The sequence below is a fragment of the Cervus elaphus genome, chromosome 22 (assembly GCF_910594005.1).
Source record: "Cervus elaphus chromosome 22, mCerEla1.1, whole genome shotgun sequence".
In the NCBI taxonomy this organism is placed as follows: domain Eukaryota; kingdom Metazoa; phylum Chordata; class Mammalia; order Artiodactyla; family Cervidae; genus Cervus; species Cervus elaphus.
The window spans coordinates 14,580,862-14,652,950 of record NC_057836.1 but is presented as its reverse complement, the minus strand read 5'-3'; the positions used below and the strand labels follow the sequence as shown (position 1 = coordinate 14,652,950).

At 45.9% G+C, this 72,089-nt stretch overlaps 2 protein-coding genes across 3 annotated transcripts; one reads left to right on the top strand and one right to left on the bottom strand.

The window, feature by feature from the left end:
• Positions 1–14,991: 14,991 nt before the first annotated feature.
• KCNA1 (potassium voltage-gated channel subfamily A member 1) lies at positions 14,992–19,445 on the bottom strand. Of its 2 annotated transcripts, none has more exons than XM_043881520.1 (2): positions 18,634–19,445; positions 14,992–18,244 (listed from the first exon to the last, which is right to left on the bottom strand). In XM_043881520.1, the coding sequence occupies exon 2, from the start codon at positions 17,731–17,733 to the stop codon at positions 16,246–16,248; it is 1,488 nt and encodes a 495-aa protein (XP_043737455.1). In that variant the 5' UTR covers positions 17,734–18,244; positions 18,634–19,445; the 3' UTR covers positions 14,992–16,245. The 2 variants fall into 2 exon arrangements, with proteins under 2 accessions (XP_043737455.1, XP_043737456.1); XM_043881521.1 differs by having other exon boundaries at positions 18,862–19,445.
• A 29,127-nt stretch (positions 19,446–48,572) lies between these two features.
• On the top strand, positions 48,573–49,806 carry LOC122679931 (methylosome subunit pICln-like). The gene has a single exon (XM_043880793.1). The coding sequence runs from the start codon at positions 48,573–48,575 to the stop codon at positions 49,371–49,373; it is 801 nt and encodes a 266-aa protein (XP_043736728.1). The 3' UTR covers positions 49,374–49,806.
• The last annotated feature ends 22,283 nt before the right edge of the window (positions 49,807–72,089 follow it).

The window sequence follows — 72,089 nt, the reverse complement described above, 5'->3', positions numbered from 1 at the left end:
TCTGAGATCCATATTCAGATGAAAAATCTAAGGAATCCTGTTGTTTCTGGACTCAAAGCCAAGCTCCCTCTCTTAACAAGCATGCAGGTGTACGAATTCCATGTCGAGGAGCTCTAAACCGGCCACAAAAACACTTAGGGGCAGGGTGATAGTGCCACAAGGTCTGAGAGTTTCCTTTTAAAAACCCCCTTCCCACCAGCTCCCTTCCAGGCACATCTTTATCATCTGTGTGACACATCCAGAGGAAGTGCTAATGTCATTCAGATGCATTAAGCTGCACAAGCGGTTTGGTGCATTTCACTGGGACCTCAAAGCATCAACACCCCCGAGGTGTGCAGCCAAAGCAAGGAGCAGTCCACGTCGATACCATCCGACCCTGCGCTCTGAACACACATTACAAAGGCGCGCAATTACCCAGCCCATGCCATTAGGCAGCATCCCCCAGCCCTCCTGATTAATAATTGAACTCGATCCATACAGGAGAGCTCAGGCCAGTCTGGAAGATGCCTGCTAGCATGCATTAGGAAGGAGCATCTCCAGGGGCCTCCGAGCACTCTGTCCATTTAACAAGTCAATCTATCAGCTGCTGTCAACTTGTGATCATTAGAAACTGACGATCCCCCTTAAAATGTTCCTCTGCTCTACTGTTCGTCTTTCTCCCTCTGAGAGCCTCCCCTCTGGCCACAGGCGAGCTGATTACCCCCCACCTCTTGTAGTGATGTAACAACTAAGCCCACTTTGTGCCTGTTGCTGCCGTGCTTCTTCGCTCATCCATGTCCCACTCTTTGCAACCCACGGACTGCAGCCCACCAGGCTCCTGTGTCCATGGGATTCTCCAGGCAAGAATACTGGAGTGTGTTGCCAGGTCCTTCTCCAGGGGATCTTCCCGACTCAGGAATAGAACCCATGTCTCCTGTGTCTCCTGCATTGGCAGGTGGATTCTTTACCTGCTGAGCCATTGGGGAAGTCCCCCCAGCTCTTCATGCCTAGAGCACTCTTTTCCCCAGCTCCCAGGAGAGCACTCAGCCATCAGCCCTCTGGGAATTGCCTCTCTGATGAAGAGAGTCACCTCAGCCAAGGTCACATTCCTTCCCAGGGCAGCCTCATCCACAGATGGGCCCACAAGAACGTGTCAAGCCCTGGTTCCCAGGCTTCAACCCAGGACAGCTCTGAAGGGCCAGCCCAGCCTCAGAGCATCCTGCAGGCATGGCTGGGCTTCTGTCATGCCTTAGATACAGCATGACTTCTCCCCATTCATCCCTGTCTCCCTTTAGGTATAACAGAGATCACACTCCCCAACACCTTCTTGCACATCTTCTCCATCTCAGACATCTCAATGGACTCAACCTACAACTGGAAAGAAATATCTATACCTCACCTGCCACCCCAAGAAGCTGTCGTAAGAGTCAAATAGAATAACATATGACAAAGTTCCTTATAGATTGCAAAGGACATAAAAGAACACTTACTACACTTCCCCTTTAACTAAGACACCATAGAATTGTGTGGTATTTGTACATGGAATAAATAAAAGTGCACATTTAGAGTTTACATAAAGCTAGAAGGTTCAAGCTCACTAAGGCTGGAGTTGAAATAATACTGACACTGTATACACCTTTCATGTGTTACTATATCACTTACAATTTCATTCATTTATGACTAGTCTTCTATCTTCCAAATTTGATAAGTGTTGCCAGGCCTGGTGGGGGGTAAAACACCCCTCTCCAAAAAGTATCAAAATACTTTGGCATTTTCGAGCCAGCTAAATAGCATCACTGAGATAGACCGTCTTGTTGTCACCTGTATTTATAAATCCGCACACAAAGACTTAAGTGTAGTGAAGACTCATGCCCTGGGCCCACAAACCCAAATTCTTCAAATCCAAGGCCATAACCTAAAACTTTCAGCCTAGTGTTCCACCGAGGAATGTCACTTCCTCAGCTCACCACTCGACAGAAAATACAGACTTTTTGAATTTAACATAGCAGGAAATGGCCCAGGCAGGAAGAGACCAGTGTCTGGCGATGACCACATCTCTAGCCCTACAGGGGATTTCCTGGTAGCTCAGGTGGTGAGGAATCTGCCTGCAATGTGGGAGACCTGGGTTCGATCCCTAGGTTGGGAAGATTCCCTGGAGAAGGTAACAGCTACCCACTGCAGTATTCTGGCCTGGAGAATTCCATGAACTATACAGTCTAGGGGGTTGCAAAGAGTCGGACACAACTGAGTGCCTTTCACTTTCACTAGCCCTACAGGGAACCACATGTATACTATCCACCCCAGGCCACTGCCCATCCCTGAGCTCCTGAGCTGTGCCTGGAGTGATAAGAGTGTAAACCCAGGCAGCAAAGCATCAGGGCCACCCTCCCTGCTCTCACTGGGGTAAACACCCAGAGCCCAAAGGAAAATATCATGGGAACTTCAACTCCCGCTGTTTGTTTTTTGCATTACTTTTTTTCCTTTTATTTAAATGGAAGTTCTTTAACTGCAAAATGGAAAACCTTATTATGATATCTTTATGATTTTTTTTTTTTGCTTAATTACAAGAGAATGATGACAAATGTTTAGAATCAATTGAAAGGGGCTTCCCTATTTGAACTGAAACATACCTGCCCTATAGCACAGGTGACACCTGCAGATTCATGGACAGGTAGATGAGCAGAGGTCAGAGCATAGAGGTGGCTGTGTACATGTGTGTTTTTGTGTGTGTACACACATATGTGTGAGCTGGGGTCAGGGAAAGGCATCTTATTGGTGATACAGATAGCAGGGCCCCCAAATAATGTACAGACTTTCAATAGCATAAGCAAGAGACAAAATATACCCGACATATGATTTCCAATTCCATAGGTCTTTCCAGCAGCACTTGTTTTTATAGAGTCCTATTTCTCCATCTTCAAGTTAAGTGCCTGGTCCCCTTTCCCCCTTTTAATCTTGAAAGGTGCACACACTGAAGAGCCAATAAAACACCTTTTAATGCTCTCAAAGAAATACCCGAATGTGTCCAATCATCAATCCAAGAGATGACGCTCCATCATATCAAACCCCAGATGGTCCAAGAATATGAACAACAATTTTCCACCTAAATTAACTGCTGACATCTGACCATTCCAGGAAACAGGGATATATGTGGGAAATGTACTAATCTGGTCTCGAGCAGAACAGATGAAAAAAAAAAATGCATTTTCTGGAAGTGTCCAGGCTTCAGGTCTTGGGAGGGAACTCAATTATCAATGAGTTACTCTAACAAAAATCACAATCCCTGTCAGAGGAAACCACAATAAAGATTCTTCCCCAGAGAATGGATCCATGTCTGTGTATGGCTGAGTCCATTCTCTGTTCACCTGAAACCATCACAACATCGTTCATCAGCTATACTCCAATGCAAAATAAAAAGTTAAAAAAATTAAAAACAGAATGTCTACAATTTAAAAAAAAAATTCTTCCCCAAAGGAGAAAGCAACCAGAACAACAATTTTTGTTAAGAATCTCAACTACTATGTCTACCGAACTGGGGGGTTGATGTCTGTACAATGAGAATTAAATGTCAGCCTAGCCAGAGAGTTTGGGAATTGCTATAACAGCCTGAGAAATTAAGAATTTCCATTCACAGAGTGATTGTATTACACATGAATGGTGGAAATGACACCTAAAATAAAATCATCAGGTGTAAAGGAAACACATTTAAATGAAACATGGCTGCCTTTGCTCATTTTACAAGACTTTGTCTTTTAAAAATCATTTTGAATCATTTTCCCTTTAATTTAATATGTAGGTTTGGGACCTACAGACATGCTATTCTTTAGTTTTGAACCCTAGAGTTCTGAGAATTCTCAAGACCCTATCCTAAAGGTATGTAGTGAATTTCTACTCTTCTCTGTAAGACTCTGAATAAACTGTGATAACAAAAACTCTCTCTTACTGAACACCAGCAAACTTCCTGGATAATTTAGTGCAGAGTCCAATGCCATTTCCAACACAGCTTGGCTGAATGTTGAGCTCATTAAATTGACCTATGAGACGATTTATATGGCTTTTTAAAAAGAGCATAATAGTCCATCACATTAACTTATGAGCCATTATTTCAGTTACCATAATAACCATGGTTAATTAATGTGTGACTAAGACACTGTGTATTGTACAGTAGATGAGCCGAGGTCTCTGATCTTTTCACTATCAGCCTGTTTGCTGATCATCCATCTTAAAACTACAGACCTGAAAGTTATCCTAAGCCAGACTTCTCCTTCAGACAGCTAAAACACCTTTGTTCTCTGTTTACCCATTATGCTTTCGCTGCAAACCCTTGAGAATGATAAATTCAAGTAGTTGACTTCTTCATGCTAACCAATCTCCTTTCTCTCATCCCATGGCATCACTGCCTTGAAACACAGCCCTGAGGTACTGCTTGGAATTTCTTGCAGTGGACAAACATTTTTCTTGCCACATGTTATTCATTAGGGCTTCCCTTGTGGCTCAGACAGTAAAGAATCCTCCCACAGTGCAGGAGACCTGGGTTCAATCCCTGGGTCGGGAAGATCTCCTGGAGAAGGGAATGGCAACTCACTCCAGTATTCTTGCCTGGGAAATCTCATGGACAGAGGAGCCTGGTGGGCTACAGTCCAGGGGGTTACAAAGAGTAGGATGCTACTGAGTGATTAAACACACAGCACAAAGTTACATTACTCTGTTTTTTTTAATTACTAGCATTGTGATTAAGTGATGTTTAGAGTACTGATCTTTATCCATTGAAGATAAACTGCCAACAAATGTGAACTTCATCCTACAGCAACTATAAGGAAAGCTCTTCCATCTTAACTAGAAACATCTTTCAATGAATAAACCAATCTCCTGTGATCTTTCAAAAACTGAACTGGCTGTCCCTTCTTCCAGGACTAACATATATGCAAAGTTCTCTAAGATTAAAAAGTTTTGCCTGTTAATGAAGAGAAAACACTTAGTAGGGAGAATCTTAGTCTCAGAGAGATTCTCTTGGAAATTCACTTAAAATTACTCCCTTTCTGAAACAGTGAATTAATGATACTGTACACAATGAAAAAAAAATCACTGTAGGGATAATTAAAGTATCTTGGATTTCTGAACACCCTGAACTCAAGAGTTGAAGAATAACCATTTTTAATAGAAGTTGGATTTGGCCCTGAGCTCAAAACTTAAATTATCCTAAGCTTAAGCACCTACTCAACCATCATTCTCTGATTTCAATTCTGAAAAAAATACATTTGAACTGGAATTAGTTTCTCTAGAAATGTTCCTAAAATGCATTTAATGCTCAGCACTTCAAACAAGGGAGAACACACTGTTACAGCAAATGAGCAAACGTGAACAGGCCATGTCAAATCTATTTTTAAAAAACCATAAGTGGTTAGAGAACTCAACCCAGGTCCTGAATGTTACTCTTTAGAAAAATGTTTCATTAACCAAAGGTTCTCACAGATACTCAACTCCGTTACTTAATTACAATGAAACAGATAAAGTCCTACTGTTATTTAAATCACAGCTCCTTTATGAAATCAGTGTTATGAAGAAAAACTGGATTACTGTAGAGATACTATAACTTATAAACTTTCATAAGCTTCTTCATAGAAGGTGCTAGTCCAGAAAAGTCTGTATTGACTCATTTATGCTCATGAGGGTTATTTCTAGCAAGTGAAGTTAAGAATAAGTTTTAATATTTATATAACGTCTCTGCAACAAGCATATGAGAAAACTCTGCAAACAACATCTTGCTTTATTTCTCAATATTCACAGGTGGAAAGGAAAAAATCAAAAGGTGCAATATTTTGCACAAGGGGGAAATGAGGCAAATAGGAGAGATGTAAATTATTAAAGATGCCTTCTGGTCCCTCAAGTTATCCATGGTGGTTTACTCCTGATACTTGGAGTCTGAAGAGGTAAAATAGTATTAGGTCACAGGCAGGGAGAAACGAAACTAGAAATAGGGGCTCAGTATTCCATCAGGCTGCTGCCTACCTGGTGTTACATGTAGGATGTACTGAAGTGTGTTAGTCACTCAGTCATGTCTGACTCTTCTCAACCCCATGGACTGTAGTCTGCCAGGCTCCTCTATACATGGGAATCTCCAGGCAAGAATACTGGAGTGGGTAGCCATTCCCTTCTCCAGGTGATCTTCCTGACCCCGGGACTGATCCTGGGTTTCCTGCATTGCAGGCAGATTCTTTACCATCTGAGCGACCAGGGAAGCCGGATGTACTGAAAATGCATACCAAAAACATCTCTGCCTCAAGTCTCCAAATTCCACTATCCTACTGTTTCTTTTAATCGAGCATCTGAGCCCCTGGATTCTTCCTTTAAAGTACACTTCCTCTCCCTGCACCTCCTCTCATCATGTTAATTAATAACATGCCTACTCATTTCTCACATTTATAGAATACATTGAAATTTACCAAATGTGTTAACCTGTATTATCTCATTTAATCCAGCAGTCCTATGTGGTGTTACATTTCCATTTTAGACATGAGCAATTTAAAGACTCAAAGAACTCATGTCCCTATGCATAGTTCACTGCTTGCTCCTTAATGTGCGACATTCCGCATTCCAGCTTTCCTCAGCGAATAACCACTCAGAGTTCCTACTACGTGCCAGACACCAGCCAGCGGGTCATGAGTAAACCTAGGCCCAGTGCTTAGTCACTCAGTCGTGTCTGACTCTGTGACGCCATGGACTGTAGCCCACCAGGCTCCTCTGTCCATGGGATTTCCCAGGCAAGAATACTGGAGTGGGTTGCCATTTCCTTCTTCCCGACCCAGGGATCGAACTAGTGTCTCCAGTGCCTCCTGCATTGCAGGTGGATTCTTTACCCACCGAGCCATCAGGGAAGCCCCATAAAACCTAGGCCATCTCCCTCCATCCTGTGACCCTAGGCATGCCCCTTCTCTGTAAAACATGTGTAGCAATATCATCCCTACCTAATTCACCAAGTCGAGTAAAGCAAGGTGATTAACATGGAAGGGATTGCTAGTAGCTGCTGACTAGGAATGAGAGTATCAGATTGCCTTTAACTTGATGAATGCTGAGGGCTGCTGAAGGTTCTGCAGGGCTCATGATAGAGGGCCTCCTATTAAGGGGCGAGGGAGGACAGAGAAAGAGCAAACCTCCTTCCAGACATAATGAGATCAAAGGCGCCCGCTGGGTACATGATGTCTGGATGCCAAACTGCCTGGGGACAGGGGGCTCCACAGTGTATCAGAACAAAGTCTAAGGTGAGGCAGATGTGGCGCTAGTAGTAAAGAATCCATCTGCCAATGCAGGAGACCTAAGAGACATGGGTTCCATCCCTGGGTTGGGAAGATCCCTGGAGAAAGAAATGGCAACCTGCTCCAGTATTCTTGCCTAGAAAATCCCATGGACAGAGGAGCCTGGTAGGATACAGTCCCTGGAGTCACAAAAAGTCAGGCATGACAGAGCTCACACACACACACACAAAGGTTCTAGCCAGGGTTCAGGAAACTCCCACATTTAATGGGTTTAGAATCCACACCTACAGGAAACAAAGGGTAACACATATTTGAACCCTCATACTTCATCAACTCAAAGATTCCTTTCTTTTTTCAAATTGATTGAAATACAGTTGATATGGTCATCTAAGCCCAAAGGCCTCCCTATCCTGGGAACAATTAAATCATACCAGAGATAACCCACCTAATAACACTAGAAAATTAGGCTGGGTGTCTTAGGAAAACTGCCAATGTACCATTTCTCTTAAAGACAGTGATTGCTATGGAACAGATTGGGTCGGAAGACCAGAAATATACTGGCTGGCACCTAACAGGACTCAATGGCTTTGTGGGTCCAATTTATGGCCCTGGCTTCTGCCAGGATGGCTAGGAAGATGTACTTTAGGATTCCCTCGGGCTCAAGCTCAGTTACATACAAACTTAGACATGACTCCAGCAAATTTACCATCAATATGAGCCCAAAGGACCAAGAGAAAAAAAATTTTTTTTTATTTAAAAAAAGAAATAGTTTACTTACAATATTACATTAGTTTCAAGTGTAGGACATAGTGATTTGATATTGATTCCTTCTGTATTGTTTACATTATTTCATCTCTAAAATTGAGATGCATCAATGCAATGGCAGGTCATAATTGTCAATGTTCCCTCTGGCTTGCAAATATTAATACATCAAACATCTTAAAATCAATGGTGTATTAGATTCAATTAGTTGAATACAATTCTTCAATTATCTGTTTTTTTTTTCCCAACTATCTGTTTTTAAGTTGGTTCAAAGGACTACTTTCCAGTTCTGCATCATGACCATGCCATCTTATCTGCTTTGTTGTTGTTAAGTGGCTAAGTTGTGTCCGACCCTTGCAACTCCATGGACTGTAGCATGCCAGGCTTCCCTGTTCTTCACCATCTCTGGGAGTTTGCTCAAACTCACGTCCATTGAGTCAGTGATGCCATCCAACCACCTCACCCTCTGTTGCCCCCTTCTCTTCCTATTCTCAATCTTGCCCAGCATCGGGATCTTTTCCAGTGAGTTGGCTCTTCCCATCAGGTGGCCAAAGTATTGGAGCTTCAGCTTCAGTATCAGTCTTCTGGTTAGGATTTTGCAATGGGACACACTCTGCCCAGCCCCAGGGGGGCTCACCTTACCTCCAGTCTAGACTGAGGGCAGGAAGCATCAGCCAGCTTCCCTCCCCAGCGCCACAGTGGTTGGGCTCACATTGCATCAGCCCTCTGCTGTTTGGCCTCCCTTAAAACTGACCTGATGCCATTTTGAAGCTCTATAGACAATAAATTCCAGCCACAGCCCTGCCCTTGCAGCTACCTGGATCTGTCTGCCTCTGCTTCAGGAAGACCATTCCAAGGTTTAGCTTTGTGAAACACTTAGAGCTGTGAATGCTCATTCACCCACTGCCACTGATGTGGTTTCAGATCTTTCTTACCTTTCTCTGTCGAGCTCAGCATTGCCTGTTTTCCAACCACAACAGAAAAATGACGGGCAGCTTGTCCAGCCTCATGATCTACTTTCAGTAGCCACCTCTACAGCAAAAGCAAGATCCATCTCTCAGTCTTACAATATGAACCAAGCATGATGCAATGCAGTTCTAAGAAGCTGCAGCAGCCACCCCAGGCATTCGGCACATAGCAGACCCTGTCATAAGGCACACTACGCTGTTTTCTGTGACAGCAAAGAGCTTTGTATAAAATATGATATTCACAAGGAAGAAAAGAGAACTTTTAAATCTCAGGAAGAAAATGTACCAATGAGTCATAAAAAACATACCAAAAATAACCCCCCTGAGGTCTTCTCTGGTGGTCCAGTGGTTGAGAATCCACCTGCCAACGCAGGAAACGGGTTCAATCCCTGGTCTGAGAAGATTCCACATGCCATGGGGCAACTAACCCCATGCACCACAACTACCGAGCCTGTACCCTAGGGCTGGTGAGCTGCAACCACTGAAACGCATGGCCTAGAGTCCGGGCTCCGCAGCAAGAGAAGCCCCACTGCCATAAGAAGCCCTCACACCCCAACTAGAGGGCAGAGCCCCTGCTGTCCACAACTACAGAAAGTCCACACACAGCAACAAAGACCCAGCGCAGCCCCAAATAAATAAACAAACAATAAAACTAGAGGAAGAAAGAGTTATAGAACTATAGGGAAAAGCATATGTAAAGCACAACCAGGAATCACTGTGTCTTCCCCCCATCAAAATCACATCTAACAGCACAGTGCAACTATCAAGGTGTCAAAGACAAATTGAAGCTCGCCAAGGACACTTGCCATCTGTCTCTGCGGAGACGGAACCCTTCGCTACTGCAGCTGTTGACCGCCCTGAAGGGAGGTCAGGATGGAGAGTGAGGCACTCGGTGCTCCGGGGAACCTGGCAGGACAGGTCTTTAGGTAGTTAGATATTTTCAGGAACAGATTTTAGGATCCCAATCCTTGCATCTCCTCACATCTAGAAAAGCACTAAATCCCTTCATGATGACATCAGATCCCCCCCGTGATTAGCAGAAAAACCTTTTGTGAAGTAAGTGCTTGACTGCAATGAACTCCCTTCACCAAAATCTTATATATTCACCTTCCCCCACTGCCTCTTTGGAGCAGTCTCTCAGAGCTATCTGAGGTGCTGTCTCCCAGGCTGCAGTCCTCATTTTGCCTCAAGTAAAACAACTTGCAACTCTCATGTTGTACATCCTTTTAGTCGACAAAGGTATTGGGTGTCAGACCACAGTGCTATTACACACACACATACACACACTACTATCCTTCCTGAAAAGCTTGGGCTGTGGATGAAGAATACAGTTTCACATCAAAAACAATTTAGGCAAATCTAATCAATTGCTTTAGTCCCTGGGGCCTCATTTTTTTTTTTTTCTTTCCGCTGTTTGCACAAATCAAATTCTGACAGCCTCTCCTTGGGATCCTACCTGAGACCCAATGGTGAATTTATTGTCAAAATTCAACTCCAGTGCATTCCCTTGTACAGAAGATAACAATCCATGCATTTCCAAGAAAATGAAAGTGAAAGTCACACACACAGTCGTGTCTGACACTTTGCAATCCCATGGACTATAGCCTGCCAGGCTCCTCTGTCCATAGGATTCTCCAGGCAAGAGTACTGGAGTGGGTTGCCATTCCCTTCTCCAAGGGATCTTCCCAACACAGGGATTGAACCCAGGTCTCCTGCATTGCAGGCAGATTCCTTACCAACTGAGCTACTTGGGAAGCCCTCCAAGAAAATGAGGTAACTTCAATTGTATGTTGGATTCATCATGTTATTTCAAGAGAACCCCACAAGACAGAGCTCCCGAAACCCAGTTACACAAGAAACAAAGAACCAGCCGAGACATTCCTTGATAAGATCCTTAAAAATTATCTTTAATTGATGCCAAATATGAACAGATCATAAAGTGACAGAAGCAAGTAAAATTGCATAGATGGATACTATGCGCTTCAATTAGGTTCTCGATTCATAACATTCAGTGTCCTCTACCCAACCTATGAGACAATTAGGGCAGGGGAAACGCACAGTAGGTGAAAATGAGACACGTCATTAACTCAAGGTGTCCGCAACTAGCGAACACAAAGAAATGAAATGCGCTTTTTCAAGCTTAAGTGGTTTGTTGTCCTGATGGTGCACTTCAAATTAAGACGACTCTGTTGGGATTTTTAACCTTGGTAAGACTTTAAGATTAGAGGTATGTCATATAGAGCCCATGCTTTCTACTTATAGCTGCTGATGACACGGTTCTAAACAGTGCAGGAAAGAGAAGAAAGGTGTGTTTGTAGGTTTTAGAAAGGAGACAGCTTTAACCTGGAATACCTCACAAGGGGGTTTGTGTTTCATTTTGCTTTCTTTCCTCACACCATTTCTTCTTCTCTGATTTGGATGCAAAATTTTTCTCTCCTCCTTGAAGTCCCATGTCATAAAAAAATTAACTCCTACTTAGCCCCTATGAAAATCACTGCAACTAGGGCTAATCTCCCTAAAGCTAAGAGTCCTGAGGGCTCCCCTCACATACACCTGGACTCCCCAAGAAAGCCCAGGGTCCTTTAGCCTGAGCAGAGAGACCGGCATGTGATCCCCAGACTTCTAAACTTGACATCTCTACCCTGAATGAGTTCGTACAGTGACCCAAGGTAACGGGAACAGTTGTGGGTAACAACTCAGCTCCTGTTCACGTCTTTACAAAAAGGATAAGTAACGTACATTCTTCTAAGGATTACCTGAGTCGTGCTGGACATAGTCGCGTATACCCTGAAATTCCATGTATAAATACGAGCACTAATACATCACATGGTGATGAGGGGTCACCTCCGGAGGTGCCCCTTCACTTGGGTTGTGTCAGGTTTAAAAATTTGTGTGTGTCTTCTGAAAATGAACAGAAATATCAAAAGACTTCACCCTTTCTTGGAAAAGTGGAAAGATAAAACGGCTGTTTTGCTGTTGGCATTCTAACAATTGTGTCCTCTTGATGGTTATCACTCACCAGTCCTCCCGGCTCCCAGGAGGAAGCTGTGGCTGGGAGAAAATGGGAATTCTTTTTCTCTTTTTGTTCAATCTCATCTGCCAAACAAGGAACTCAGTTTTCAAAAAGCATGTGTTTTGAGGTCTCCTCTATTAAATGGGAGAGTTAGGAAACCATTCCCACTGGCTCTTCAGAGGTTAACTCATTTGAAAGATCGGTATCTATACACAACATGAAGAAGGCCCTCAACGGACTAAGCCAAATTTCTACTTTAAGAAATCTAGGCCTCACTCACCATCCACATGCACTATCTTTTATGTCTTCTCAAGTGAGTCCAGACTCCACTGGGGAATCCGACCAACACAGAATTTCATTTCAGAGAAATGACTACAGTCCATTGGCCATAGTCCAGGAGAAGAATCTGCTATTGGTTGATTTGATTTTGCCAGGCTAACCCACTAACACAGCTCCCAATGAACTGTTTTAACTGATAATTAGAATTCGACTCCTCCAGTGGGTAGGGAGGGAGGGCTGTGGGCACAGACAGGGGCAGGGAAAGAGGAGGTGCAAAAAACACAGCTTTCCAGGCTACTCTCTGTCTTTGAATCTGAGGAAACGGATGTCTTTGGTCTCTCTCATTCAGATCACTCGAGCTGAGTTAATCACTTCGGAGATTCTGGGCTGCCTAACAGCTCCAGGGGTGACCCAACCCTTCCCCGGCTGCCCTATGAAACTAGGGCCTCAATTCACCGGAAGAGCTGAGCTATGGCTATGAGCAGGTCACCAGTCTTCCCCCTTCTGGAGAAAACCAGTATTCAAGACATGAGCCATGAAAGCTCAAGACCTAGGAAGGGGACAAAAAGCTTAAAAAAAAAAACCAACCAACCAAACAAACAAAAAAAACCCGATAAGATAAACCTAAGGGAAGAAACTGAAAAGATAGTCACTCCGTAATAGGCAGTTTTGTTAAGTGCACCTTCAGGTCCACAAGAAACACTTCAGCTCATCCCTGTGCAAAGGGGAAGAGCTGGGTCAAACTTTGCATGCTGATGCGACACAGACAAGCCCTGTCCTCCGTCTTACTCACTTGGTTTTGATGAGCTACATACAGATGAAAAAAGCAGCATTCGTTTTCCCCAAACCACCCACACTCCTACCGGCAGCTCCTCCCGTCCCGCGGGGACAGGTCCCCTGCACGCACCACTGTTCTCTGTAACACGTGCAGAAGGACCCAGCCCGGGCAGCGTGTGGCTCTGAGAGGCGGACTCCACGGCCAAAGCGCATCTTTTCAGTCCTGGTCCCATTTTCTCATTTTCTGTCCCATCCCCAACAGTACCGGGCAGATTATTGCTGTTGACAGAGTGTAGCGTTTCAAGTTGGGGGTAGGGGAGGTGGGTCCTAGACCTCAAAGTCTAAATAAAAAGATCAAAATAAGCCCCGGGAGATGTGGACGAGGTTGGCATTTTTTTTTCCCAGTGGGAGATTTAGAAGCAGGTAAGAGAAAAAGCCAGGATGAGTCAAGTTTCAAGGAAACACCCCGGGGAGGGTGGGTGCCCTAGGGTCGGATGCCATGCAGTTCTTGGCCTCCATCTTCCTTGCTGCGTGCCACGTCCATCTTACAGATTCACAGAAGCCGCACAGGAGAAGAAAACATCCACGTTCTTTTCTTTCACAGAGTCAGCAGGCCTGGGTGTAACTCCAGTTTCTTGGTTTACTGCCTCACTGCTCGTCCTAGGCGGAGGGGAGGGGTGGAGCCACAGGTAGTATTTCCGGAAGCAGCAGCACAGGAATGAAAGGCGTTGGGCGGCAGGCAGCCACATGCTAAGTGCAAAGTGAGGGCCCCCACATCGGGTCGTTCAAAAAGCCATGAGTGCCTCCCCGTCGATGGACGGCTGCTGGCCTCCAGAGGCCCCGGCGGTGAGGCTTTCTGTCAGCTAAGCACAGGGTCCCCACCGTTCTCAGGATGGAGTGTAGAGGGCAACAGAAGTTAGATGTTCAGCCTGCGAGTTGACCGCCAGGTGGGACTCTCTTAGGAGCATCCTTGGGAATAGCTGAAGAGGGATGGGCCAGGAGGGAAGGCCGGCAAAAGGTTGCTCTGAACCGGGTGTGCCTACATCCACAGTGATGCCTGCAAAGCTCAGACCATCAGATATGGCAAAGTGCTGCCGCAGACAGAGGGGAGGACGGAAATATGCCAGGACGCTAGGGTGGACCCGAGGAAGCCTTGTTTGTCCAGAGGGACCCCTGGTGGGAAACAAATTCCCCACGAGTTTATATTGGCTTCTGGTGGAAAAGAGGAAGAAAACCAGTTTACGGTGCATGTCCAGTTGGGAGATGGGTCTTGGGCCCCAGTTTCCATCCCACGTCAGGCTGCCAAGGGGACTGAGTCCAGTGGATGGTCAGAGGGCATCTTCGCAGGTCTGTGCCGTACGAGGTGCAGGATGGCGTGGTGTCCCCACAGTGGGGAGTGAGACAGCCAGAGTGGCAAAAGGAAAAGCAAAATCTCTGTGCCCCCACCCTCCCTCCCTCCCTTTCTGTTACATAACTTCTCAGCTGCGTTAATGGAGGCACTTTCTGCAGTTCGCTGTGGGTACAGGATAAAGGCACTAAGCAACTATTAAATCAATTGGTTGAGTTTCTTCAGGGAGCCTCAGGGGGACGGCCGAAGTCCCTACAGACTTCAAATCAGGACTGCCAAAGGAAATCAGCTCGGCTTTGGGTGCATACAATGGAGAAACTTTTTTTTTTTATTTACATCTCAAGAATGCACCAAAAAAACATGCAGTATTGCACCTTTGTTTGTTGGTTTTGCTTGTGTTTGTCTCTAGCTAGAAAGAATACTTGTCCTTAGGTGTTGCTATATATACCTTGATCACTCTGTTTTTCAACTGGGCTTCCCTTGAAGGGATGGGCATATTGGTCCCCTCTCTGCCTAACTCTGCGCAGAAACCTGACATTTCCCTGAGCAAAGGCAGGAAAATTGACTAAGTTCTCCCCACCCCCACCCCCACCCACTATTTCTTTTGGGCCCTTCATCCCACAAACTTATAATTTTTATTATTTTTTTAACGTTTTTACATTAACTGAATCATGCACTAATTAATTCAAGGTACACCTTAATCAAATCGGCCATAATGCTGAATAAGAGAACATGCTTGGAGCTCTGAAAAGTACTGTTCCCAGCTGACTAACATAGGTACTTAAATACAGTACTTTACTGGCTAATAAAAAGAGTTAATAAATGAAGGAGTGCACTTTTGGTGAATGCAAATGAAGAAGAATCTATTTGTAGAAGAATCGATTCCTAAGTAAGCTTATCCCCTATTGTCTGAGTTAACGTTCTCAGCATGCGATTATAAAATAAATTAGGATCAGATTCAAACATGCTTACACTTAGTTCCATTTGTGCTCTCTTGCAACAAGGAGGCTAAGGTTTTACATCCAGTTCTGGAGGATGGGGGTCAGGGTGCAGGACTTGTGAGAAAAGACCCTTTGGGTGTGTCTGCAGTTGAGAATCTTAGCAGCACTGCAGATGGATCAATGAATTGCATTCAGTTATCACTGTTTCTTAGAGAAGAGTTTGAATCAGAAAAGAATGGGGGCAGAGGGAAAAATCCCTACAGAACCAGGACCAGTATCAGATTTCTAAGGTGCTTGGTGAACCAGTCTTAAGTAATTTTTTTTTTTTTTCACCTTGGAATATGCAGTTCGGTGGATCAAAATAAAAACATCTGTTCATTGCCCATTTTGGCTGGTGTATCATGTTACATACAATACATCTGATGCACTGTCTTAAATATGTTGTGCAGTTTGCCAAGATTTCATATTAGAGTCCCATGCAAATTTTCATTTGATATTTCTAAGCGATCCTCTGATTCTCATTCAGTCACATGAAAAAAAAAAGTTAAAGAAGCCAGCAAGAATTAAAAAATGGGAAGCACGTGATTCTTATTTTACCTTGACTAGTTCGTGGACTGAGTGATTTTAAACCAGTTTTAGAAAATACACTTTCTTTTCCCACTTTTTTAATAAAATGAAAATAATTGTTTTTTTCCATGGCTCCTGAAATCTTCAGGTTTTCCACCCCCAACATTGGCAATGCCCAACACTGGCAATGCAACAATGCATCGACAGTTCAATGGAACGTCCAAAGCTTACTTAGTAAAGTATCTACAGAGAGTGACTTTGGTCACTCGGGGTTTGGTTTGATTTTTGGGGTTTTTTTTTTTTTTAAGTCTTTCAAGCTGCTAAGTGGGGGCTTTTTAAAGTTTCTTTGCTTGGCTTTTTAAACATCAGTCAGTAGCTTGCTCTTATTAACGCAGTTTTGGTTAGCTGTGGCACAATGGCCAGTCCTGATATTGGTCTGTCTAAAGTGGCCTATGCTATTATTCATATCCTCTTCGATCTCCATGTATTCAGATTTGCTGAGAGTGGACGAGCTGCGCCGACTGAGGTCACTGTCAGAGGCTAAGTTAGGGGCGCTAACATGGAGCAACTGAGCCTGCTCTTCCCCCTCAGTTTCTCGGTGGTAGAAATAGTTGAAATTGGACACAATGACAGGTACGGGCAGGGCAATTGTCAGCACACCAGCGATGGCACACAAGGAGCCCACGATCTTGCCTCCAATTGTCACAGGGTACATGTCACCGTATCCTACGGTGGTCATGGACACCACCGCCCACCAGAAAGCATCAGGGATACTGGAAAAGTGCGACTCAGCTTCTTCCGCCTCGGCAAAGTACACTGCGCTAGAGAACAGTATGACCCCGATGAAGAGGAAAAAGATGAGCAGCCCTAGCTCCCTCATACTAGCCTTGAGGGTCTGGCCCAGGATCTGCAAGCCCTTAGAGTGGCGGGAGAGTTTGAAGATCCTAAATACCCTTACCAACCTGATGACCCTGAGGATGGCCAGCGAGGTGGCCTGCTCACCCTTCTGGTTCCCCTCCTGCTCTGCTATCTCGGTGCCCAGGGTGATGAAATAAGGGATGATGGCCACGATGTCGATGAAGTTCATGATGTTTTTGAAGAAGTCCGTCTTGCTGGGGCAGGCGAAGAAGCGCACCACCAGCTCGAAGGAGAACCAGATGATGCACAGCGTCTCAACGATGAAGAAGGGGTCCGTGAAGATGTTGGCGTTGTAAACCACCGTGGTGTTGTCCAGGCGGTGGACGGCGCCCGGGAAGTCCTTCTCGTCCTTCAGCTCGGGCAGCGTCTCCAGGCAGAAAATGACGATGGAGATGAGGATGACCATGACGGAGACGATGGCGATGACCCGCGCAGGCCCCGAGCTCTCCGGGTACTCGAAGAGCAGCCACACCTGGCGCTGGTACTCCTTCTCTGGCAAGGGCCGTTCTTCCTCCTTGATGAAGCCCTCGTCCTCGCGGAACTTCTCCATGGCCTCCTCGCCCAGCTCGTAAAACTTGATCTCCTCGGAGAACATGTCCAGCGGCACGTTGACCGGCCGGCGCAGCCGGCCCCCAGACTGGTAGTAGTAGAGGATGGCGTCGAAGCTGGGCCGGTTGCGGTCGAAGAAGTACTCGTTCCTGAGCGGGTCAAAGTAGCGCATGCGTTTCTTAGGGTTGCCCAGCAGCGTGTTGGGGAACTGCGCCAGCGTCTTGAGCTGCGTCTCGAAGCGCAGCCCGGAGATGTTGATGACCACGCGCTCGCAGCATTCGTGGTCGTCGTGCTCGGCCGGCCGCGGGTAGCTGCCGTCTTGGGGGTGGCCTGGGGCGGCCGAAGCCTCGTCCACGTTCTCTCCGGACATCACCGTCATGGTGGAGGTGGTGGGGGGCGGAGACGGTGGCCGGAGGCGGGAGGCGGGGGACCAGGCCGGGGCGGGGAGGGGAGGGGCGAGGGAGGTGGAATGGGTGGCGAACCCGCGCGCCCTCCCCACCGGCGCTCCAGGGGCGGGGCTTTCGAGCCGGCAGGTGGAGATTGTCAGCCACTTGGCTCCTGGAGGCCCGCCCCTCCACCCCGCCTGCTCCTCAGTTTGGAATCCCTCTCGCCTGCCGCCCCGGTGCAGCTTTTCCGGGCGGGAAGGGGAGAGTTGGTGTGTCTTCCTGCTCCGAGGTGCCTTAACGCAGCGCCGTCCTAGCGGACCGGGCCATGGCTTCGGGGTCACCCCGGCCTCCCCTCCCCTCCGCGAGCCTTCCTAGGACCCGGTGCGGAGCCGGCTCAGCGGACCCCCTCGCCCGCCACCCCTTCTGCTTCTCCTTGGCTCTTCCCCCCTCCTAGCCCTCTTCGCCCGCCGCCTTCTAAGCTCCCACCGGGGCCATCGATGGACGCTGCAGAAAAATAGAAAGTGATACGGGGCAGAAGATCAGGAAGCGTTCACATGGGACGGACCCACAGACACGGAAGAGCACAGACCTCTAGCTTTTTTTTTTTTTTCCAGAAAGCACAAGACTTTGGCTAGGGTTGTCACAGACACGCAGACAGACACACGCAGACACCCGAGATCCAAGTTTGGGGCTCTTCCACCCCACTTTCCCCTATGCAATGCCCGACCGCCAATGTGTTTACAACTCGGTTAAACTAGAGATCAGAAAAGCGCCGAGAGACGCTGCGGGGAGCTCCGGATACAGGCAGCATCTCTGCACCCCCACCCCCCAGCTTCTCCCACCCGTCGCCCCGAGCCCCGCTTCTGCAGCCCCGAGCTGGGGAGCCCCCCTACCTGGCCGGCCGACTTGGCGCAGGGGAGGTGCTGAGTCGGCGGAGAGCCCGAGTGGGAATGCGGCAGGTCGGCTTTGCGGTACCCGGGCGCGAGCCGCGGCCGCCGCAGCATCCGAGGGGCGCCGGGGCCAGCGCGCCACCCTCGCCCCTGGTCCGGCTTTCTTCAGTCGGCCAGTTGCTTTACTGGGCAGCTACGGCGGAAATGTCCATTCCCTACCCCCATGCTCACCCGTGGCCGGCAGCCTGGAGACGCCACTGTGTCTCTTTCTCTCTGTGTGTGCGGGGAGTTCCGGAGGCTGCGGAGCGGAAGAGCAAAATGCCACCCTCTCCGGAGCTCCGAAGCGAATGACGATACGGAGCGCTTTCGCCCCCTCCCAGCACCGTGGGAGCCCTTGATTCGATCCCGAAGGCGAGTGAGCTAGGGCCTGGATCTACATGGCTCGCGGGTCTCCCCCTCCGCCTCCAGCACACCCCCGCGCGCGGACCTCGGCGAGGCTACGCTGAGCGCTGGGAGCCGTTCGCAGCTCCGAGTGGGGCAGGGTGCGTGCGGCGCGGGTCCCCTCGGTCCATTTCTGGGCGCTGCTAGATCAGCAGAAACCTGAGAAAGCGCCCGGAATGCGGAGCAGCGATTGGCCCACCGGGGCGTGGGCTGGGGAGGGCGGGGGAGGGCGGTAGCGAGGAGGTAGATGGAAAACAGGAGGGGGTGGCTTGGCAGAGGGTGGGGGGTGGCTGTCATTCAGTTCCCACCCTTGCCAGCACTGCTTTTTCCTTCTCCGGCCCCGAAAAGCCGACCACCAGTTCTCCTCCCCTTCTGGTCCACAGCCCCGCACGCGCACATTCCTCGGCCGCGACCTTCCCCGGGAATTTCACATTGGAAATGCTCAGGTCCGACGCAATGCAGACGGTTGTGTTCCTGGCACAACTCCTCGGATGGGCGTGCGTTTGTGCAGCCCCGCGGTGATCCGCGTCTCGCCGCGCTGTCCGGCCCCTCCCGCAGGGGGTGGGGGGTGCTCTCTGCAGGCCCGGCCCGGCCCGTCCCCGCCGGCCTCGGGGGGAAGATGCGGACTTGGGCTCTGCAGTTGGGGAAATCACTCGGGTTTGATCTCGGTCGCGCTGCTGAGAGGCGGTGGTGCTAAGAGCGTGTCCCTCTTTGACCTACGACGGGAGTTGAAGTTTGCTGGCCATCAGACTATTCTGAAATACCGAGAATGTGACTTAGGGGAAACCAAAGGCTTCTTGGGTTTACGGGCTTGTCTGCCAACTTGGTGCTTATTGGAATGAATCCGAGAAGCGAGTCTCTTGCCCACCTCCCACCCACGTCTGCCTTCCCGAAGCCTCTTTTCCCGACCTAGGGCGTTCTCAGGGCCACTTTGCAAGGCTGGCCACTTCTCGGGGAAAGGGTCCGCCCAGAGGCGCTGGGGGAGAGCGGGAGCCGGGGGCGTGCGCGAGGCGCTCGGAGTGCGGCTCCAGCTGCGCCCCCAAAGGCGCTGCTGCGCTTGGGCGCCTGCAGCGCGAGAGGAGGCAGCCAGCAGCTAGAGCACTTCAGTTGCTGCCGGGTCTCCAAGGAGGCTGCGAGCGCCCGGAGTCGCCGCCGATTGGCTCCGCGGCTGCCTAGGGACCACCCGTTCGCACCGCCGCCACCGCGCTGCCTCCAGCCTACACACCTCCCGCCTACACCACCCACCCCTTTAATCAGAGCCAAAGATTGCATCCTCCCCGCTCTATTGTGGCTAGTGAGAGAGGCAGGGGCCTCTGCCGGTTTACCCAGGCGGTGCAGCAATCCTGGGGACCAAACTAGTTAAGCTCCCCACCCACCAACTCCAGCTTTCCTTTCAGAGAAAATAAGTATTGTTCTTTCCACTCCCCCGGAGGAGGGTATCCCAGCTTTTCTTTTACAAACAATGAGGTTCTGTTAAACCCCTCCTTTCCAAATTAAGCGCTGCTCTTTTCCCACCTTCCAAACACTCACTCCTGTATCCGACCAAGTCTGCAGTTCCTTTCCTTTCCACCTTATTGCATAATTATTGAGAAAAAAAAAAAACAAAAAACACGAAGCTCTGCATTGAAATATTGTGTGGCTCAGATGGTAAAGAATCTGCCTTCAGTGTGGGAAGACCCTAGTTTGATCCCTGGGTGGGGAAGATCCCCTGGAGAAGGAACTGGCAACGCATTCCAGTATTCTTACCTGGAGAATCCCATGGACAGAGGAGCCTGGCCGGCTACAGTCCATGGGGTCGCAAAGAGTTGGACAGGACTGAGCGATCAACACACACACACACACACACACACACACCTATTTTAGTTGCAGCAGCTATGGTTGCTAGTACTGTTACAGCCCTATCTGAGAGCAAATACCCTACTACTAGACCTGATAAACATTTTCTGACCATCTCCTAGCAATAAGGGGCTTCCTACCTTGCTCCTCTATCTCTCTTAACCTGTAGCACCCCCGCCTTCTCCTTTTAAAGTTTCTAAGACTGTCATCTCCCCAGCTTCCTGTGGATGCACTAGCACTGATTCAGCATTGGGAGGTTTACTTATTAGAAGAGATTTACAGACTGGAGGAGGTCCCAGATTTCTAAATCCAGGGTTTATAAGGGGGCGCAATAAGATCAGGAAGTCTTCAATGTCCCTGGCAGATGTCTTTAGAACTGGTCTGGACCTCCAAGGAATTGGAAGAAAGTTGCTGAGCTAGGAACTCACTGGATGCAACCTTGCCATCGGTAAGGGTTTGAAGATGTTAATTTATTCAACAATTTGCTTAGCTCTAGCTTTGTGTCTTCCCTCGTGGCTCAAACAGTGAAAAATCTGCCTGCAGTGCAGGAGAGCTGGGTTCGATCCCTGGGTAGGGAAGATCCCCTGGAGGAGGGCATGGCAACCCACTCCGGTATTCTTGCCTGGAGAATCCCCATGGACAGAGGAGCCTGGTGGGCTACAGTCCACAGGGTCACAAAGAGTAGGGCACAACTGAGCAATTAAGCAAGCCCAGAACAGCTATGTGTCAGCCAAGTTCTAGCACTGAAGACGTGGTAATAACTAAGACATGAGGTCCCAGACCTCTCAGCGTTCACATTCTTGTGGAAGAGACAATCAACAAACAAACCACTGTATATATGAACGGCATTTTTAATATCCATTCATCCATCCACGGGCACTTAGGCTATTTCCTTGTCTTAACTATTTAAATAGTGCTGCGATGAACATAGAAGTGGTGTATTTTTCAAATTATATATAGTTTTGTCTAGATATATAAGATGGAATACTACTCAGCCAGGTAAAAGAAAGAAATAATGCCATTTACAGGAACATGGACAAACCTAGAGATTATCATACTAACCGAAGTAAGTCAGAAAGAGAAAAACAAATATGATATCACTTATATGCAGAATCTAAAATGTGACAGACAGGAAGTTATCTATGAAACAGAAACAGACACACGGACATAGAGAACAGACTTGTGGTTGCCATGGGGAGGGATGAATTGGGAGTTTGGGATGAGCAGATGCAAACAATTATATATAGGATGGATAAACAACAAGGTCCTACTCCATAGCACAGGGAGCTATATTCAATATCCTGTAATAAACCATAATGGAAAAGAATATGAAAAACTACCTATATGTATATGTATATATAACCGAATCATTTTGCCGTACACCAGAGACTAACACAACATTGTTATAGTTATACAACTATACCTCAATAAAATGAATTTTAAAAAGACAAATAAACCCTGTTAGGTAAAAAAAAAAATTTAAGAGGATAGAAAGTGACAAATATAGGTGTGCATGGATAAGAAGTGTCTCTCTGCAGAGGTAACATTTGAACAAAGAACTTCAAGAACTGAGAGGATAGAGAACAGGAAGATCAGAAGGATGGATGTGAGAGTCAATGCAAAGATTCTAAGGCAAGGACAAGCACAGCATATTTGGGAAACAAAAGAGGACTAGAAAGAAATGACCAAGGAAAAGTGTGGGAGAAACTAGGTCAGAAAAGCAGGCAGGGACCTGCTCATGCAGAGCCTCTTAAGCCACTCTAAGAATATTTCATTTTATTTTGAGCACAATGGGAGGGTATTGGAGGACTTGGATCCATGAAGTAACATAATATGATTTGACTTTTTTTTTTTTTTTGGCCACACTGCACAACTGTGGGATCTTAGTTCCCTGACCAGCATATGAACCTGGGCCCTTGGTAGTGAAAGCGCAGAATTCACTGGACCACCAGGGAATTCCATTTTTAAAGGTTATTCTGGGGGCTCAGGCGGTAAAGAATCTACCTGCAATGAGGGAGACCCAGGTTCGATCCCTAAGTCAGGAAGATCCCCTGGAGAAGGAAACAGCAACCCACTCCTGTATTCTTGCCTGGGAAATCCCATGGACAGAGGAGCCTGGCGGGCTACAGTCCGTGGGATCACAAAGAGTCAGACACGACTGAATGACTTTCACTTTCAGGAGCAAGGCATAAGGTTGGAGGTTACTGAGCAGCACCAAGCAAGATGGCTTACACAGGGAAAAGAGTGGTAGGAATGGGATTACATTTTGGAAACAGAGATAGCAGGAATCCGGATATGAAGAAACAGTTCAAGAACATCTTCTAGGTCTGTAACCTTAGTAACCAGGTGGATGGTGATGTCATTTCCTGGAGGAGTGAATTGGACAGCACTTGTCCCACCAGAATGAGCACTTGTCCCACCAGAAAACCTGGTGTGTTGTAGTTATGACTGCCTTGGGCCATGGAGGCTTTTCCTCAGAGTCTCCCCGCCTCACCATTCTTCCTTTCCTGTGGCCACTTGCCCTGCCTCAGCGGCTGCTGGGTCAGCCAGATATGTGCCGGCAGCAGAATTCTGCCCAGTGAGGTTGACCACACAACGATGCATGGAATCTGGAGTGCTCAAGATGGCAAAAAGGTCCAGGTGACCAACAAGCCACGTGGAGATACTGACTCGATGGACCAGTCGGAGTTGCCCTGTAGGAGACTTGAGATAGGATGGAGCTGGAGGTAAATGCCCTCTCTCTTTATTCTTTTCAAGAACTAGCTGCATCTCTTCGTGGCTCGTGAAGCAGTGGTGAGCTTGGTAACTTGCCACATTGTACTTGCAGTGTATCCTTCCCTCTTCCCTTACGCTCACTGCTCGGGGACCGTGCCTTTCATTAAAGCCGAGATCCTATCTCTGGTTCTGTTTTCTAGGCAGAGCGAGTCCAGACTTCAGTTTGAGACATGTTAGGTTGGAGCTATCTGTTAAATATCCAGTGCAGATGATGAATGAGAAGTCAGGCATACGAGTGAGTCTAGAGTTCAAAGAAGATTGCCTAGACCTGAATTTCTCAACCTTGGCACTTGGTCTGGCTACTCTGTGGTTGTGGAGGGTGCTTTCGTTTTGTTGTTCTGTGCATTTTTGGAGGTTCAACAGCATTCCCGGCTTTTCCCTGCCAGCTGCCAGCAGCACCTGCTCCCAGTCATGACAACCAATAACGTCTCCAGGCATCGCCACATGTCCCCTGGGGGGCAAAATCACCTCCACTGGGAACCAGGGGTAGATGGTAGTTAAAGTCAGAGCCCTGGACTAGCATCCTTGGACATGAAGGCAGAAAGAAGAGCCAGTGTTCTGAGACAGCATCCCAGGATATTCTAATTCTTAAAGGTCAATCAAAGAAGAAAGTGAGGGAGACAGAGAAACGGTGACTGGTGAGGTAAGCAAACCAGCAGTGTGTGTGGTTCATGAAAGCAAATGAGTACAGTGTCTTTCATGGGAGACAAAAAGAGAGACAGATAAGACAGCAACTCAGCAACAACAGCAACGGTGTTTTTTGGTTTTTAACTTTTTATATTGGAGTATAGCCGATTAACAATGTTGTGACAGTTTCAAGTGGACAGCGAAAGGACTCACCCATATATATATACACACATGTATCCATTCTCCCCCAAACTCCCCTCCCATCCAGGCTGCCACATAACTGAGCAGAGTTCCCTGTGTTATACAGTGGGTCCTTGTTGGTTATCCATTTTAAATAGAGCAGTGTAAGTACAGTGTTTTGAGAAAGAGAGAAAAATTATTTTTTTGAACACTGCTGATAGAATGAGGAAATTAGAATTAACTACCAGATTTAGACAAAACTGAGATAGAAAGAAACTGAGAGAGAAGAACTGATGACAGTGGGTAAAATCAGATCTTGAAATTTTGGGGTCAACAGGGGGGAAATGGAGCCGAAGCTTCCATCAAGCAAGGGTGACAAGACTTTTGTTTTTTTAAGATGAGAGCTATTACAATATGTTTGTATGCTGATGGGGATGATTCAGTAGAAAGGGAAAAATTGTTGATGCAGTAGAAAGAGAAACATTGGAGCAATGTTTGTGAGAAGGCAAAAGGAGAATGGGATGTGAGATCCAAATGAAGAGATTGGCTTTGGAAAAGGACAGCAAATCCATAGACAGTGAGGTGAGAGCAGAGTTCAGACTTAAGTAGTTTAGTGGATGTGGCTGGGGAGTTTGTGGACATTCACTTTATGCAATCAGAAGCAATTTTCTCACTTAAAAAGGGGCGCAAAGGCATCAGCTGAAAGTGAGGGTAAGAAGGAGGTCTCGGAAGTAGGAGGGGAAAAATGTGAAATAACCACCCAGGGGGAAAAGAAGGTGAAAGGATCAGGAACCATAGCAGGATTGCCTGGCAGTATCATGGGCTCCCTTTTGGTGAGGGACCATCCATTTCAGTGATTGTTTAAGATAAATTTGGAAGTGAGTCAGGATAGAATTAGTTCTGATGACAGTTTATGGGAAATGTGAAACTAGTTCTAAATATAGCCTCCTTCTTAGCATTGGTTTCTTAAGTGTTATGTAGTGGCTAGACAAGATGTGGCAAGAAAAGAACTGGTCTTACCAGGCTAGAAAATATCCATGTGTACTCACCTTAGATCCTGCCGAGGGCAGTGTTACAAGATGGGGAATGAGTGGGGGTCTGAGGTATAATCATAAAAGGTAACATAGAATTACCTGGAGGCACAAAGGGAACTTCAAGCTCCTCCAAGGATGTGAGATGACAGAGCGGTATGGATGACCACATTAGCCAGGGGTCCTCTTGTTGGGACTTGTGATCCAGCTCATCTGTAGATATGGGGCTTCCCTGGTAGCTCAGATGGGGGCTCTGACTGTGATGCCAGAGACTTGGGTTCAATCCCTGGGTCGGGAGGAAAGATCCCCTGGAGGAGGGCATGGCAACCCACTCCAGTATTCTTGCCTGGAGAATCCCATGGACAGAGGAACCTGGAGGGCTACAGTCCATGGGGTCGCAAAGAGTCAGAATGACTGAGTGACTAACACTTTCATTTTATCTGTAGATGGGCTCCAGGGGTCTGTGAACCTCTGAAATTGCTTGCACACTTTTGTGTATGTCAATAATCTTGTTTCTGAGCACCAAGTCTGTAAGTGATCTTTATCAAAATCTCAAAGGAAGATTCCACTGGGACTGTTAAAAGCCTATATTTTTAAATCATGGATAAGTTCTAAATCAATGATTCTGATCATGAACAAGTCACTGCATTGTTTTACATCTTCATCTCCTTATTTGTAAAATCTCTATTATCATAGGCAGTGAGCATAAAAGACAAATTGAGTACTGAACAGGGCCTGACAGAGTTAAACTTCATAAAATGTCAAGGAAAAAAATGACCAGGAAGATTAGGAATCATTGCATTAGATCTCTAAGAAACATTCGCCCAGGATAAAGCAGTCCCTAAATAATTGAGAATCAGAGAAAAGAATGAATGTACTACCTACTGTCAAGAATTCTTACAGCCAGGACTTCCCTGGTGGTCCAGTCATTAAGAATCTGCCTTCCAATGTGGGGGATGCGTGTTCAATCCCTGGTCAGGGAACTAAGATCACACAGGCCAAAGGGCAAGCTAAGCCCTTGCCCTTCAACTAAGAGTCTATGTGCCACAAAGAGAGAGCCTAGCCCACATGTGCCCCAAAAAAGACCCAGCGGAGTCACAGTTTAAAAAAATAATAATGTTAATCCTTTTAGCCAACTTCAGTATTCAACCACAGCAGGGTAATGGGTGCTACACTTTTCTCCCACCATGAACAACTAAAAAACTGGATAGACTACGTGAGGCAGCAATGGGCAAGAGTCAGGGCAGCACTGAGATCTCTTATGCCCAAGTGCATGAGTTCATGCTCAGTCGTGTCCAATTCTTTCCAACTCCAAGGACAGTAGGTTGCCAGGCTCCTCGGTCCGTGGGATTTCCCAGGCAAGGATACTGGAGTGGGTTGCTATTTCCTTCCCCAGGGGATCTTCTCAACCCAGGGATTGAACCCAAATCTCCTGCATTGCAGGCGGATTCTTTGCCACTGAGCCATCATAAAAGGGAAGCAAATGAGGTGAGCTCTGTCACAGGCTGGCTTTTTGCCTGGAGGTACTTTCCAGAAGTATGCAGGGAGAAGGGACCCGAGCAGAGCCTGGAAATCTCACTGAGTTGTGGAGACAGAGGCTGGAGTCTGGTGAAGGCGAAGTGGCTGCAAGTTATGAGACAAAGCACTGAAGAGGAAGGAGCAATGCCGTGAAGAAGTACCAGAAGTCTTCACAGGGTTCCCTTGAATCTATGAGTGAACACCAAAGTAGATGTGGGTAGGTAGGGTGAAGGGGCTTCCCAGGTGGCTCAGCCGTAAAGAATTTGCCTGCAATGCAGGAGCTGCAGGAGGCCCGGGTTTGATCCCTGGGTCTGGAAGATCCCCTAGAGGAGGAAATGGCAACCTACCTCATCATTCCTGCCTGGAGAATTCCATGGACAGAGGAACCTGGTGGGCTATGGTCCATAGGGTGGCAAAGGGTCAGCACAGGACTGAGGCTACTTAGCACCTACGCACAGGTGGTGAGGCTCCAGGGGGGCTGGGTTGTTTTAACATCCAAACTTCAGTCAATGCAACTCACTCCACCAGCAGAATCACAGGAGATGCTCAATAGATGCAGAAAAGCTATTTGACAAAAGTCAACACCCAACCATGATGAAAACAAAACAGAAAAACAAAAGTTTGGCCCACTAGAAATAGAAGGAACTTCCTTAAAATAAAAAAGAGCATCTACCAAAAATCTACAACAACCATCACACTCAACGGTAAAAATGTTGAACACTTTCCAGGATTGGAACCAGGCAGCACTGTGTCCTCTAACCACCTCCACTGAACATGTGTCAGAGGTCCTCGTTGTTGTTTTAGTCATGTCCAACTCTTGTGTGCCATTGACTGTAGCCCACCAGGCTCCTCTGTCCATGGGATTTCCCAGTGAGAATACTGGAGTGGGTTGCCATTCCCTTCTCCAGGGGATCTTCCTGACCCGGGGATTGAACCCACATTTCAGGCTTTGGCAGGCAGAGTCTTTACCACTTAGCCACCTAGTTGGTGAAAAAAAAGCACTAAAATGAAGTAAAAGGCATACAGATTGGAAAGAAAGAAATAAAATTGTTCTCATTCATAGACAACATGATTCTGTATATGGAAAATCCTACAGATTCTACAAGAAAATCTGCTAGAAATAGTAAGTGAATTAGCTGAAGGAAACAAGGTGAATATATAAAAATCAGTACACTCTACCACCTACAACATCAAAAAACATAAAATGCTTAAATATTAACGTAACAGAATGTTACATATAAGAGCTACACTTGGAAAACTATAAAACATTGCTGAGAGAAATGCTGAAAGACCTAAATAAATGGAAAGATATAACATAATCATGGACTGGAAGACACAGTATTGTTATGATGTCAATTCTCCCCAAACACAACCTCAGTCAAAATGCCGGCAGTCCTGTGCACAGAAATGGGTTCTAAAATAAAACTGATTCTAAAACATATGAAAACACAGAGACCTAGAATAAAAGAAGTCTAAAACAGAACTATGATAATAATATTTTTTAAAGTAAAAAACAAAAAAATAAGAACTATGTTGTAGGACTTAAACAACCTTATTTTAAGACCTACTATAAAGCTGCAATTACTAAAGTAGACAGTACAATATTCGTGTAAAAAGGGACATGCAGATCCTTGGAACAGAACAGAGAGTCTAGAAATAGATCCATATTTATATGATCAATTGATTTTCAACAAGATAATTAAGATGCGGAAAAGAGTGTTCTCAACAAGGGGAGCCAGAATAATTGAATATCCATAAACCTTCACACATATCTCACACTTACAGTTTCTACGAAAAAAAGCTATTAGAATGAATACTTTTCATTTTTTACTTTTCAGTAGTTTAAAAACTACTCAAAGTGAATCAAAGACCTAAATATGAAAGCTAAACTATTTAGCTTCTAAAAGAAAATGCAGAATAAAATCTTTAAAATTCAGAACAAAGACATAAACTGCTAAAAAATGTGAGACATTGAATTTCATAAAAATTAAAAATGTCTGCTCTTCAAAAGACACTGTTAGAAAAATGAAAATGCAAGCAGGGAGAAAATGTTCACAGTATAAAGATAGGACACAGGACTTGTATTCAGACATGTCAGTAACTCTTACAACTCACTAACAAGACAACATAATGGAAAATAGACCAAAGATTTGAATGGACACTTCACAGAAAGAACACATTCTTTATCATTCTATTTATATGAACGTCTAGAATGAACAAAGGCAGATCAGTGGTTTCCTGGTACCAGAGAAGTTCAGAGGAACAAAGGTGCATGAGGAAAATTTTAGGTGAAGGGAAAGTTCTATATCTTGATTTTGGTGGTGATTGCATAATGCATGGTCAAAACTGTACACTTAAAATGCGTACACTTTATTATGTGTAAATTATACCAAAATTAAATTTATCTGAAAAAATACCTTGTTGTTGGGACTTCCCAGGTGGTTCAGTGGTGAAGACTCCACACTACCAATGCAAGGGAACGGAGTTCAATCCCTGGTCAGGGAACTAGATCCCACATGCTGTAACTAAGATGCAGTGCAGTCTAATAAAGAAACCAATAAATATTTTTTTAATTGTTGTCAAATAAATCATGTTGATGCACCTTGAGCTGACAGAAGAAGGTTAGAAATGTTAGTTGCTTTTTTTTTTTTCCTAGAGCTTAAACCTGTGATGGTTTCTTTCTTTCTTTCTTTCTTTTTTTTAAATAGATTTATTTATTTTGGGCTGTCCTGGGTGTTCGTTGCTGGGAGTGGGCTCTCTCTAGTTGCAGCAAGTGGGGCCACTCTTTGTTGTGGTGCACAGGCTTCTCATTGCAGTGGCCTCCCCCGTTGTAAGCACTTGGACTTCAGTAGCTGCAGAATCCGGGCTCCTTGTTTGTGGCTCATGGGGCCTGGTTGCTCCTCAGCATGGGGGATCTTCCCAGACCAGGGATCAAAGCCATGACCCCTGCACTGGCAGGCAGATTCTCAACCACTAGACCACCAGGGAAGCCCCCGTGACGATTTTTCAAACTACTCTGAGTTATCCTCGAAAGGAGGAATCTCGTCGTAGGAATAAGCAGAGGAATTTCCCATCTTCCTAGGACTATTTGGACGGGTTCACAACTTGGAGAAGAGGATTTAACATTAGAAATTCAGCATTTACAAAGTCACTATTGAGCACCTATTGATGGCCTCAGTCATTGTGTAATGTATCAGAGACCAAGATGGACTCCCTGCCTTCAGTGAGGCCCTATTCTCTTTGTGGAGACAAAGACATAAACAGGCAATTACCATACTAGATGAAAAATGCTTTAATGGGACAGGCAGAGGTACGGGATCTTCCTGACCCAGGGATCGAACCCAGGTCTCCCGCATTGCAGGCAGATGCTTTAACCTCTGAGCCAGCAGGGAAGCCCCTCAGTAGAGAAGAGTGGCCCAAAGCCAGCCTGGGGAGATCAAGAAGAACTCCCAGGAGAAATGACAAGGTAACAAATCAGATGAATCCTAAAAGATGAATAGGAGATGTGGCTATAGAAGTGTCTTCTGGGCCAAAGTCAGCAATATGCTTTACTTGAAGGTTCTAGATGTACAAGGGACTTGACAGTATACCTAGAAACAAAACTTGGGTGAGCAGACCTGGAGGATTGAGTATAGGAAGCTGAATGGCAAGAAAATAAGGCCAGAGAAGTTGCCAGAAGCCAGGTCAAAAAGCCCCTTGCTGGTCACCATGGTGGACCCTGCTGGTTTCCTTCTGAGCTTCCAATCTTCTCTTTTGCTCCCCACTGCCCCTGCCAACAGGACCCCCTTGTTCATAGCCTGAGAGGAAACCCACTGCTCCAGGGTATCTCATCAGGAATCAGCCTGTGACCCATCCTTAACCCAAGGGATGGGAGGGGAAGCCTTCTGGAGGGCTTCAGGGAAAGGTTCCCTCAGTGGTAGGAAGGAGCCACAGAAAGACCTTTTCTTCACCCTCCATATGTCATGTCTGATGCTGTTATTGCTGTTTACTCGCTAAGCTGCATCTGACTCTTTGTGACCCCATAGACTGCAGAACACCAGGCTCCTCTGTCATCCACTATTTCCCAGAGTTCATTTAAATTCATGTCCATTGAGTCAGTGATGCTATCTAACCATCTCATCCTCTCATATCTGATGAGTCATCGGTATATGCATCTTGCTACCAGTGTGAATGATGAAGCCAACACTGAAGATGTCACAGCAAATAGGGGGAAAACCTGGATCCTGGCGAGCTGCTGAATCAAGCAGCTGTGAAGCTTTCTGTCATGGAAATTCTTGTTTTAAAATTCAGTAATCTTCTCATGGTTAAGTGAGTTTGAGCTGAGCTTGCTCATTAAATCTTATTAAAGGATTTATCGTTAAGGATTTTAAACAGACTTGTAAATTATCATGGCTAATATTTGGATAAATAATTTAGATGTAGGGGCTTGTATCAGTTAGAACTCTTCGTGATTATAGTAGACACTTGACTCCAAATGACTTAAACAAAAAAGGGGGAGTTCCAAATTGTTGGTTGCTCAGTCATGTCTGACTCTTTGCAACCTCATGGACTATAGCCCACCAGGCTCCTTTGTCCATGGGGATTCTCCAGGCAAGAATACTGGAGTGGTTTGTCATGCCCTGTTTCAGGGGATCTTACCAACCCAAGGATCGAACCCAGGTCTCCCACATTGCAGGCAGATTCTTTAATGTCTAAGCCACAAGGGAAGCCCATGAATGCTGGAGCGGGTAGCCATGCCCTTTTCCAGGGGATCTTCCTGACTCAGGAATCAAACCAGGGTCTCCTGCATTGCAGGTGAATTCTTTACCAGCTGAGCTACCAGGGAAGCCCTCCATTTCTCATAATCAATCATAAATACAATCAAAGTCCAGTGACTGGGATGAGTATTTCTTATTTGTTTACCCCCAAATCACCTTCCAATCTAGCCAGACTCCATCTCAGATGGAAACCGAGAAAGAAGTCCTTTCTCTCCTAGGTGCCCTGTTTCTTCTTTGCCTCCTTTCAGGGTCCTGCCTTTCCTCCAGGACAGAGAGGAGAAACCATTTCATCCCTTGTGTCTGAGCCTGGAGGAACCCAGGCTTACGCCTGGCCCAGCAGGGTGATGGTGGATCCTTCTGCAAGGATGCCCCAGAGAACAGCCACGACCTGGCTCATGTTGGTTACCTCTCATTGTCACCCGAATGTGATATTTTTGGGAAAGTCTCCTCCCCATCAGAAATAAGGGTGGGAAAAATGTAGGGATGGAAAGGGCCCTTATAGAAGGACCACAAGAAAGCATCAAAGGCCTGGCTAAGATCAGAAACCAAGAACTGGAAGAAATGCCAGTGTGTCTGCTTGTGTGATATTTTTTCTCCAAGAAGTTTCAGCATCCCAGATGTTGAATAGAAAAGGAGGTTGGCAGTGTTGTGTTGTTGTTGTTGTTTTTAAAAAAGCTGTTAAAATGATGGGTTTGTCTATAAGGTACAAATAGATTAGGGTGTTGGAACACAGATTATAATTCCTAACCCAAAATACATATACTGGAAGTGTTTACATCTCAAAACAGTCTGTGTTGAGTACATCACCCAAAGGCATAGAGTTTCGAGGCTTCTACTACCCAATTTTCTCCATTTTGCGGCAGACCCAGAAATGTTCTGTAAATTTTCCCTGCTCTAAGGATTCACTAAACCCTGTAGCTTAATGTATCTCAGGCACAAGAAATAATATTAAGGAAAGATTGTTGGAAAGACGTACAATGGAGATTCACTGCCTAGCTTGACAGCCACTAGCTACCTGTGGCTGTTCACATCTAAATGAATTAAAGTGAGAGCTAATTTGCAGGCTCCTCCATCCACTCGCCACGTGTTAAGTGAGTAACAGTCACGCATGGCTGGTGATCACTATACTGGGCAGAGCAGAGGCTCTATTGGGCAGAACTGAAGAAGGTCCTATTTGGCAACGCTGCCTTAGTGCTCTGATCTTTGGGTCATTCCAGGCACACAGTAAGGGCAATATGGTTTGGGTCACTTGTATAATTGCTCTTATGCCTTTCGCTTGCAAGGAGGAACATTATCAGAAAAAGTCCCATAATTCACGGTGGTAACTATCGTCGGAACTCTGTGAAAGACACTATCCACCAGGGTACACAGTGTCTTTTATGAAGGTCCCTGGAAGAAATCTGAATCTCGGTGTCAGAGTGATCTCTGCTTCTCTTCAACGTGGATTGTTTTCATCTTGCAGTTATTGGGCTTTGTAAAGCGGGTTCATTGGCCTTATTGTCTTCAGGCAGACTTTACAACCTGTGTGTGTCGTGTGTGTCTCCTGCCTGATTTTCCTTCACGATTGATTTTAAACGTTGGGGTTGAATTCTTTTAAAAACTACCTAAGTCCTTCCTGTCATAGCAGTAGAATATAAATGAACAGACATGATATACATACATATACACGTGTGCGTGTACAATAACTTTCAAGTCACCACTCAGATACGTGTCCTTGGCATCAGAACAGTAGTCAGAACCCAGCCACCAAGTGCTGTAATTCATCACTTCGGGGTCATTCTCAGCCACAGTACCCTGAACTGTCACTTTGGGGTCAGTAACAGATAACCAAGTCATAACTGAGGTGTTAGTGTCGTGTGACAAATATTCAAAGCTAAGTTAGAATCTGAGGCTTCTGAGTGTGTTAGTCATTCAGCTGTGTCCGACTCTTTGTGACCCCATGATCTGTAGCCCACCAGGCCCCTCTGCCCACGGAGTTTTCCAGGCAAGAATCCTGGAGTGGGTTACCATTTCCTCCTCCAGGGAATCTTCCAGACCCAGGGACTGAACCCGGGCCTCCTGCATTGCAAGCAGATTCTTTACCATCTGAGCCATCAGGCTTGTCCTACTCGATATAAAAGTGTTACTACCATGAATAGACTGGGCTAAAGTCTGGCCTGCATTGTGGCAACTCAACTGGTTTCCACTGCAGTTTTATGTGTATATATATATATTTGTATATATTTAAATATTTTCTCACGCACATCTTTTTGCGGAGTTGTGCCGGCTCTTCGTTACTACATGGGCTTTTTCTCTAGTTGTGGTGACTGGGGAATGTTCTCTAGTAGCGGTTCTCAGGCTTCTCACTGTGGTGACTTCTCTTGGTGCAAAGCACAGACTCTAGGGCATGCAGCCTCAGTGGTTTTGACACACAGGCTTAGCTGCTCTGCGGCGTGTAGAATCTTCCTGGGCCAAGGATTGAATCCGTGCCTCCTGCATTGGCAGGAGGATTCTTTACCACTGAGCCACCAGGGAAGCCCTAAATACATATCTTTAATCCTGATCACATAGAAGCCTTTGCTCTGACTTCATACTATGGAGCATCTGACATGCTACTCTCACTGATAACATGACATACATCTCCCTCCCACACCCTACTAAGCCACAAATACATACTCTGCTTAATTGTCCAGCCTACAGATGGGGAGGGATGCATAGAAGAACTGAATTCAGAATTTCCAAGACAATTTCGCTTGTTCTCATAAGAAAAAAGCTTTGGACTTTTCCCCCTTTTATTTTGCATATCAATTAACTCTCTACAAACAGCATACTTACTAGGTTCATGTTATTTCATGGTGGAAAAGGCAGAAATGGCAATCTCCACACCTTTGATACATGTATAATCTTCTTTGTTGACAAGGCAAGATGTTTGTGAGTGTAAAAGGACAGCTTCCAAAGGCAGTCAAGAGAGCAGTGGGAGCTCATGTGTTCTAGAATGGGGCGGAAAGACAGGGGCCCATCCGACAGCCACTGGGCAGTTGGTGGGAGCCGTGATGTTTGGAGGATCAGCAGAGGGGAAGGCAAGGGGGCAGATCACGAAGGAGGCAAGACCAGAGGCAAGACACAGTTATGGCAACGCACAGACCTTTCAGGGGACGAGGCACAGCTGGGTCTGGCAGTAACACACTCAGGAAGAAATGCTCAGAGCTGGTGGAGTGACAAGGCGAGCTGGCACCGGGCAGGGGCAGGCCATGCAGAGGACTGCAAAGCCCCTGCACACTCAGGAGCTCACCCGTGACAACCGAATACCGTCAATACCGTACCAATTATCTGTAGCCTCAGAAGAAAAAACAAAAGCCAGTTTTCAGCCAGTGTTCAGTGATAGAGTGAAAGGAGGTGGGTTCCTGATGGCAATTATTATCCAACATGTGATAATGAATTGTTTTAAATTTTATCTTTAAAATGCCTTTAAAGTTGTTGTTTAGTCGCTAAGTTGTGCCCAAACTCTTTGTAACCTCATGGCCTATAGCCCGCCAGGCTCCTCAGACTATGGAATTTCCCAGCAAGAATACTGGAGTGGGTTGCCATTTCCTTCTCCAGGGGATCTTCCTGATCCAGGGATGTCTCTTTCATTGGCAGGCAGATTATTTACCACTGAGCCACCTGGGAAGCCCACCTTTAAAATATCAAATATTTGAAATAATCTTTAAAGTACCACATTTTATGCTTTTCAAAGTTCTTTCCTGTGCATCATTTTAAAATCCTCAGACAAACCCTCGAAGGTCAGGAGACCAAAGGTTTACTATCCTAATATGATAAAGACACTGAGCAAGAAGAACTGACAGAGGCCTGACTCCTGCATGTCCACATGGGCATCAGTGAACCAAGACAGCAAACACAGGTGCCCACCTCCCAGTTCACTGCCAAGCCCCTCCACTCCACACTGCCTGAAACTGATGCTACTTCATTCTCAGACATTTGCAGCTCAGAGTTCATCGTCACTGACGCAGGGAATTTTCTCTTTAAACACCACATTCTAAGCAACACATTAATTACAGGAGGAGGAGCGTGGGCTATTCAGAACTTTCTGCTTTTGAGGGAAACAGGTGACAAACCTAGACAGCAGATTAAAAAGTAGAGACATCACTTTGCCAACAAAGGTCCAGATAGTCAAAGCTATGGATTTTCCAGTAGTCATGTATAGATGTGAGAGTTGGACCATAAAGAAGACTGAGCACTGAAGATTTGATGCTTTTTAATTGTGGTGCTGGAGAAGATTCTTGAGAGTCCCTTGGACTGCAAGGAGATCAAACCAGTCAATCCTAAAGGAAATCAACCTTGAATATTCACTGGAAGGACTGATGCTGAAGCTGAAGCTCCAATACTTTGGCCACCTGATGGGAAGAGCCAACTCATTGGAAAAGACCCTGATGCTGGGAAAGATGCAAAAGGAGAAGGGGGCAGCGAAAGATGAGATGATTAGATAACATCACTGACTCAATGGACATGAGTTTGAACAAACTCCAGGAGATAGTAACGGACAGGGGAGCCTGGCGTGCTACAGTCCACTGAGCCACAAAGACTTTGCCACAGAACAACAGCAACAGCAAGGTGATAATTAAGAAAGATGGGTCCCTCCACCTTTCTGGAGTTTCCAGGTCCAAGAGACATGTCTCTTTATCAGGCTGGTTTGGATACTATCTTGCTCGAAGATGAAAGGATGAACAGCTTGATGGCCTGGGGGCTTTGTAGGCTGCAATGATGCTGTGGTTCTTTCCTCTAACACTTGGCTTGGATGGCATTGACAGGAGTCCAAGTCTTTTATTTAAAGTGCATCCGAGAGAAATACAGCTGGATGTAAGCAACGTGTACGCACAGGACAACAGTGTAAATATTTTATAGACTGCAGCACAACAGAATTAAATACTTTTGCTTCGACAAATGAATCTCATCCTCAAAGCCACTGCAAAGAAGCTAACATATGGGGCATGATAATCTTGCAAATAACAGAACACACTGCCATATTCATATAACTCTGCATTTTCCAAAATCCTAGCACCTTCTCAGCGCTATTGGCAGCAACCTTACCTATTGTTCTTAGGAAGAAATCTTTTCTCTTGGCAGTCTGATAGATTATGCAACTCTATTTGAGTAATTAACTAATTGAGTCATATGTGATTTTTAGATCTTCCTGTCTTTACTCTCAGAGTAGCATTCAGCTACTTTCCTTCAGAGCAAAGAACCATTTGGCTGACCTGGTTCTCAAAAGTGCCCGCATTAACACTCTCCCTCTAACCCAGTGCCAACATCCCTTAGAGGTCACTCTCCAGCTCTTACTGCAGCCTTTGACCCTGTGGTGCTCTCACACCTCAGATGTCAGATGTGTCTCAGACTCAGGAACTAGCAGCAAGTTAAGACTGGCCACCACCCACATCCACTCTAATCACTCTTGTTCAGCAGAACCTTGGAAATCCTAGCCAGAGCAATCAGGCAAGAAAAAGAAATAAAAGGCATCCAGTCAGAAAGGAAGGGCTTCCCTGATGGCTCAGCAGTAAAGACACTGCCAGCAATGCAGAAGACAAAGGAGACACAGGTTCAATCCTTGGGTCAAGAAGGTCTCCTGGAGGAGGAAATGGCAACTCACTTCAATACTCTTGCCTGGAAAATCCTATGGACAGAGTCCATGGGGTCGAAGAGTCAGACATGATTGAGCACACATGCACACAATCAGAAGGGAAGAAATAAAATGGTCTGTTTGCAGATGACATGATCTTATATATATAAACCCTAGAGACCCCACCAAAGGGAAAAAACTGTTAAACAAATTCAATGTAGTTGTAGGATACAAAATCAACATACAAAAATCAGTTACATTTCCATACATTAACAGCAAACTACCTGAAAAGGAATAAAGAAAACAATCCTTTGCACAATGCCATCAAAACAATAAAATACCTAGGAGGTAAAAGATCTTTACACTGAAAACTCCAAGACACTGACAAAAGAAACTGAAGAACCCACAAATTAATGGAAAGATATACTGTGCTCATGGCCTGGAATAATTTACACTGCTTAAATGTCCACACTACCCACAGTGATCTACAGATTCATGGCAATACCTATAAAATTCCAATGACACTGTTTTATAGAAATGGGGGGAGGAATCCTAAAACTTGCATAGGATCATAAAAGATCCCAAAAAACCCAAGCAATCATGATAAAGAAGAACCTGGAAGCCTCACATTTCCTGATTTAGAACTATATTACAAAGCTATCATCATCAAAACAGTATTGTACTGGCATAAAAACAGACAGGTAGATGAATGCAACAGAATCAAGAGCCCAGAAATAAACCAACACATATACAGTGGGACAACAGAGGACGAGATGATTGGATGTCCATCACCGACTTGATGGACATGGGTTTGAGCAGGCTTTGGGAGTTGGTGATGGACAGAGAAGCCTGGTGTGCTGCAGTCCATGGGGTTGCAAAGAGTCAGACATGAATGAGTGACTGAACTGAACTGAACTGAACTGATATACAGTCAACTAATATTTGACAGGGGAGCCAAAAACACCCAATAGGGAAAAGACAGTTTCTGCAATAAATGGTGCTGGGGAAACTGGATAACCACATGCAAAGTAATGAATCTGGACCCCTACTTCACACCACTTATGAAAACTCATTCAAAATGGATTAAAATCTTAAATGTAACCACATAACTCATAGAAGAAAACACAGGGGAAAGCTCCTTGATATTGAACTTGTTAGCAATTTTTTGGATATGCCAGCAAAAGCAAAAATAAACAAGTGAGATTACATCAAACCCAAAAGTTATGCACAGCAAAAGAAAGGATTACCAAAATGAGAAGGCAACCTGTGGAAAGGGAGAAGGCATTGGCACGTCATATATCTGATAAGGGATTGATAGCCAAAATATATAAGGAACTCATACACCAATTTTAAAATGGACAAAGGACCTGAATAGACTTTTTTTTTTCAAAGAAAATTTACAAATGGTTAACAATTTCATGAAGAAATGCTCAACAACATCAATCATAAGAAGGATGCAAATCAAAATCACAGGATAACCTCACAGCTGTTAGAATGGTTGTTATCAGAGAGGGAGAAAGAGAATAAGGGCTGGCAAGGATATGAGTAAAAGAGAACACTGCACGCTATTGGTAGGGAGGTAAACTGGGGCAAGCCGCTTCCTCTTCAGGGTCTGTGCAACTTTTCCTGGGTTGGACTTGTGGTCAAGCTTACTTCTCATCCTTTTTACTCTTTAATCTTTTGTATTCCTTTGTATGCTGTATTCCTTTGTATCTTGGCTTATTCGAGGAAAGGACTAGTAAGACTAAGTTCTGACCTCTTTCCCCTTCACCCTTTATATCTGACACAACCGATGCCCTGATGTGCAAAGCTCAAGAATACTCTCAATGTTAGGGCTCTGCTTATCTCTCTGCTTCTCATTTTTTCCTTATATTTTTCCTGGTGTTGATTATTATCTTGTCAGCAATTGTTGCCTTTAAGGATGCTCTTTAAAAATATTGTATCCAACTGCTATATTTTAAATGGATAAACAACAAAGACCTACTGTATAGCACAGGGAACTCCGCTCAATGTTATGTGGCAGCCTGGATGAAAGGCAAGTTTGGGGGAGAATGGATACATGTGTGTGTGTGGCTGAGTCCCTCTGCTGTGCCCATGGAACTATCCCAACATTGTTTGTTATTGACTATACTCCAATACAAAATAAATTTTTTAAAAAATGTTGTAACCAAATTTTTAATTGTATTAATGAAAAGTCTGGTTCAAGTAATATCATATGCCATAAGAATTGGAGTTAATCATTATCTCTTTTCTCATAACTGCCTAAAGAACAGAAAAAATAAATTCTTAAACATCCTTTTAGAAAGGTTTTTATTCCTGAAAATCACTTCTGCAAAGAACATCTCTCTCAATGGAGGAAAGAAGACACTTTGAATGCGACCTTAAAATATCTGTGTGGTTAGTAAGTGTCAGTGAAAGAGGAGAGAGGAAAGAAGAAAGAAAGGTGGGGATAGAGAAAGAAGAGAAAATAAATATAATTAGATATATTCATCTCCTACTTTAAAGTTTGATAGAGGACTTCCCTTGTGGTCCAGTGGTTAAGCATCTCACTCTGCAGGGGATGCAGATTCTCGATCCCTGGTCAGGGAACTAAAATCCGCATGGTGTGGAGCAACGAAGCCTGTGAGCTGCAACTGCTGAACCTGTGTGGCACAGCTAGAGAGTCCATGCAGTGCAAAGAAAGATCCGCCTGACACGACATAGATCATACTTGCTACAACTAAGACTTGACCCATGAAAATAAATAAATATTTTTTAAAAGTCTGATAGAGATTGTAGACTAAAACCAAGGCTATCCTGACCTTAGCCATTATTAGCAATGGAAGTGAAATCACCATGTCCCAATAAACAGACCATATCATAACACAATTCTTTCCCAGTACTTTCACTAAGTGTTTGTAACATGCTTTGTTGTTGTTGTTATTTAGTCATTAAGTCTTGTCTGACTCTTTTGCGACTCCATGGACTGCAGCCCTCCAGGCTTCTCTGTCCATGGGATTTCCCAGGCAAGAATACTGGAGGAGTGGGTTGCCATTTCCTTCTTCAGGGGATCTTCCCAACCCAGGGATCAAACTCGAGTCTCCTGCACTGGCAGGCAGATTCTTTACCACTGAGCCCCCAGGGAAGCCCTTGCAACGTGCTTAGGTAAAGCTTATTAAACGTGTTTGCAATTCTAGGACACTGATTCCAATTACAACAATGGAATGCAGGCAAGGTAGATGGAAGAATTTCCTGGAAGTGACTATGGTTAAACCAGGAAATACAAACATTCGGTGGAATCTCCTTCACAGATGGTATTTAAGTCTTCCCATGGTTCTGTGATTCTCTATGTATCTATAATAAAGTCAGCACTCTCTTGCAGAAGGAATGGGAATGGGCAAGATGCCCTTAGAGTTGCACTCAACCTAACGATCCTAGTAATCTAACTCTTTGGAAATCAATGGCTGAACCTCAATTTGGGTCAAAAGGAAATCTTCCTAAGAGGCCATGAGATAGTTTTTAATAGCTCTGGGTAATAGAGAAACCCCTGCCACTGTCCTCAGCTCAAATTTCATTGTCACTAAGGCTGCTGCACAGAAATGGCATTTTAAAGACTCTTAAAATAAGTGCTTATTTGAACAAGTGGCCAAAATCTGCTTACATTCTGAGATTCTCTGAGTTCTTTGAGATTCTGAGTTTATTATAATAACATAATCTCTTTTGCTTCCCTGGTGGCTCAGTGGTAAAGAATCTGCCTGCCAATACAAGAGATGCGATGCAGGTTCAATCCCTGGGTAGGGAAGATCCCTTGGAGAAGGAAATGGCAACCTATTCCAGTATTCTTGCCTGGGAAATGCCATGGATGGAGGAACATGGCGGGCTACAATCCATAAGGTCGTAAAGAGTCAGACACAACTTAGCGACTAAACAACAATAATGACAAATCTCTTTTGCATATTTTTGTTGGTGTTTCCTTTTGACAATATCTTCATCCATCATGACTTGGTCTGCAGAAGTTGGTGGGAAGGATTTTGGCTTTGATCAACGGGTTCTCTCTGCAAAAAGGTCGTAGTTAGCGAAAAGTGTTTTGGGACACCCAGAACATATCCTTTCTCTGGAGACCAGCAGACTTTACCTGCATGTTAGAACTTTACAGTGTTATACATAGTCTTCAAAAAACTTTGGATCTGAGAGACTTTGGAGGAACCTGTAAAATCTGCATTCACCCCAAGACCTTGAGACCTCCTCTACGATTGTTAGCATCTACTGTACAGGTGTCCCCACCTCCCATGGCTCTCTTAACCAAATCTGTCAGGCACACCAAAGTTAGATGGATGTTCCTGGAGAAGTGCTAGGCATATCTTCTTAATTAAGAAGATCTTGGGCCTTGTCTGGGTCCAGGGGCTAGGACTTTGTCTTCCAATGCAGGGATTGTGGGTTTGATCCCCTGTCAGGGAACTAGAATCTCACATGCCTCTCAGTCAAAAACTCAAAACATAAAAAAAAGAAGAGGAAGAAGCAATATTGTAACAAATTCATTAAAGGCTTTTAAAAATGATCCACATCAAAAAAATAATCTTTTAAATCTCTTTGTTGGGTATTCCCTGGCAGTCCAGTGGTTGGACTTTACTTCCACTGCAGGAAGCAAGAGTTTGATTCCTGTTTGAGCGACTAAGATGCTTCAAGCTGCACGGCATGGCCAAGAACAACAACAACAAAAAAGATGCCACAGCTCTTTGTTATCTTTCGTTTTATAAGTTCCATCTATCCAATCTTATTCCCCATGTCTACTGCTCAGCCCCACCTGCCACTTCACTTAGGTGGGTTTCCCTAGCCTCCTACCTGCACGCCACGTTCATCATCATTTCTCACCTTAGCTCCTGTGTTTCAAGAGGCATGGGGGCTCATCTAGGATCTCCTTGGTTCCTTCCTTCTCTTCACAGCCCCTCCACCTCCTTCACTGAGTCCCGTCACCCTCTTTATCAGAACCAGCCTTGCCCTCTCTGATTCTTATTTATTGTCCTGACCCAGGACAGTCCAGATTGACCTTGGACAACCTCAGTGTGCAGAAGAATGGGGTAAATATTGACCACAACCTGCCTTCTCTCTTCCATACACATTCCTCAGAGAGAATAACAATAACATCAACTAATAAGTATTTGAAAGATGTCTCTTTATCCTTCCCACTCTCATTTTACTAGTGATGAAAGCAAGCTTCAGGAAAGATAACTTCTTTCCAGTTACTCAGCTGCAGAGTTGAGACTCAAATCCAGAAAAATCTGGTTTCAAGCAACTCCCCTTTAGGATTTGTGATGACAGGAGAGTTTTATTCCCCTTCATCCCTTTTGTTTTCCATCTTTCCAAGATTCTGTAGCAGATAATTTAGTTGTTTAAGAGGCAATGCAGTATAGAAGAAAGAAGCAGGCTTTGGAACCACTCAAACCTGCCTTAGAATGATATCTTCAAGATTTACTAGTGAACTGGCTTTGGGCCAATGGCTTAACCTCTCTGTCCCCTGATTTTTTCATCTCCTAAAATGAGGTTACAGTGCCCTAGAACCCAGTGCAAAGTCTGGTATATCATAGAATATGTGTTGATTTATTTTCTCCCTCTTCCTTTCCCTTACTAATTTTCTCTTCTTTCTCTCATTCCCTCCTTTTTAGCATTTTCTTTAACTCTATCACAGATTGATGAAAACATCCGGGGCTATTAGGGGACAACTGGGGAAATTTAAACACTGAATATTTACTAGTATATTAGAAGGATTGTGAATTTTTAGATATAATAATTGTCCTATAATCTTGTTTCTAAGGAGTTGTCTTTTTCTTGAGATTCACACAAAGCATTTATGGATGCAGTGATGTGATGTCTGGGATTGGCTTCCATAAAACCCAGTGAAACTCTGGGATCAGGAGCCAAGAGTGAAGGAATGGGTACCTGGAGATTCAGTATCATTCTCTACTTTCGTGTATGTTTGAACATTTGCAAAATAAAACATTTTCTAAAATGTCCGATGCAGAAGGTTCAAGCCTCAGTGCCGTCCTTATTGTCCCAGCAGAGCCCCCCATTCTCCCCAGTGACATCCTGGGCAGCTTTCTTCTTGCTTCCCCAGTAACCTCTGGGGTTATTCCAGCCTCCGTGCCCGCCGAGCGCCCTGCTGCCTCCTCCCCCACAATTGGCATCTGGACAAATATCTCTTCCTGACCCCAGATGGCATCACAGCTTCCTCAGTCTGATCCTGTCAGCATATTTTTTCCAGGCACCTGATTCCTGGATGTGGCAACAAAGAAAAACCCAACAGAGATGTCTTGGCTGCTCCCCTTTAACAGCCCCCACCCCCGGGAGCAGGTATTTCCCATTCTGACGATGTCAGTCCTCTGAGCTCACTGCTTCCACTGGCTCCCAAATAGCAGCTCAGTAAGAATCTCACAGACTGTGGTCCCTTCTGGCCAGAGCGCTCCTGGGGGATGGAAAGGCACTAGGGTGGGTGGGATAATAATATTACTGATTATTAATGGAAAAGTTGGTACAAATAAGCAATTTTACGGATTTTAAGATTTTCAGTGGAGAATATTTGCTTTACAGTATTGTGTCCATTTCTGCTGTAAAGTGCTTCAGCTGTATGTATCCATGGGTCACTCAGGGCTTTCAGTCCTGTCTGACTGTCTATGACCCTGTGGACTGTAGCCCTCCAGGCTCCTCTGTCCATGGGATGCTCCAGGCAAGCATACTGGAGTGGGTTGCCATGCCCTCCTCCAGGGGATCTTCCTGACCAGGGGTCGAACCCGCATCTCTTAAGTCTCCTGCCTTGGCAGGTGAGTTCTTTACCACCAGGCCACCTGGGAAGCCCATGTAAATGTATATCCCCTCTTTTTTTTTTGTTTTTTGGATATCCTTCCTGTTTAGGTCACCACAGAGCACTGAGGAGAGTTCCCTGAGCTATGCAGCAGGTTCTCACTAGCAATCTATTTTATACACAGTATCAACAGTGTATATATATATATCAATCTCAACCTCCCAATTCATCCCACTCCCCTTCCCCCCTCGGTGTCCATAGATTTGTTCTCTTAGTCTGTGTCTATTTCTGCTTCATGAATAAGATCGCCTCTACCAATTTTTTATGGGTTGCATTTTATTGGAAAGCTGACATGAGGAAGGAAAAAGAAAGAAAAAGCAGGCATACACAGAGGTTATTTCCTCTGCTATACAGACTCTTTAGGTTGAGTGTGTGTCACACTCCAGTTTGAATGAAGTAAAGAGATAAAACACTGTGTTATCTGAGTCTTGGTGATTTTATAAGGAACAACTGAAAAAATAAATGAACAGGTAGGTCAGACTAGATCAGCCTGAAGGAATGGACTAGTGATCTCAGTGAGCGGTGTCCAGGTAGAGTTTCATGAATGGACCCTTGCAGGTTTATGGGTGTTTATTTATGAAATAAATTTTCATAAATTTACTGAGTGTGTCGGGGACTGGGGCTTCCCAGACGGCTCAGTGGTAAAGAAGAAGTGAAGTTGCTCAGTCGTGTGTGGCTCTTTGCAATCCCATGGACTGTAGCTTACCAGACTCCTCCATCCATGGAATTTTCCAGGCAAGAGTACTGGAATGGGCTGCCATTTCCTTCTCCAGGGGAACTTCCCAACCCGGGGATTGAACCAGGGTCTCCCACATGGCAGGCAGATGCTTTACCCACTGGGCCATCAGGGAAGCCACCAGTGGTAAAGGATCCACCTGCAATGCAGGAGACACAGGACTTGCAGATTCGATCCCTGGGTCTGGAAGATCCCCTGGAGGAGGGCATGGCAACCCACTCCAGTATTCTTGCCTGGAGAATCCCATGGACCGAGAAGCCTGGTGGGCCACAGGCCATAGGTCACAAAGAGTCAGACACGACTGAATAAGTAAACAACAACAAGCCAGGCAACATGTACCGCTGATAATCATACTAGGGGACCGAGGTGAGACTAAGGATAGTGGCCTGGATGATAAAGGGAGCCCATGTTCTCCTTCCCACCCCAGAGTGACAACCTTTCAGTGGAACAATGTTTCAGTGATGACCTAGTGTGTCTCCAGCACTGGGATGGCCATCACTGTGCTTTCTCATTAATCTAGATGTGATGTTCCTGCTCCAAACTTTCCTCCCTTTTCCCCCCTCCCCTCTCTTCTCCTTTCGTTGTTGTTCAGTTGCTCAGTCATGTCCTACTCTTTGCGACCCCATGGACTGCAGCATGCCAGCCTTCCCTGTCTTTCACTATCTCCAGGAGCTTGCTCAAACTCACGTCCATTGAGTCGGGGATGCCCCGTACCACCATCTCGTTCACTGTCACCCCCTTTTCCTCCTGCCCCCAATCTTTCTCAGCCTCAAGGTCTTTTCTAATGAATCGGATCTTCACAATAGTTGGCCACAGTATTGGAGCTTCAGCCTCAGCATCAGTCCCTCCAATGAATATTCAGGATTGATTTCCTGTAGGATGGACTGGTTGGATCTCCTTGCAGCACAAAGGACTCTCAAGAGCCTTCTCCAACACCACAGTCCAAAGGCATCAATTCTTCAGCACTCTGCCTTCTTTATGGTTCAACTGTCACATCCATACATGACTACTGGAAAAACCATAGTTGGACTAGATGGACCTTTGTTGGCAAAGTAATGTCTCTGCTTTTTAATACACTGTCTAGGTTTGTCATAGCTTCTCTTCTCTAGCTGCCTTGTATTGAGTCCTTCCTCTGGGCCAGGCACTGGGCTGGGCTATGAGGATACAGCAGTGGCCACGACTGTCTATCTGTGGAGCACCATATGCTTGGGTCCACCTTTGTCACGGTTTCCTGTGTGGAATTCCCACTTCCCTCCCTCCTGTTAATCCATCCGCTCTCTTCTTTTACAACTCTGCTCAAAAGCACCCTTCTCTGTGAAGCTTTCCCCTCCCTGCTTCTCCTACCAATTCAGGCCACTCCATTCCCCAGCAGAGCTCTGTCACTTTTGATTACAAGTGGCACAGTTTTCACTTGGAGGCTGAGTAAAAAGAACTCAGACAGGGGTTCTTTCAGATTGTTTCCTTTACTCTATTCCTACCTGTCTGTGTGACCTTAGGAAAGGCACTTAAACTTTCTGCATCTCTGTTTCAGCCACTTTAAATCAGGGATGGTAAAAACTGCCTGATTTATATATCAGACTGTGGATGTTAAAACCAACAGAAAAGTACAGAGGACGGGCCACATTCACTGATTCAGTGTTTATGGGGTTTCTACTGAATATCAATCGCTCATCTAGACACTAGATAGGATATAACGCTGTGTGGTCAAAGACATTACACAGTTTGGGAGGAAAACATCAATTCAAAACCATAAAAGGTGCTATGGAAGCTCAGAAGAGGAAGAAAGAAAATTCAGATTGGGGAACTCAGATGTCACAGAAGAGGTGGTGTCTGAGCTGGACCACAAGAAATAGGCTTGACTGAGACATTTGGGGTGACAGATGAAGACAGAAAGACAGTGTTTGTGGCAGGAGCATCACAAGCAAATGGCTGGATATGGCGAGGGGGGGAGGCATTCTTTCGAGACCCCTAGCAGCACATGGTTTAGTTTGGCTAGAGTGTAAGTGTTTGTACAGAATAGTTATCCAAGATATATCCAGAATTGGGGACTTGCAACATTGTTGAATTCTGGATCCCAGAGCTTAGACTTCATTGAGAAGACCTGTAGAAACCATCAAAATTACTTGAATATGGAGCTTCCCTGATGTGGCTCAGACGGTAAAGAATCTGACTGCAATGCAGGAGACTCAGTTTCAATCCCTGGGTTGGGAAGAAAGTACTCAAATACAGGGAGGTACTTTTGGAGGTTTCCTCCAGCAGCAAAGTAAAGAAAGTGTAGAGCTGATGCTACACAAGTGCAAATTATAAAGTGCAGTCATACTAATTTACTGTGTTAGTATTAATAACTGTATCCTCTTGTAAATGGGTCTCCTTTCTCTGCATCATCTCATAAGTCCCATATATTCATCATGGCACATTAAGTAGGAAGCTATTGATCTAAAGGGGTTGATGGGTGAGTTCCAGTTCTATGTTTATCCACTGAAGCCCCCATGCAGTAGCTGTGCAAGGTGTTGGCAAAAAACTGGGGGAGGGGACCAAGCATCTCTAAGCTGAAGATCAGTGTGGCCTCGCCCTCCCCTGTTCCTGTTGAGGCTTGACTGGCCAGCCTTGCAGCTTCATAGACACTCACAAACAGAGATGCCGAAACAACTGCTAGAGAAAGCATCTGGCAGGGCTCTGAGCAGATGTTCCAACCACAGGGACATGGAGCTTGAAAGCCCAACTAACATCTGAGCATTGCAGTGCTAAACCTTCTCCACTCTCTCTTAACAAGATCTGCTGGATTCATTGTAAGATGGGAATGATAAGAAACTGCCTGGTTTACATATGCGATCAGAGATGATCAAGAATGTTCCAGGATCCCCCTGGTAGGAATTGAAGAGCTTAGCTACAAGTCTCAGAGAATAAGGGCAGGCACAAAACAAAAATTTGTTGTTGGTTTGATGCTTGTTGTGTTGGGGGAAGGACATGGAGCTTGGGAAGGGGAGTGAGGATGGGTAACCAAGACACAGAGCAACCAGTGCACATCAGTATATGAATGATTATAAAGCAATAAAATAGGGACTTCCCTGGTGGCCCAGTAGTTAAGACCCCCTGCTTGCAATGCAGAAGGCGCACATTCGATCCCTGGTCGGAGAACTAACATCTCACATGTCATGCAGCACAGGATTAACTTGAATAGATAATTTGATTAAAGGGAATTGAGCCAGAAATGGGAGAGGCACTCTGCATCCTGGTGAGTTCCTGAGTGTTGTGATTTAAGAAATCAAACAAGTATCTACTCAGAACCAACTGGGATAAAAAGAAACACTGAGTCCAATGTCGACACTTGCAGTTTGCTAGAGGGAAATATTTATGTAGACCCTTGGGTGTGAGGACAAAGTCATGGAGGACAAGGGTCCTTCCAAGTGGCAGTTTGGAGCCCTTGAAAGTCATCTGAGGTGGGGCATGGGTACAGAGGAGGAGGGGAAGAGTGAAAAGATCCTGGGATTTTGAATCTACATGAAGATTAAGAAGCATGTGATTTGCACAAGAAGACCTGACTTTTAGCAACCTGCACTGACCATGGAGAACTGCATTGTGAGATCAGCTAGCAACAGAAAAGTCTTAAAACATGGAATCGGGGGGGGGGGGATGCAGCGAGAGGGGTTTGCGGTGCCTCAGCCAGCTCCTGGCCGGTGTCTCAGAGCTCCTTGCAGTAAAGAGCTTTCTCAGAAGTTTCCCGCCGTCTGGGTCGGCTGAAGGCCTACGGCAGCAGCAACCAGACACCGAGGCTGTGCTGAACGGGAAGGGCCTCAGCACCGGCACCCTTTACATCGCTGAAAGCCGCCTGTCTTGTTTAGATGGCTCTGGATTAGGATTCTCCCTGGAATACCCCACCATTAGTTTGCATGCAGTATCCAGGGACCTAAACGCCTATCCACGAGAGCATCTGTATGTTATGGTGAATGCCAAATTTGGAGAAGAATCAAAAGAATCGGTTGCTGATGAAGAAAAGGAAGATAGTGATGATGACATTGAACCTATTGCTGAATTTAGATTTGTGCCTAGTGATAAATCAGCATTGGAGGCCATGTTCACTACAGTGTGTGAATGCCAGGCTTTGCATCCAGATCCTGAGGATGAAGATTCAGATGATTATGATGGAGACAAATATGATGTGGAAGCCCATGAACAAGGGCAGGGGGACATCCCTACATTTTATACCTATGAAGAAGGATTATCCCATTTAACAGCAGAAGGCCAAGCCACACTGGAGAGATTGGAAGGAATGCTTTCTCAGTCTGTGAGCAGCCAGTATAACATGGCTGGAGTCCGGACAGAAGATTCAATAAGATATTATGAAGATGGGATGGAGGTAGATACTACACCAACAGTCGCTGGACAATTTGAGGATGCAGATGTTGATCACTGAAAATGATGGATGCTGCTTTAGGATTCTGCTCCTAACTGTAGGAGAGAACTTGGTGCCTCTTCCACTGTGGAGTGGGTGTTGATGAAAGTCTTTTTCTTTCTCCAAAACTTACCTGAACCAGTTCTTTCTTGAGACAGAGTATACTGAGACAAGAAGCTGTCACCAGCACAAGAAACTATGACCTTTATTAACAAAGGTGGATTAACTTAACCAGGAGGGCTATTTGTAGTTTATGATTTACCCCAAACCTTTGTGTCTAGGTGTACCCTCTGATAGGCCTATGATTCCCACCTTCACTATATGCAACCTCAAAACCTAGCAGGACTAAGTGGTGGAAATGCACTGGCATTTGAAGGTGTAGGTAGACTGCGTGGGAAAGAAAGGCTGAATCTAAGCTATACTCCTTAGGGCCTAAGGATACCCTTAACTCCTTTAAAAAAAGAAAAAAGAGCTCTCAGAGAAATCCTGATCTCTGCACTTTCCGCAGGGATAAAGGTCTTTTTACTAATTGGGGACCCAGGTCAGTTAACTCTAGGGAGCCTCTTCAGAAATAGCCCAGCCACACATACTACCACTAACACAAGTGCTCGTGCCTAGCCTTTGCTCCTTTCACCATGTTTCATCATTCTGTTCTGTTATAACCACTTAGGTTGTATCCTTTCATTTCCAGCCTCTCAGGTCAGTTTCTGTAAAAGAACAAGCGAAATTGGGATGAAGTTCTCAAAGTATTTCAGATAATTGTTTTGTCTTTGTGATAGCTTAACAAATAATTTAGGTTTTCTATATTATTGTGCTCTCATTCTTAACTAAAACTATTAATGAGAAACATTTTTAAAAAAATTAGTGTCTTGACAAAAAACGAGATTCTTGTTGGTCTTTGACTTTTGTTGAGAACGTGAACATGGAATGAGTAAGAAATGTATAGGTCTTCTGAAAGACAGGACAAGGTCATAACACATTGCAGAGGAATTTCTGCTTCTTCCATTTGAATCAGGAGTGATTTCTCATAGCATACTTTTCAACTCTCAGTTTTCAGAGATACCTCTCAGGCTGATTTATAATTACAGGTTTATACCTGAACTTTATGACCCAAAAAATAGGTTAGAAAAGCTCTTCATAATTACCTGACTAACTAGTGACTAAACTAATTTGTCACCACTAAACCCAGTGTTCTTTTCAGCACTTTTACTTGGTTTCCCTCATCTTGCATGGTTGACTGGAAAAACTAACATTCTTTCTTCTGACCAGACTCTAATAAATACTGAATTTGTTAAAACAAAACAAAACAAAAAAAATCATGGAATCAAGAGGCCCTTCAGGGACTTCCCTTGTGGTCCTGTGGTTTACAATCCACCTTCCAATGCAGGGGACGCAGGTTCGATCCCTGGTCGGGGAACTGAGATTCCACATGCCGCAGGGCAACGGAGCCCGCATGACGCACCTAGAGAAGTTTGGGTGCTGTAAAGAAGACCCAGTACAGCCAAAATTAAAAATTAAATTAAAAACACATTAAAAAATAAAATCTACAACCATGCTGAGGATAGTGATCAAAAGCAGAAAGATATAATTGTCAAAACCTTAAGAGGACCTATTGGGGAAATCAGTAAAACCTTTTTTGATTTTTATAAAAATCATGTCTTTTATGGGCTTCCCTTGTGGCTCAGCTGGTAAAGAATCCACCTGCAATGTGGGAGACCTGGTTCGATCCCTGGGTTGGGAAGATCCCCTGGAGAAGGAAAGAGCTACCCATTCCAGTATCCTGGCTTGGAGAATTCCGTGGACTGTATAGTCCACGGGGTCGCAAAGAATTGGACACAACTGAGCGACTTTCACTATGCCTTTTATGACCCTGCTAAGATAGTCAGATACAAAGTGGCGTATTGTGCTGTCACTCAATTTTAAAGAGAAACTATCAATAAATACCAGAAACACACAAGGATATGAACACTTGATCAACTCCTAGTTTATTTTCAGAGTAGGTACATAATAGTAATTACAACTTGAATGTCTTTAAGCATAAGATCAAATAAATGCATCTTCATAATTATTAGTCTCAACTTTCAAGATAAAGTTCTAAGTCCACTATTTCTCCCATTATTTCTCTGAAAATTTTTGATCCCCATTGGCAAGGTATTTAAGTGGTCTTTTCCTGCTAAGGAAAATATTCCTGTGAGTGATAATGGTGGAATTTCAAGTCAGTAGAGAAAGGATGGACTACACAAAAAAAATGATATTACCTCACATCAGAAACAAAAAGATTAGAGTTAAATATTTAAAAATCCAGCTATAAAGTTCTTAGACAATCTATGAATGGACATCTTTATAATACTGTGGTAGGAAGGTCTTTCCAAGTAAGACACAAAACCAAGGAGTTATAAGAAATGATTAAGTAGACAAACCTCTGTAGGCAAAAAATTTATTATAAAGAAAGATAAAAAAACGTGCAACAGTCTGGCTAAAAATATTTACAGAATACATAACAGACACAGTAATAATATTAAAGAACAGTACAAATATTAAAGAACCCCAAATTATTACTCATTTTTGTTATTACTTATTTGTTAATGTAATCAGTTACATTAATAATTTTTTACATTATTCTTAAATTTCTGGGACAAATTCAACTTGGTCATAAAAGAATTTTTTAAAGCATTGATAGCTTTGGTGTGAACATTTTATTTAAGCTTCTTGTATCTATTTTTATGTGAGTTTGGTCCATAATTTGCCTGCCTTATAACTTACTCAAATTTCATATCAGAGCTCTGCAGGGCCTCCTCTTTATTTTCTGATGCAGTTTATACAAGACAGTATTGTTTCTTCCTTGAAGATTTGGTAGAATTCAGTGTATAACTATCTGATTACATTATTTGGTTATTTGTTTTGTAGATAGTTTATAAAGCTAAAGATGTAAATTTTTTAATAGTTTTAGATCTATTCTTATCTAGCTTTATATTCATTCAGTTTTGATGTTACATTTTATCTGAGGTTTCAAATATATTGTCATAAGTTAATTATGGTTACCAAATAATTTAAAAACCTGAACTGTATATACTAGCAGTTCTTAGTTTTCACTTCTATTATTTTGGTTTTTGTGTGTGTGTGTGTTCTCTTCTATTTAAACAACATTGCTTAAAATAAACAAAATTGTCTTTTTATTACTTTTTTTATAAAACAGCTTTTCAAGTTATTTTCATCTATTATTTTTTCTTGTTTCATCAATTATTACCATTGTCTTCCCAATTATTACCATACTTCCTTTTTTTCTATTTCCACTAGATTAACTCATTTCTCTTTCATAACTTCTTGATTTAGACCCTTACTTCATTAATTTCAGCCTTCTTTATTTCCAATATACATCACTGGTGATATATAAGCAGATTCTGGAGATACATGGACGCTTACATGTTATAATTACTTTTTTACCTGCTTAATCTATTCATTTTTTAGAAAGGTATGCTAAAACCTCCCACTTTAAAAATACACAACCCCCTTATAATTCTAGCAATGGTTGCATTCTATGGCTTGAATGGAAATTGCTAGGTGTTATTCAGGTGAGAGTTATTTCATATTCCTCATGAATTATTCCTTTAGTAATGAAAGAATGATCTTTCTCTTGGGTCTTCTTTGGCTGCCATTAATATGACCACCCTGGCTTTCCCCCAGCTGTCCTCTGACTGGTATGTGTTTTTCCATCCTTTTATTTTCAACCTTAGTCTGTCATTAAGTTTTAATATTCTTCCCATAACATCAGACTGTTCTTTCCCTGGCTCATTCTCCCCCTCCAAGGTCTTTTGTAGTCTTGAGTTCTGGAATGTTAATGTGTCCAAATGACACACATATCCAAATACCTAGATGGAAACAAGAAGTCTTTAAGGGAAGTTTGGATGGTCATGAAAGCAAGTTAGAGCCCCCTGGTTTGCATCTAGAGACAGGCAGTAAATAGCATGAGCTCTGCAGACTCCTACTGGCCCAGGGAGCCCATGTACAGCTCATGGGTAGTGGACAAAGTCACTCCAGGAAGATTCTTGTTTTAAAGTCAGAACCCAGGAAATTCTTCTGCCTTCTGATATTTACAGGTCCAGTAGATGACAGTGTTGCTTCTTGAAACAGAAAGAGAAGATCTAAGATGAATGGATAAAGAAGATGTGGTACATATATCCAATGGAATACTACTCAGCTATAAAAAAATAATGAAATAATAATGCCATTTGCAGCAACATGGATGCAATTAGAGATTATCATACAAAGTGAAGTAAACCAGAGAAAGACAACTATCATACAAGATCACTTATACGTGGAATATAAAGTATGACACAAACCTATCCACAAGACGGAAACAGACTCACGGACGTAGAGAACAAACCTGTAGTTGCCGGGGGTGGGGAGGAGTTGGGGGAGGAATGGGGTGGGAGGCTGGGGTGAGCAGATGTGAGCTTTTATATAATGAATCGATAAGCAGCAAGGTCGTCCTGTATAGCACAGAGAACTATGTTCATTATCCTATGATAAACCATAATGGAAAAGAATATACATACATACATGAAAGTGAAAGTGTTAGTCACTCAGTCATGTCCGACTCTGACTCTTTGCAACCCCATGGACTGCAGCACACCACGTTTCCCTGTCCATCACCAACTCCCAGAGCTTGCTCAAACTCACATCCATCGAGTGGGTGATGCCATCGAACCATCTCATCCTCTGTCGTCCCCTTCTCCTCCTGTCTTCAATCTTTCCTAGCATCAACTATACTTCAATAAAAATGCATATTAAAGGTTCTTAGAGATTTCATATTAAAAAGAGAGAGAGAGAGAAAAAAAGTCTAAGATCCAGGGAAACAATGATTAAATAAATAAGCAGCATACATTTTTGAAGTCCATGTACCCCTGAAATCTCCCTGCATACCATCACTTAGACAACATATCATGCTTGGAAATTGTTGAATGGTCTCTAAGCTCCCTTCCCATTCTAAAGAGTCTTTGCATAAAATCAGCTTTGACCCACATCCCTAAAACCCCGAAGCAATCAGGCAGGAGAACAAGAGGAACATCAAGTGTGAGCCAAGCAGCTAGACTGCCCCTTCCTTCTCCAGTTCATCCCTTTTGCTGGTTTTCCAGGAACTCTGAGGTTCCTGCTGCTGTAAGCACAGCCTAAGAAATCCAAAGCTCACATCTGCATTTCCCAATCAGGTTTACGGATGGCTTGTCCAAACTAAACAGAAAGACATAACCAACACAAGTGCCTGATTTAGGGGGTTCAATGTGGTTAACATGCGGGTTTGGAACCAACACGAGTCACTGTCTAGGACTTCCCTGGTGATCCAGTGGTCAGGACTCTGTGCTTCCAGGGCAGGGGGCATGGGTTCCATCCCTGGTCAGATAACTAGGATTCCACATGCTGCATGGCACAGCCAGGAAAAAAGAAAAGAGAAAGAGAAAAAAACAATGGATGACCACCAGATCACACAATACTGCTTGTCACCCTCCGCTCAACAAATGGCACCGACCCCAGACTTTATTTGAGGCTGTGTGCATATATGTGTCAGCCGCTCAATTGGGTCTGACTTTTTTTGACACTACGGACTGTATCTGGCCAGACTCTTCTCTTTGTGGGATTTTTCAGGCAAAAATACCAGAGTGGGTTGCCATTTTCCTCCTTGAAAGGATCTTTCTGACCCAGGGATCAAACCCGCATCTCCTGAGTCTCCTGCATTGTAGGCAGATTCTTTACCTGCTGCACCATCAGGGAAGCCCATTTGCTGTTGAAATGTAGCTAATGAAAGGTTCATGCCTTATGCTTCCTTCACCCAGGACTAGTGGCATTTCTCTCCTTTAGACATGTGTTCTGTGGGCCTTCCGCTGAGTGGTTATTTTCAGAGCCAGGAACACACTCGGCTACGAGGGTCTGGGGATATTATTCCCTGCAAACAAGGTGTTTTGCTGATGACAAGGAATCACTCAGAGAAGGCATTTGGGAAGCTGATATATATAAACTGGGCTTCCCAGCTGGTGCTAGTGGTAAAGAACCCTCCTGCCAAGGCAGGAGGCAGAAGAGACACGGACCCCTGGGTCAGGAAGATCCCCTGGAGGAGGGCATGGCAACCCAGTCCAGTATTCCTGCCTGGAGAATCCCATAGACAGAGAGGAACCTGGCAGGCTACAGTCCATGGGTCACAAAGAGTCAGATATGACGGAAGTGGCTTAGCACACACACATATACACACTAACCACAGCGTAGGTCCTTTTTTCGGCTGTCAGTTTGATTTGGGGTCCTTCTGTAGAATTTTTTTTGATGTGGACTTGTTGGACATCTCAAGGTAAGGGGCCCCTGCCACCCACAACTGGGACAGAGGGAAGAGAAGTGACCTAGAATCTGGATGTTCAGGTTAGAACTACTGTTTGGGTTCTAAGTGGCTTTGGAAATGTCCTTTATCTTCATGGTCCAAAACAGCACATCTACAAACCGGGACCTATGACCTGTGCTCTATTAACCTCACTAGTGTGTTGACTTTTCTGCTTGTCTGTTTATTGAATGCTGCTGCTTAAGCAGAGGCCCATGACTCTGAGGCCTATAAAGAAAGGAGATGGGATCCGACAGAGCCTGGAAGACACAGGGTTATTAAATTGAAAGAAGACAAGAACAAGAGGATTTGTGACATGAGCCCAATTCCCACGTCACGTGGAAGCTGTCAGGCTGGTAGACGGGGACACATCTGATCAACAACAGGAAGGAGCCCAGGTGCTGAGGTTCCTCTAAGGTGAAGGAGGGAGGATGTGCCTTATTGTCCAAAGTGGAACCCTTTTGAGTAAAGGTAGACACTATTAGTAACTATGCCTGGACACTGGGTGTAGACGCGGCTGTCCTGGGCAAACCGAGATGGCTGGTCATCCCCCTTAGGAAATGAAGAAAGAGTAGGAGGTACTTTCCCTTTGGTTCTTCCCTGGTGGCTCAGTGGTAAAGAATCTGCCAGCCAATTCAGGAAAATTGAGTTGGATCCCTGAGTTGGGAAGATCCCCTGGAGACGAAAATGGCAACCCACTCCAGTCTTTTTGCCCGGGAAATCTCATGGACAGAGGAGCCTGGCAGGTTACAGTCCATGGGGTCACAAAAGAGTCGGGAGCAACTTGGCGATGGAACCACAGCAACTTTTCCTTCGCATCTATGAACTTCTGTATGGAGAGGTTGGTAGAGTTTTCAAAAAACTCTGTGATATAGGCCAGAAGGCCCTGGAGAAAGGAGAGGTTTGTAGTAGGCAGCTGCCTTCCACACCCCAGTCTCAGCCCTCCCGTCCTACAAAATGCCAATCAACCCAGAACTGACAAAGCCTCAAAGCCTCGTAAATTACAGGAGCTCAGGTCCTGAAAGTCTCCTGTTCAGGAGCCCGAGACACTTGGATGAGAGAAATATAAATAAAGACCCGTGGAGCCTCCCTCCAAAGGCTTGGTTCACAAGACGCCTCTGAGCCCTTGCTACAGCAATTTCCTTGGACGATGCCCGGCTGTCCAGATGGCGAGCCGGGTAAACAAGAAGTCCCTGTTCTCCATCAGCGTCAGCGCGCGCCTCGCTCCGGGCATCTGCCGAGCTGGCGATGGGAGCTCCGTTTACAGCTTGGCCCTCCTCAGCACGCCAGAAATGTGCCCTTGTGTAAACAGCAGAGCCTCCTCCAGGAGGACACGTGGATGGGGCAGTGGACACCTTGCCCCAGGGGCCTGGGAGAACAGAAGCTTACCCCCCTCTCCTTTTACCAGCCCTGTCCCCAGCCTCACAGCCCTCCAGCAGCCTCCGAGCTCCCAAATGCAGGGAGACACCCAACTGATTCCATTTCTATGAATTCAAATGGTCTGCCAATTTTTCTGAATGTGTATTCAGCTGCTACCCTTTTATCCTCATTGGCTCTGCCTTTTACCAGCTGTGTGACCACAGGCCAGTCATTAACCTCTCTGAGCCTCCCTTTTCTCAGACAAATAACAAAATACTGCTGATCTCACAAGGTTCTCACCTTGCTAGTAGAACTTCAGAAAATGTGTGTGACAGAAGAACACAGGTATGTGTTAATCACTTGGTTGTGTCCAACTCTTTCCAACCCCATGAACTGTAGCCCACCAAGCTCCCTTCCTCTGTCCATGGAACTTACAAGGCAAGAATACTGGAGTCGGTAGCCATTCCCTTTTCCAGGGGATCTTCCTGACCCAAGGGTAGAACCTGGGTTTCCTGCATTGCAGGCAGATTCTTTACCGTTTGGGCCACTGGGGAGGCCTGTACATGGGTATGGAGATGGTAAAATAGAGCTACCATCTGATCTAGCAGCCCCACTCCTGGGCACACATCTGGAGAAAACTCCAGTCCTAAAAGGTACATGTATCCCATGTTCATTGCAGCACTATTTACAATAGCCAAGACATGGAACCAATGTAAACATGCATCTACAGATGAATGGATGAAGATGTGGTCTATATATACAATGGAATACTTCCCAGCCATAAAATGAACAAGATAATGCCATCTGTGGCAACATAAGATGGACCTAGAGATTATCATACTAAGTGAAGTAAGTCAGACAGAGAAAGACAAATGTCATATGATATCACTTATACATGAAATTTGAAAAACCAAAATGATACAAATGAACTTATTTACAAAACAGACTCACAGAGACTTGGAAAACAAGTCTATGGTTACCAAATGGGAAAGAGGAGGGAGGGATTAATTAGGACTTTGGCATTAACAGATACACACTATTGTATATAAAAGAGATAAACAACAGGACCTACTGTGTAGCACGAGGAACTATGTTCAACATCTTGCAATAACCTATAATGGAAAAGAACCCAAAAAGGAATATATATATATGTGTGTGTATAACTAAATGACTTTGTAGTACACCTGAAGCTAACACAACATTGTAAATCAACTGTACTTCAATAAAATAAGGAAAGGAAGAAAGAAAGAAAGAATACATGTAAAAACAGCCTCTTGACCCTGAATTTCCCGTTTCTGGTGATAGAGGTCCCTTCCCTGATTGAGGAGGGTAATTTCACACAGGAAATTTATTTCCTGGCTTCAGGGTGACAAGAAAAGGCCCAAGCATTTTTCTTTTACCTGCTGTTTCTTATGCAACTTTCATTTAAAATGATAAAATACAGACACTGCATCTTTGGGGGTGGCCCGAATGCCATCCACTCCTTACTTTTTAAAATTATTTTTTATTTCTGTATTTTTGACTGGGCTGGGTTGGGCTTTCTCTAGTTGCAGTGAGCAAGAGGTGCTCTCTAGTTGGGGTGCATGGGTTTCTCATTGCGGTGGCTTCTCTTATTGCAGAGCATGGGCTCTAGGGCATGCAGGCTTCGGTAGTTGTGGTGCATGGGCTTAGTAGACCTGTGGCATGTGGGATCTTCCCACACCAGGGATTGAACCTGGGTGAGAATGCATTGGCAGGTGGATTCCTAACAACTGGACCACCAGAGAAGCCACCCCTCCTTACTGTTTCACTTTCACCTTGCAAGCAGGACTCATGGTCTGTTGCCTGCTCCCACCTCTGATTTATTCTCAATGCCTCACTGGTGGTCCTTCTCTTCTGTTGCCCATAATCTCCATGCATGGCCTCCCAGTTTTGTCAGATGAATGAATGAACAAACGATTAAATGAATACCAGGACCACAGAAGCACTTTGGAAATTGAACAATGGCATATAACCTTGTAGCAGATGCATTGGATTTGAGACATCCGAATTCATCCATCACCATAGGAGATTTGTTGTTGTTGTTCAGTCACTAAATCGTGTCTAACTCTTTGCAATTCCATGGACTGCAAAACACCAGGCTCCTCCGTTCTCCACTGTCTCCCAGAGTTTGCTCAAATTCATGTCCAAGGAGATTTGTACTCACTATTAAAAATGCACCCTGACATTATTTTCCCAGTTCTGGTAGGAAGATGTAGCCCATAAGCCTTAGAAGCCAGAGGAAATTTTTGCTACCACTGAATGTTAAATCTCTCTTGAAGGGGATCCAGGCAGAGATCAGAGTCTGTCCTCGTAAACAGAGCCCATCCAAACACGTGGCTCTGGAGCCAGGATGCCAGTTTCCATCCCTCATCAACCCCTGAGTATCCAAGTGGGTCAGCTGCGGTCTGGGTAACTCACTCTACCTCTCTGGGGGAAGGACCACCCCCAGTGTCTGTGCAGATACAGGCCAAGGGAGGGCACAAGAGTCACACAGAGGTGTGGACCCCACTCTTGCTGGCTTGCTGGAACCAACTGTTAACTTTTCAGGAATTCTGCAGCCCTGTAGATAACCCTTTGGTAGCCTGAGATCAGCCACAGCAAGGGTATTAATATCAAGGAAATTTGCAAAATGTTCCAAAGCTGGGCTTTTTCTCCCTAGGGAGATGGTTCTTTACCATTTGTCCACATCCTCCAGTGGGCACATCCCCTCCATTCTGAGCCCCAAGGGAAGCTGGAATAGCATGGAACCTGTGAGCCCCAGCTGCTGCTTCTGCAAAATGGAGCAATTTGCCTTGTCTCCCATGTTGTGGGCAAGCACAGCCTTATCTGTGGGTGCAAGAGAGGGCCTTCTTCCTGCTGGCAGGGTTTGAAGGGATACAGAGAGAATGTCTCCAACCAGATCTGAACCACTGCAGGTACCTTCCTGAATACAAATCTGAACTTGCCATTTCTCTGCTCAAAAACCTTTGATGATTCTATTGCCTCCAGGTTGTAGTCACATAAAATCTCCTTCACTCTCTCATCCAGTGTGCCTCTCAAGTCTCCTCTCCTTCCCCCAGCCCTTCCTCTCTGCTCCCCAGTCACCAGTTCTGGGCACTTTCCAGATGTGCCAGGTGGACTGCTCCCTATGTCCCTTTTCCTGGGTAGGAGCATCTTTACTTTGTGGGAGCTAGCCAGGCCCATTATCTGGATTCAGAATCTGGGGTGCATGAGGGGCAGCCACGGACTAAAAACATGGTGGAGGTGTTGATTTAGGGCTGACTGTGGAGGCAGGCTTCCTGCATGAGAGACTCAGTCCTACTGCCTCCCTGCTATGTGACCTAAGCAAGTTACTTAACCATGGTGAGCCTCAGTTTTCTTATCTGCAAACTGGGACTAATACTAGTATCTGTTTCATGGGATAGATGTGAAGATGAGACCCAAAAAAGATGTCCTTTTCATTATAGGGGACTGGAATGCAAAAGTAGGAAGTCAGGAACATCTGGAGTAACAGGAAAATTTGGCCTTGGAGTTCAGAATGAAGCAGGGCAAAGGCTAATAGAGTTTTGCCAAGAGAACGCACTGGTCATAGCAAACACCCTCTTCCAACAACACAAGAGAAGACTCTACACATGGACGTCACCAGATGGTCAACACCAAAATCAGATTGATTATATTCTTTGCAGCCAAAGATGGAGAAGCTCTATACAGTCAGCAAAAACAAGACCAGGAGCTGACTGTGGCTCAGATCATGAACTCCTTATTGCCAAATTCAGACTTAAATTGAAGAAAATGGGAAAAACCACTAGACCATTCAGGTATGACCTAAATCAAATCCCTTATGATTATACAGTGGAAGTGAGAAATAGATTTAAGGGACTAGATCTGATAGACAGAGTGCCTGATGAACTATGGATGGAGGTTCATGACATTGTGCAGGAGACAGGAAGCAAGACCATCCCCAGGGAAAAGAAATGCAAAAAAGCAAAATGGCTGTCTGAGGAGGCCTTAAAATAGCTGTGAAAAGAAGAGAAGCAAAAAGCAAAGGAGGAAAGGAAAGATATTCCCATTTGAATGCAGAGTTCCAAAGAATAGCCAGGAGAGACAAGAAAGCCTTCCTCAGTGATCAATGCAAAGAAATAGAGGAAAACAATAGAATGGGAAAGACTAGAGACCTCTTCAAGAAAATTAGAAATACCAAGGGAACATTTCACACAAAGATGGGCTCAATAAAGGACAGAAATGGTATGGACCTAACAGAATCAGAAGATATTAAGAAGAGATGGCAAGAATACACAGAAGAACTATACAAAAAAGATCTTCATAACCCAGATAATCATGATGGTGTGATCACTCACCTAGAGCCACACATCCTGGACTGTGAAGTCAGGTGGGCCTTAGAAAGCATCACTATGAACAAAGCTAGTGGAGGTGATGGAATTCCAGTTGAGCTATTCCAAATCTTAAAAGATGATGCTGTGAAAATGCTACACTCAATATACCAGCAAATTTGGAAAACTCAGCAGTGGCCACAGGACTGGAAAAGGTCAGTTTTCATTCCATCCCAAAGAAAGGCAATGTCAAAGAATGTTCAGACTACTGCACAATTGTACTCATCTCACACGCTAGTAAAGTAATGGTCAAAATTCTCCAAGCCAGGCTTCAGCAGTACATGAACCATGAACTTCCAGATGTTCAAGATAGTTTTAGAAAAGGCAGAGGAACCAGAGATCAAATTGCCAACATCCGTTGGATCATCGAAAAACCAAGAGAGTTCCAGAAAAACATCTATTTCTGCTTTATTGACTATGCCAAAGCCTTTGACTGTGTGGATCACAATAAACTGTGAAAAATTCTTCAAGAGATGGGAATACCAGACCACCTGACCTGCCTCTTGAGAAACCTGTATGCAGGTCAGGAAGCAACAGTTAGAACTGGACATGGAACAACAGACTGGTTCCAAATAGGAAAAAGATTGTGTCAAGGCTTTATATTGTCACCCTGCTTATTTAACTTTTATGCAGACTACATCATCAGGAACACTGGGATGGATGAAGCACAAGCTGGAATCAAGATTGCTGGGAGACATATCAATAACCTCAGATATGCAGATGACACCACCCTCATGGCAGAAAGCGAAGAAGAACTAAAAAGCCTCCTGATGAAAGTGAAAGAGGTGAGTGAAAATGTTGGCTTAAAACTCAACATTCAGAAAACTAAGATCATGGCATCCGGTCCCGTCACTTCATGGCAAATAGATGGGGAAACAGTGGACACAGTGGCTGACTTTATTTTTCTGGGTTCCAAAATCACTATAGATAGTGACTGCAGCCATGAAATTAAAAGACACTTACTCCTTGGAAGGAAAGTTATGACTAACCTAGACAGCATATTAAAAAGCAGAGACATTACTTTGTCAACAAAGGTCCATCTAGTCAAGGCTGTGGTTTTTCCAGTAGTCATGTATGAATGTGAGAGTTGGACTATAAAGAAAACTGAGTGCTAAAGAATTGATGCTTTTGAACTGTGGTGTTGGAGAAGACTCTTTAGAGTCCCTAGGACTGCAGGGAGATCCAACCAGTCCATCCTAAAGGAGATCAGTCCTGGGTGTTCATTGGAAGGACTGATGTTGAAGCTGCAACTCCAATACTTTGGCCACCTGATGCGAAGAGCTGACTCATTTGAAAAGACCCTGAAGCTGGGAAAGATTGAGGGCGGGAGGAGAAGGGGACTACAGAGGATGAGATTGTTGGATGGCATCACCGACTCAATGGACATGAATTTGGGTAAACTTCAGGAGTTGGTGATGGACAGGGAGGCCTGCGGTTCACGGGGTTGCAAAAAGTCGGACATCACTGAACGACTGAACTGAACTGAACTGAGGCACTATCTGATATCAACATCATCACTACCACCACATCATAATCACCATCACCACCATCATCATCATCATCACTATCACCACCATCACCACCATCAACATCATGACCATCACCACCACCATCACCACCACCATCATCACCACCATCATGACCGTCATCACCATCCACCTCCTTGTTATTATTAGCCTCAGATCATCATCACCACTGTTATTCCCAGAAGCAACACCTTAAGACTGTTAGTCAGTCTCTGCCCATGCATTCTTCTGATTTCTGTCCTTAGGTGGAATGTCTTTGGACCAGAAAAATCTCAGGGAAGGACACAGTTCAGTGCCCTTCACTCCCTTCCTGCTATACGGGCAAGGACAGACTTTGGAGACTCCTGGGACCAAGCTAACAGTGTGGACCTCCCAAGTTCCTTATAAAAACCCACACTATGGTCAGATAGATAACCTAGTAGACAAACAGGAACCCTTATTTTAAAACACACAGAGGCATGCAATGGTTCCTACAAATGGAATTTGGCCCAGGGCTCTTCCACCCTGCATATTTCAGTATTAGCTCAGCCAGAGCCCTTAGCAGACCATATCCTCTCAGAAGCTGCATCTTTGACCAGAAGCTCAGTGCTGTAACTGTGCTGCTCTGGAAATTGCCAGGGCAGCAGAAGTGCCCTGGAGATCTGGTAGTTCATCACAGATGACTTGAAAGGGGAGAGGATGACCCAGGGAAAGCGAAAGTGCTGTGAAAATTAGAAATTACTCCCCATGTTCTCTTGCTGCAGTGCCACAGACTTCAGTAGCCCTTATGAGAAAGTCCCCAGCTTACCGGCCCCTCCCCACCTGACTCATTTTAAAACAAAGGCTGGAGAAGAGGAGTTCCTTCACCTTGTATTCAGGCAATCTGCACATCTGAAGAACCACCGAGGAGAATCTGACCGAGCAGGCGATGGACAATAGGAAGCTTGTTTGCTGGGGAGGAAAAAATTCTAGACTAGCACCAATGGCAGCATCAGTGGGGAAGAGAGGAGGCGTATGGTTCTGAGTGTCACTCAGATCACCCAGCTCCCAGGACCTGTACCTGAGTCCTGGCTAGGGGCTGGGGAGAAGCGAGGGGGATGGATTTGATAAGCAGTAAATACTGAGAGTTTTTTCCCCTAAAATCTGTGACGTATGGGCTACACAGAGCAGCCTGGGGTGGTGAAGCTGATCTTCTTTCTGTTCAGGCTCTTGTAGGGAATATTTCAAGGCGGGAGCTGCAGCAGATGATGGAGGAGAATGAGGGATAATCATGGCATGAGAGGAAAACAATGATGGGACCTTGCACTTGCTGCCGGAACAGTCTTAGAGCATCTGAGGCACTTTGGGGACATTCAAAACCATGTGGGAGGAATCTTCAAGGAACAGAGTTTCCTCTTAGAATGGACAATGGAAATATAGGCGTTTGTCTCTAACTGTGATCTGACATGTAACCAGGTTGGTCCCGAGTCCTAGAGAAATAGGACCATGCTCATCTCCACATGGGTGGCTCAGTGGTAAAGAAATCGCCAGCCAATGCAGAAGACACAGGTTTTGATTGATCCCTGGGTCAAGAAGATCCCCTGGAGGAGGAAAAGGCAACCCACTCCAGTATTCTTTCCTGGGAAATCCCATGGACAGAAGAGCCTGGCAGACTATAGTCCATGGGACTGCAAAGAGTCAGACACAGCTTAGTGACTAAACAGCAACAATTCCACATTGTCCTGTTCTACAAATCCTGCTTCACTCTTTACTACCTGCAGGCAGCTTGCAATTTACCCAAGTGAATGTCCCCACTTCTTCGTCTACAACAGAACCTATCTCCAGGACAGTTGGAGGGTTAAATGGATTAATACATGTAAAGTGCTTTGAGGGGGATTGGCTTCCGAGATGGCACTAGTGGTTAAAAACCCCCTGCCAGTGCAGGTAAGACGTAAGACACGCCGGTTTGATCCCTGGATCAGAAAGATCCCCTGGAGAAGGAAATGGCAATTCATTCCAGTATTCTTGCCTGGAGAATCCCATAGACAGAGGAGCCTGGCGGGCTACAGTCCATGGAGTCGCACAGAGTTGGACACGACTGAGTGACTTGGCACAGCATGGCACTCAAGTGAGTGCTCCCTAAAAGCAGCATCCACCACTCCCATCAACATCAAAGAGAAGAAGGCTGGCATGAGGGTCTTCTTGAGTCAGGGTTGGACTCCCAGCCCCACCCCCCTTATCAACAGTGAGGTGTTGGGGACTTTAACTCCTCTGTGCCTCTTTAAGTGAAGTGAAGGTGAAAGTGTAAGTCACTCAGTCATGTCCAACTCTTTGAGACCCCGTGGACTGTAGCCCACCAGACTCCTCTGTCCATAGCAAGTATATTAAAGTGGGTTGCCATTCCCTTCTCTAGGGGATCTTCCCAACCCAGGGATTGAACCCAGGTCTCCTGCGTTGCAGGCAGATTCTTTATCATCTGAGCCATCACTAATACCCACCCATAAGGTTGTCCCAGGGTTTCAGGGGCCTGTGTCAACAACGGGGATCTAGTTCACAGGGAGCCCCAGGCACATGATTGCGGTGTCCGCATTCACAGCGTTGGTTCGGCGTCTGGCAGTCCTGCAACTGTGTCCCAGCAGCTGTCCCCCGTGACCCGTACCCCAGTTCAGTGAGCTCACCCAGTTCAGTGCTCAGCTCACTGCAGTGCCCCTCTGCATGGAACACTCCCCTTGCCTGTTTCTCCAGGGTAACTGGCTGTTCAGTGCAGGTGGGAGTTAGGGTCACTGATGCTCTGGCTGCGGGACCGCTGTCCCCAGACCAGGGTCCTTCAGACTCTGTGACATCCACACAGGCCCCCCGAGTGTGATGAAATCACGTAGATCAGTCCTCCTGCCAATGAGCCCTGGTGAGGACTTTGGCTTCATTGGCAGTGAGGGGATGCAGCCGTCGATTGCCTCCTGGAGATGCAAGGTGTCTCTTTTTGTCAAGTGGGTTCTTTACTGCTCCTGGTCTGGGTCCTGCTGAGAGCCAATGTCTTCACAGCCTGTGAGCCCTCCAGCTGGCTGGGAGCCTGGGACGTTGCTTTGCTGATCTGTCCACCCCGAGTTTGGGGGAAATCTTCCCTGGTAGCTCAGATTGTAAAGAATCTGCCTGCAGTGCAGGAGACCCGGGTTCGATCCCTGGGTTGGGAAGATCCCCTGGAGGAGGAAATGGCAACCCACTCCAGTATTCTTGCCTGGAGAATCCCATGGACAGAGGAGCCTGAGGAGCTAAAGTCCACTGGATCGCAAAGAGCTGGGCATGACTGAGCGACTAACACTTACCCCTTAGGGTCAGGAAAGCACTTGCTCCCTAGCCTGGGAAAGAGTATAATGCTTTCCTTTCACTTTGAGGCAGAGCAAATAGATGGTCTCTGATACCCCCAGAATCATAACCCTGGAGGAGGGGACCCAGGTTCTGCTGTCTGTCTCTCACAGGCTGTGTGACCCTGGGCAGGTGACCTCACCTCTCTGGGCTTTGATTCCCTCTTCTGCACAAATGTGGGGCTTAGGTCTGAGGACCTCTTCAGTCCCTTCCTCCTGAGCTTCTGAACTGCTTGCTATTCTGGGGCCAAAACTGATCTCGTCTGTGTGTGCTGGGAAGGGAGATGTCCCCATTTGGTCACCTTCCTGAATGCTCTGCTCGGGGGAGAGGGAGTCAGAGAGAAAGCCTCCCTAGGGGTGCCTCCACCACGGCATATTTTGGGGTTTTTTTATTAAATCATTCGGCAAATACACATTTAGTGCTTAAAATATGCCAGTGCTGCCCTGGGCGTTGAGGGACTTGTCATGAACAGAGGAAAGGAAATTCCTGTCCTGATGGGACTTCTGTTACTGGAGGCAGATAATGAACAGGAGACGGGAGGATGCGTGCGTGTCTGATGGTGACAAACCTCAGCTGGGGGGGGGCGGCACACGGGTGAAGGGGAGGGGATGACGATCTCACATGGAAGTGGGCAGGGGAACCCCACTGATGCAGTCAGACTGACGGAGCAGACGCTCCAGAAAGAGGGGGTCCTGGGCTCTGTGGAGCCTGACCTGACGTACCAGGCGAGGAGGGCACTCTGAGATTGGCCTGATTCCAGGTGGGTCACAGTAAGGAAGCTGCAGAGTGAGGGCATCTCTTTGGGGCACCCATGGCTGGGCCCCTTGCCCTGTGGTGGCAGAGAGGCCAGACCGACCTGGATGGTCTGCACTGCTGGCAGAGTCCAGGGAGGGTAGTGCTGCCGACCCCGGTGGACACACAGCAGCCTCCTCAGTGCACTTGGCCAACTGGCCAGGCGATGCTCAGCTAATGAGCTGGAATTCAGGACTCCCTCCATCCTTGCCTCCCTCCTCCTCTCCTCTGGGTGCAGCCGGAGGTGGTGGGGAAGGGCAGGGGGTGGGACCAGGGGGCCCAGCGCCCTGGTCGTTTTCAAAGCTGCCCGGTGGATTCAGTTCCAGGAGAAGGGAGAAAGCAGGGGTGTGGAAGGACCTGGACCTCCTGCGAGGTGTCCGCTGTCCTTCCCTAGGTGCAGAGCAGAGAGAGAGAGAGGAGACTTCGTTTCAGCTGCAGAAGGTTTTCACCAACTCTGTCTGGAATTTTCCAGCCCAGCTCCTCTCCCCACCTGCCCCATCCAGGCCCACAGGCTGGTGGTGGGAAAGCCTAAGGGAGCTGGAGGGCAGGTCTGTTGGCCCCCTCAGCACCTCCACCCATCAGCGCCTCTGTCCAGGCAGCTCGGAATGGAACCTGAGTTTTCCTAGAAGCAGCCTTGCTCTGGGTCCCAGGTTCCTCCTCTTTCTGCCCCTCCTGTGGAGCCTGCAGTCAACAGATCCCTGCCCGGCCAGTTCACCTCGGGCCACCGCCTGGGGCCCCCTCAGCCCCTCTCCTCCCCCAGGACTGGCCTCCTGCTGGACTCATTGCCCAACACCTTCCATGACCCAGCTCTCCTCTGCCAGGGGGGCTGTGGAAGGAGGGGATGGGGAGAGATTTGAGTGTAGAAATTCACTCATACGTTAAACCAATGACACATGTGAAGGCCGTGTCGTTGCAGCTGCCAGAGCGGGCTCTCCTGGCTCCCAGGCTGCTCAACTGGAGAAGCAGGGTGGGGTCTCCACAGACTCCCACCACTGCCTGGGGCCCAGCCTCTGCCAGCCCTCCCTAGGCCTTCCCGGACCACCCTCTCATCTTCAGGAAGGCCTCTCCCACCTAACTCCAAAAATTCTCTTGGGGGACACTGGATGCTTTAGCCTCCGTAAGGGCTTTAAAAATAGACTGTGGATCCCCTGCAAAAAAAAAAAAAAAATCTGTGGCTAAAAATAGCTCTCAGCATCGAAGGAAGGAAAAAAAAGAAACTGCAGCAAAATTCAACTGGAGCAGCGACTTTCCTGCCTCTGACGTTCCGGGTCAGTTACAGCGCTGGGGACGGCGAAGCGGGAGGGGGCGGGGCGGGGTCCTTCAAGGACCCGCGTCAGCATCTCCCTCCCGGAGAAGGGCCCTGGACCACGCATGCTCCCTGACTGCGCGGGTCGCCAGACCCCTGCCTGGTCCCAGCGGGCAGGCTGCACTGGAGCAGCAGCGGCTGGAGTCAGCCGTGGAGGTGGGCAGGTGCCAGAGGGGACAGGCCCTGCAGTGTCCCCAAAGATGCAAGTTCAAGGGCAGCTGGAGGGCAGCCTCGGATCCCATGCTGAGAGTCCCTGCCATCCAAAGAGCAGCAGGAGCAATGAGGCCGATGCTCCGTCTTGGAGAGCAACTGCCTCCGCAGTCAACAAGGGGCAAAGAAGCCCTTTGGGACACTGTCACTAGGAAAGTCAGAATTTATATCCCAGACATCAGTGCAGGGGAAGGGGGACCCCGTGGTCTTTGGTTTAAGATGATCTGGGCGGCTGGCAGTAGAGCCATCTAGGGAGTGAGCCGACAGCGCAGGGACGTGGCTCTGCTCACTAAGGATGCTCTGTGTGTGTGTGTGTGTGCGCGCGCGCGCGCGCGCGGGCGCTCAATCACGTCCGACTCTTTGCGATCCCACGGACTGTAGCCCGAAAATTTCCAAGCAAGAATACTGGAGTGGGCTGCCATGCCCTCCTCCAGAGGCTCTTTCCGAACCCAGGGATCGAACCCGTGTCTCTTGCATCTCCTGCCTTGCAGGTGGGATCTTTACCCGGTGAGCCACATCTCTTACCCAAAGACACTTTAAGAGGTGTATGTGGGGTGGGAGCTTGTAGTCTAAACAGACACACACACACACACACACACACACACACACACACACACACACACACACACACACACACACACACACACACACACACACACACACACACCCCTTTTTGTTTCTATCCACAAAAAAAGGGAGTCTGCTCATCTGCGCAGGCCAAAATGCTATCACAGGGAGCTGGAGAAAATTTCAGGCCCCAGCCAGGGAAGAGAGGCTTCTGGTCCCTCCATTCATTACATTCTGGTTCCTCTCTTCCTCCTGTCTTTCCATCTTTGCTCCAGGAGGAGCCATCTCCCTTTCATCTCAAGCCACAGTCACTGACTGCACAGGGGGTGAACGAGGATGCACTTGGGAGACAACACAAGGAGAAACAAGCAACTTGAAAAGCCAACAGCCCCGCTCCCCACCACACCCTAGATGTGGATGGGGTAGGTTCACACGGAGATGGCAGCAGTCCTGCGGAGGCCGGCACACACAGAGGGCTGCCTGAAAGTCTCCGCTCCCATCTCCGCAGTTCTTTTCCTCTTGTCAGCCCCTCAGGCCTGGAAAGAAATCACCCTGCCCCACCTGGTGGCCAGCAGGGGCCAGAAGCTCAGAGCACAGACCTGGGATGCTTCCTGGCAACATGGTAATTAGCCAAGAGTTTTGGCCTTCCCTGCTGGTTCAGACAGTAAAGAATCTGCCTGCAATGCAGGAGACCCAGGTTGGATCCCTGGGTCAAGAAGATGCCCTGGAGGAGGGCATGGCAACCCACTCCAGTATTCTTGCCTAGAGAATCCCATGGACAGAAGAGCCTGGAGGGCTACAGTCCCTGGGGTCGCAAAGAGTCGAACACTGTGCGACCGGCACTTTCACGTCTGCTTAGTTAGCACCTGAGCCTTGTGAATAACAGTGGGGGGGCCATTCCGTTTCCTTGGAGATGCAGCTTTGCTAGCATCCATGGCAGTGACTGCTCCCTATGAGTGCGACAGTTCCCGGTGAGGATCTTCACAGGGCTCGCCGCCCTGGGTGTAGATGACGCATCATTGTGTCCTAGGTCAGCGCCGCCCCCCCAGCCTGGTGTCCTGACCTGCAGCCTTGGTGTTACCCAGGGCTTGATAGAAATGCAGGTTCCTGGGCCCCTTCTCAGACCTACTGTTTCAGTAACTCCGGGGGTTGGAGCCCAGGAATCTGCACTTTAACAAGGTCTCCAGATGATCTGAATCCACAGTGAAGGGTGAGAAGGCCTACCCTGGATCACACAGGCCCCTGGTATCCTGCCCCCATTAATATCTGGAGACTTTCTTGACTATTAAGGCAGTAGACAGGGGCGTCCCTGGTGGTCCGGTGGTTGAGAATCCACCTTCCAATGCAGGAGGCACAGGTTCGATCCCTAGTCGGGGAACTAAGATCCCCTATACCTCAGGGCAAGTAATCCCTTGTATTGCAACTACTGAGCCTGTGCACTGTAACAAAGACCCAATGCAGCCAAATAAATAAATTAAAATAAAAAAATTTTCTAAAGCACCAGACAAAAGGAAAACTGAAAAAGCACATTTTCCTGATTCCAATCAATCATGCATTGCCTAGAACAATGTATTAATTGGAAGGAATTTCTTCTCCTTGCCTCTAAGGAAACCTCTTCACTCCCTTGCATTGTCATCCACTTTTCTTTTCCACCACAACCAAGTCTGGGATGGAGTCTTAGTCAACGAGGCATCTTTAAGAGACAAAGCGGGGCCTGGAAATTCAGAGAAATGAGGACCCTGTCACCAAGCCATGAGGCAGCCTCACAGAACCCAGATGAGCTGGTCCCAGCCCCTCAGAAATCAGCAGGTCCAGGGAAGAAACTAGACAGCAAGCAAGTGATAGTTGACACAGAAAATGGAAACCCCGGCCCCTGCTGTTGAGCTTTTCCAGCCTATTGCCGTGAAATGATCAATTACTGTTGACACCTAAGTACAGAGGGCTCAGAATCATTTTTGATGAGTTCACCGGTTCTAAGAGGTCAGTCTAATTTTATTTTTAGTGGGATTTTTAAAAGAAGCTCACGTGGGGAAGGACAGTGACTTTTAACCGCCTTTAAACTGCGGAAAGCAGAGAGTTGGTGACAAATGAGCCACAGTGCCAGAGGACAAACTGGACAGACCGCTGTCCCTGCAGGAGGGGCCTCGTAGAGCATCTGAATACAAACCTAACAACCTAAAATTACACCTAACACAACTAGAGAAAGAGATACAAACCCCTGTCTGACCGAGGTGGAAACTGAGGCCCAGAGGTGAAGGATACAAGGTTATGCACAAGGTCACTTATCCGTCCTTCCGCTTCTAACCCTGATGGTAGGTAGGCGTTCTGCATAATTCAGCCTGACTCTTAGCCTGGTGGGATTCCAGAGAATCTCTGTGACCGAGTGGTATCTGAACTAGAAAATCACTTTTCCAAAAGACACCTGATCTCTTTGCCACATCATCTCCTGGCCCCTGTGGATAATTTCCCATCACTGACAGCAACTCAGGCAGAAGTCCCTGGGATGTCAAGCCTCTGAGTGCAGTTTTCAGGGCAGTTTCTGGCTGCTCTTGCCTCTTCCAGGAGGTAGGGGACCCCTCAAGTTGCCCACTGGATTTCCCAGGCCAGGGCTCCGGGAGCCTTTGGAACCTCGGCTCTCCCTGTATCTACTCTGGCTCTCTGAGAAGCACCTCCTGGGGCTCCTGCACGGATGGACAAAGGGGCAGTGGGGAGGGGGTCATCCCCACTCCCTGGACATCCAGCTACATCAGGACAGCTGAGTAGAGACCCCAGCGGCCCCAGGAAAGCAGTGCAGACTCTCAGCCCTGAACGGACTCAATCAGCAGGTGTGGCTAGACATGCAGGGACCCCTCGGAGTGACCGAGAGCCAGGAGGTGTCCGGTTCCCAAGGCAGCCCCAGGGAGTCCC

Excerpts from the sequence above, each read along its gene's own strand:
- KCNA1 (XM_043881520.1), bottom strand. The coding sequence starts at position 17,733 with ATGACGGTGATGTCCGGAGAGAACGTGGACGAGGCTTCGGCCGCCCCA.
- LOC122679931 (XM_043880793.1), top strand. The coding sequence starts at position 48,573 with ATGGAATCGGGGGGGGGGGGATGCAGCGAGAGGGGTTTGCGGTGCCTC.